Source organism: Nannobrachium achirus, assembly GCF_963921795.1.
Source record: "Nannobrachium achirus genome assembly, chromosome: 20".
Classification (NCBI taxonomy): Eukaryota; Metazoa; Chordata; class Actinopteri; order Myctophiformes; family Myctophidae; genus Nannobrachium; species Nannobrachium achirus.
The window spans coordinates 16,418,905-16,490,830 of record NC_137827.1 but is presented as its reverse complement, the minus strand read 5'-3'; the positions used below and the strand labels follow the sequence as shown (position 1 = coordinate 16,490,830).

The 71,926-nt window shown below is 43.0% G+C and overlaps 4 protein-coding genes across 7 annotated transcripts in view; 3 read left to right on the top strand and 1 right to left on the bottom strand.

The window, feature by feature from the left end:
- LOC308305750 (beta-1,3-galactosyl-O-glycosyl-glycoprotein beta-1,6-N-acetylglucosaminyltransferase-like) overlaps positions 1–2,623 on the top strand; it is a 2,683-nt gene extending 60 nt beyond the window's left edge. The window contains exons 1-3 of the mRNA XM_080750607.1: positions 1–309; positions 468–872; positions 1,478–2,623. The exon at positions 1–309 is cut by the window's left edge and continues 60 nt beyond it. Coding sequence (XP_080606733.1) covers positions 280–309; positions 468–872; positions 1,478–1,963 — 921 coding nt within the window. The 5' untranslated portion in view covers positions 1–279 and the 3' untranslated portion in view covers positions 1,964–2,623. The remainder of the gene's footprint in view (positions 310–467; positions 873–1,477) is intronic.
- An 18,012-nt stretch (positions 2,624–20,635) lies between these two features.
- hectd1 (HECT domain containing 1) lies at positions 20,636–62,094 on the top strand. Of its 4 annotated transcripts, none has more exons than XM_080750053.1 (44): positions 20,636–20,822; positions 24,171–24,236; positions 25,191–25,347; positions 25,829–26,063; positions 26,700–26,927; positions 27,598–27,876; positions 28,721–28,991; positions 30,021–30,097; positions 30,658–30,756; positions 31,360–31,474; positions 32,222–32,393; positions 32,506–32,650; positions 32,757–32,927; positions 33,535–33,745; positions 33,931–34,194; positions 35,453–35,664; positions 35,771–35,917; positions 36,107–36,201; positions 36,372–36,477; positions 37,088–37,222; positions 37,412–37,551; positions 37,885–38,097; positions 38,665–38,775; positions 38,896–39,062; positions 39,490–39,666; positions 40,648–41,502; positions 43,100–43,333; positions 45,096–45,229; positions 47,733–47,889; positions 48,011–48,081; positions 49,287–49,438; positions 49,729–49,783; positions 50,211–50,442; positions 51,608–51,690; positions 51,821–51,948; positions 52,513–52,714; positions 53,739–53,876; positions 54,342–54,808; positions 55,832–55,990; positions 56,692–56,770; positions 56,922–57,015; positions 57,890–58,040; positions 58,773–58,917; positions 61,800–62,094. In XM_080750053.1, the coding sequence occupies exons 3-44, from the start codon at positions 25,208–25,210 to the stop codon at positions 61,935–61,937; spliced, it is 7,584 nt and encodes a 2,527-aa protein (XP_080606179.1). In that variant the 5' UTR covers positions 20,636–20,822; positions 24,171–24,236; positions 25,191–25,207; the 3' UTR covers positions 61,938–62,094. The 4 variants fall into 4 exon arrangements, with proteins under 4 accessions (XP_080606179.1, XP_080606180.1, XP_080606178.1 ...); XM_080750054.1 differs by having other exon boundaries at positions 33,523–33,745; positions 43,196–43,333; XM_080750052.1 differs by having other exon boundaries at positions 33,523–33,745; positions 43,112–43,333.
- Positions 62,095–63,494: 1,400 nt separating this feature from the next.
- Positions 63,495–67,388, bottom strand: ap4s1 (adaptor related protein complex 4 subunit sigma 1). Its single transcript, XM_080750590.1, has 6 exons — positions 67,272–67,388; positions 66,627–66,772; positions 65,291–65,377; positions 64,502–64,570; positions 64,283–64,294; positions 63,495–64,160 (listed from the first exon to the last, which is right to left on the bottom strand). The coding sequence occupies exons 2-6, from the start codon at positions 66,762–66,764 to the stop codon at positions 64,032–64,034; spliced, it is 435 nt and encodes a 144-aa protein (XP_080606716.1). The 5' UTR covers positions 66,765–66,772; positions 67,272–67,388; the 3' UTR covers positions 63,495–64,031.
- A 354-nt stretch (positions 67,389–67,742) lies between these two features.
- On the top strand, positions 67,743–69,281 carry hikeshi (heat shock protein nuclear import factor hikeshi). The gene is made up of 2 exons (XM_080750356.1): positions 67,743–68,255; positions 68,917–69,281. The coding sequence occupies exons 1-2, from the start codon at positions 67,914–67,916 to the stop codon at positions 69,178–69,180; spliced, it is 606 nt and encodes a 201-aa protein (XP_080606482.1). The 5' UTR covers positions 67,743–67,913; the 3' UTR covers positions 69,181–69,281.
- The last annotated feature ends 2,645 nt before the right edge of the window (positions 69,282–71,926 follow it).

Sequence of the window (71,926 nt, the reverse complement as noted above, 5' to 3'; positions counted from 1 at the left end):
AAGAACATTTAGGCAAAAATAGGTGAACATTGTCGTTGAAAATAGGCAAACATTCAGCAGTGACAATCTACAAGCTGTGAGTTTGTAGATTGATTGTAAGTCGGCATCATAATAATTTAATGCTCAAATGGTTAAATTATACACTAAGGACTGGAGCAATACCATATTTCACATGATTAGGTCTTTGACACATGATTATTATTTATTAATTGCAGAAAGTTCAAGTTAAGTAGGAAGTATTTGACGTTTCCTCTAAGCCAGGAAGAGGAGGATTTCCCCATGGCCTTTTCTATTGTTGTCCATCATAAGGTATACAATACTGTATTACATCGGAATATATTTGTGAATGATTTATTTATTTTCCTTTCATTTAGATTGAGTTGAAATGGCAGTCACAATGTTAACAAATAAAATGCTAATTATGAATATTGTTAACCAAATGGATTTCATTCCTTTTATTCATAAAGGTGCAGAACTTTGAGCGTCTGCTGCGAGCCATCTACGCCCCTCAGAATGTTTACTGCATCCATGTTGACAAGAAGGCAGAGGCTTCAGTCCTTGCAGCTGTCTCGGGTATCTCTTCATGTTTTGATAATGTCTTCATGGTCAGCCAACCTGTGAGGGTAGTCTATGCTGCCTGGCCACGAGTACAGGCAGATATCAACTGCATGGCTGATCTCTACACAGTTAGCACAACTTGGAAGTATTTTATCAACCTGTGTGGTCAGGACTTCCCTCTGAAAACCAACCTAGAAATTGTGCGGAGCCTGCAGGTACTGAAGGGCCAAAACAGCTTGGAGTCAGAACCAATGCCTGATCGGAAGAAGTGGAGGTTTGAGAAAGTGCATCAAATAGTTAATGGACAGATCCAGGTAATCATTCATACTGTATGCATGTTTCTTATACCGCATGGCTTTGTAGAGGGCCGGTCTGTCTGTCTGTGTGTGCGTCTGTCTGTGTTTGACAGGAGCTAAACTGCAGGAACGATAATCTGAAATTTGGTGTCATACAGTTATAGTTTTTCTTCAAGTTGTGAGGTTGCTGATGTCAGATTTGCTTTTCATTCTCTTTTAGATGAGAAATGTGCACCAAGGTTTTTGTGTGTTATCCATTGTTACAGATAAAATATTTCCCATTTCGATTTAAAGATGGGGTGCCATGATTTCTTTTCCCCCTAAAAAATGATGATCAGGTATTATGATTATACTACGAGGAAGATTTTTTTTTCTCCAAAAAAGTGTACAGAAAGAGTTAAAATTATGTTCATTAAGTATGCCTGGTTTTCAGGTGGTTGGCGACCCAGCTGATGTTAGCCACATCAATAGTGTTTTTGGGGGTATGGTAATAGGGGAGGGGATGATTTTATGATGTCATTAAATCAGTGATCGGGCCTTTAGACACATACAAAACAGAAAAAGTACAAAACATATGGCACCACCTCTTTAAAATAAATGTACTTATTCTTTCTCTTCTAAAGGGGACGGGGCAGGCTAAGGCGCCACCGCCCTTCAATCTGACCATCTTCTCTGGAAATGCCTACATGGTTGTTTCCCGGGGTTACGTCCGCAGTGTGTTGGAGGACAACCGCTTACAAGAACTGATCGAATGGGCAAAAGACACGAACAGTCCTGATGAGTTTCTCTGGGCCACCATCCAGCGTATGCCTGATGTTCCTGGCTCAACATGGACCAGTTACAAGTTTCACATGTCAGATTTCAACGCTATCGCACGGCTAGTGAAGTGGCGAGGGCATGAGGGACCACGGACTCAACTGGATGCTGTCTACCCAGCGTGTCATGGCACACATGTTAGGGGCGTATGTGTGTATGGTGCAGGGGATCTGCAGTGGCTGCTGGAGCAACACCACCTTTTTGCCAATAAGTTTGACGTAGACACAGATGTCATCGCTATCCGATGTTTGGAGAAGTACCTCAGAAGCAAAGCACTGGCAGAGAAACATTAACTGCTTTCAACCTGGCGTCCCCATTTTGGGCATGTCATTATAGAAAAAAAAAACAGATTTAAATGTGACGGCATTTTAGCTATTTTGTATATCGGCTATTTTTTATTAGTCATGAAATGTTGGAGGACCCATGGGTGTGATGGTCTGAAATATAATTGCGTTCCCAAATTACCTGAGAGAACTTGCTGCCTGCCACTGGGGAGACCTCCACGTGACCTTGGCTGCATGCACACACCTGGGTAGGCAACCCGGCCTGGAGGAGATCCACGTTCCAAGAAGCGCACTTTTCTGTTATTATCATTAATATTATGAAGCTATAGTTGTATTTAAATGATTATATGTCTGTCTGTTGCTGTGCAACGGATTGGTTTGGTTTGATGTTTTGGTGTCACGGTTTGATACTTTTTCGATACAAACCCCCCAAAGAAATGTCCTTGATTTTAAAATGTATTTATACATATTTATTAACTTTGAACAATACCCAACTTCTAGGGCAGTGGTTCTCAAAGTGGGACGGCTGGGACCCTTTCAGTTGTTCTCAAGGTGAGACTGCAGGGGGTCTCCAGCAAAATGTGTTGATGCATAAAAATCCTTTTAACCATTTTAACCCTATATATACATATAGGGTTAAAACAAACAGTGTTGTTGTCAATATGTATGGTGTCCCAGTAAGTTGGTGAGGGAAACTCTGTATTTTATTTCTGCATAAAAACGCTAGTGGTATTCTACATTCCAATGTTCTAGCCTACACTTTACACACAAGGCACTCAAGGTTCTATAAAACAAATACAATCCGTGCTAAGCCCTTGAGCCCTATTTCATACACGTTTTGGGCTTAGATCTGCTTTGTTATTTTTGAAAATGTGTTAAAAAGACACTTAATATAAAATGTAATGTTTCCTAAATTGCCATTTTTATTCATTGTAGGGGATGATATTGATAGAAATGTGCCACTCACTTCCCAACCTAATCATTATGATGAAACCTACAAGTTTTAAACAACACTTGTGTTTCTGCCAGGAAAACCAGACTGATGATCTGATATTGCAGTCTTGTGTTAATCTCTCTCTTTATCTTTCATGCCATCTTTCTCTCATGCCAGACCTGCAGGCTGACTATTATTCAAACTGTTTTCACTAGTTTTTGATTGAGTTTATTAGCAGTTTGCAATAGAAAAGAGTACAGTTTCATGACAGCACAAATCACTGATGGTCAACTAAAAGGAGATTCTAGTAAGCTTTACGGCTTATTCACACAGGAACCACTAGCTATAGTTAACCCAGAACTAGTTAAAACTTGTGTTTTGAGAGTGTTGCACTGTCACTGTCCATGGTGCTGAATGGAGTCTAGGCCCTGGCCTAGGGTTGCCCTCCACACCCCTGGTCAAAACATCTTACTGTCGCTATGATCATAATGCCGAAATAAACATTTTAAAGGCAAAGTACGACCTCTGTTGGTATAAAGGTGTACTGTATGTGCGCTTGGAGAAATACAACACAAACATAGCCTGGCTATGACCAAGTACTGAGTGTGTAAGGGTGGCCCAACTCACATTAACCGCCAGTGTTTAAACTGGTACCTTTGTCATTACCTTGTTACTGAATTTGCCAATAAATAATTGTAAATACACCTTTTTGGTTTGTTGTATATTATTAAGTATTATCATTAGCAGATTGTATAATTATAAGTTTCCGACAACGCCACCTCGTTTAAAGAGGAAAATAAGTGCACAAAAGGCACAACCTTTAGGGACACACAAGTTCGTTTACGGAACACCAGAGCAATATAATCATGAGGAGAGAATGACCAGGACGACAGTTTAGAAAAGTATAACAATCTTTATTACTAGGTTACAGCGGCCTCTATCACGCCAAAAACACAATAATAAAATAAAAGGGAACCCTCAAATCCTACGGCGCCAACTAACTAAAAAACTAAAAATAAGAGCACTGTCAACAATAAAACATTAATTCAAACCCCCCTTCTTTCTCTTATCGTAACGTTCTTGGTGACAATTAAAGTGCACTTAGTTTAGGGTACCGGCTCGTTAAGGCCTCAAATCGTAATAGTATAATAATTACGATAATTAATTATAATGCAAGGAGCGCAGATTTAAGGACGAATAAATGTTATATAACTAAGCAGATATGAAATAATAGGCAGAGTATCGTTTCAGCAGGTGGGAATAGTGACTTCTACAGCAGGTGGGATGGCACACACAGCGGCACACAGCTCATCTTTGGTCATCTACGTCTTTAGTCCACCGTTCTGTGAATACAAAGAATACGCCAGTATCCTTGTCGTGACGACTATACAGCTCAACTCTAGGCCAGTGACTTTAGTGACAGTGGTGTACAGGATTGGATACTCACACGCAGGCAGGCTTGTGACCTGCCGCTGCGAATAGTTCACACGACACCACAGTAGTCACAACGACCCCTCTCGTTAGCCGGGTAGCCGGTTCGGCTCGTCAGGACCCTCTCGCTCGTCTCTGGATGGCCGGACCCTGCCTGGTACCGCTGACACCCGGATCACCGTCTGGAATCCGCTGGGTTTGTAAGATAAAGCGCTACTCGGTCCTAGCACTTTAGTTCAATAAGGTTCAGTTCAGTTACTGCCTGGCTCGGCCTGTGCCTGTCTCTCTGCTCATCACAGCCGGCCACCTGAGTCACTTCCCTCAGCCTGCTCCACACACACGTCTGCGCCCCTTGCTTGTCAGCCTAGACTGAGCCTGGCGTTCCTCTTAAAGGGCCGCCTCCCACTCTGCCAGCCGCCCATTGGCTGGTCATGACGTCAGTCCCCCATACATTGGCCAGCACCGGCGTCTAGTTATCCTATCAGTTCGCAGTCAGACTCACACATGGAAAGAGAGGAGGTTGTTAGAGGGAGACAGCAATATAGCATTATCACAACGAAACATATTAGAGAAATTATACAAAACATGCTCAAACAAAAAGAAATAATTGTAAAAACAAACAATTATTAAAGAAAATAAAAAATAAAAAGGATAACGCTACTTCCACCCCCTCACACTCCCCCCTACTAAATCATTAGCAGTCCCTGCGACCAACTCAACCAGGGCTGTAGCGTACGGGCGGCTGCCCAAAATTAGCCCGCCCTGAACGTCGTTGAGCTACGGGGAAAAAACCATAACACTGCTGCCACACCGGCCCCACGACTGGCTGCTGGGGTGTCGGTGCGGGACACTGGGGCACCTCTGGAGGCGCTACACAGACTTTCAAGGCATTACGGTGCACCGTTCGATCTCGCCCACCCTTTTCTGGTCGAATCCTATAAACTAGCCCAGCTTCGCCCACTGTTTCTAGTACAACAAAGGGTTCTGGGTCCCACCAAGAAGCCAACTTCCCGTGCCCCTGTCTGTTCCGATTTCTCACCCACACTCGCTCTCCGGATACCAACGGTGGGATACCCGCCCTCTTGTCATACATGCGCTTGCGCTGTTCTGCCATCCTTTCCATCCTTTGCCCTGCGGTGCGATACGCATCATTCAACCGCCGTTGGTGATGCTGAACCCAGTCCCCCACCCCAAATCTGTCCTGCCTAGGCTGTACTCCCAGTTCCACGTCTACAGGGCGCCGCAGATGGCGGCCAAACATTAGAAACGCCGGGGCATAGCCAGTGGCGCTGTGAGGAGTGTTATTATACGCATGAATCAACTCAGGCAGATGCTCAGGCCATCGGCCATGCTTATCAGTGTCCAACGAGCGTAGTAAATTAAGTACCGTTTGATTACAGCGTTCCACGCCACCATTTCCGGCTGGATAATACGGCGTAGTACGGCTCTTAGTAATACCATAATTATTACATAACTGTTGCATGAGCGCAGACTCGAAGTTAGCGCCTCTGTCCGAATGAAAACGGGCGGGGCAACCGTACGGCTGTATAATATGGGTCCATAACACCCGAACAGTGGTCTGAGCAGTTTGATCACGTGTGGGTATGGCCCAGCTATATTTAGTAAATAGATCTGTGGCTACAAGGATATTTTGACAGGTGTCGGCAGGTCGACCCAGGGTAAGGAAATCAATAGCCACCACTTCTAAGGGGTACGAGACTTCGAAAGGTTGTAAAGGGGCTCTAGGCTCGACCCTAGTTTTTTGTAAGCTACAGTTTACACAGCCCTCATGGAAACGACGTACCTCCCCCTCCATGCCTTGCCAGTAGAAACGCCGCCGGAGCTGCACCAGCGTCCGGTCCACCCCCGCATGTGCCGCAGCCACATGCATCTCTCTCCACACCTCCTTCCTCCTGGAACCTGGACAGACAACTTGTAAATATTCTTCCTGGGTGTAAGGGTCAGTCACATTACGGTACAATATCCCCCCCTCCACCCGCAGTTTCGTCCATTGGCGCAACAGCTGGGCCGCCTCTTTCGTCCAGCTCCTCTTCTCTGTCAACGTAGGGTGGATGCCCCTCTCCACACACCGCGTCACCACCTGGATAGCCTCATCGTCCTTCTGTGCTCGCAGCCACTCAGCACCAGCCCAGCCAGCATTTCCTGCTGCGGGCGTTAGTTCCACCATCGCGACCGCCCCGGTGTCTACAGGAAATCTAGATAGGGCGTCAGCATTAGCATTGTTCTTGCCTGGCCGGTACTTAATCTCAAACGTAAAAGAAGCCAATTGGGCCGCCCAGCGTTGTTCGATAGCGCCCAAGCGAGCTGTCTGGAGGTGCGCCACCGGGTTATTATCGGTAAATACAGTGAACCGCGCCCCAGCCAAATAATCTTTAAATTTCTCGGTTACAGCCCATTTAAGGGCCAATAACTCTAATTTAAAGGAACTATAATTAGCATCATTTTGTTCTGTTGGGTGCAAACTACGACTCGCATACGCGATAACTCGTTCCTTCCCATCTTGGATTTGGGCTAGCACTGCACCCAACCCCCGGTTGCTCGCATCCGTATATACCACAAAAGGTTCCTCATAGTCAGCATAGGCCAACACCGGAGCTTGGGTGAGGGCACCTTTTAGCGCATCGAAAGCAGCTTGACATTCTGCCGTCCATATAATCGGTTTCTGTGAGGACTTGTTATCAACGGGGACCCCAATTAAGAGATTATTCAGTGGACGGGCTATAGCAGCGAATGATTCTACAAAACGGCGGTAATAGCCTGCAAGACCCAGAAATGCACGAACCTCCCGCACCGTGGTTGGAATTGGCCACCCTCGCACCGCCACTAACTTGTCTGGGTCGGGGCGCACTCCCTCCCGGTCCACCACATGCCCCAAGAACTGCACTTCACGTTGTAACAGTTTACATTTATCAAGGCGCAGTTTCAGTCCGTGCTTCCATAGTCGCTGGAACACCCGATCCAGCTGCTGTAGATGAGAACAGAAGTCAGGGGAGTAGATAATAATATCGTCCAAATAAACTAATAAAGACTCAGCTACTTGTCCACTTAAACAGTGCTGCATGAGTCTCTGGAACGTAGCAGGCGCATTACACAGCCCGAAGGGCATTCGTTTGAATTCAAACAGACCCAGTGGGGTCGTAAAGGCAGTCTTTTCTTGATCACGTGGATCCATGCCTACTTGCCAATACCCACTGGCCAAATCAAGAGTCGAGAACCACTGTGCTTTAGTCAAACTGGTCAATGTTTCTTCAATACGAGGTAAAGGGAACGCGTCTTTATGGGTAACTGCATTCAACTTACGGTAGTCCACGCAGAACCTCCAGCTGCCGTCCTTCTTCTTAACCAGCACAATCGGTGCGGCCCACGGACTACAGCTCTCCGCGATGACTCCTTTCGCCAACATGTCACCTAACAAGGCCTTCATTTCTTTGTACATGGAGGGCGGCAGTGGCCTGTGTCGCTCACGAATGGGTGCGGCGCCCGCTGTGTGGATTTGGTGTTGCACGGCGTCCGTCCGCCCGAAATCTTCATCGTGTACAGCAAACACCTTTTCCCATCTCAGCAACATGGACTGCAGTCCCTCTTTCTCTCCCTCGGGCAGGTCAGTGCGATCAGCCAGCCCACCGAGTTCTTGGGATAGGGTGCGCACGGGTCCGTCTTCCGCAGCGCTCACCAGGGCAACATCCACCAGGCCATCAGCGGACATGGACAGGCTCAGATCTTGACTTCCCCGAACATCAGCATCATGCACAGGGTACAGTTTCCCCAACTTCTGATAGCGCCTCACCGTCAGGCTATAAGGAAAGGGGTTACAGAGACGAATAGGGACCCGCCCGCCCCGTACCGTAACCAAGGCGCGCGCCAACCCCAATTCCTTCATGTCTGGTAGCGCCTCGACCAGAGCCTCAAAGTCAGTTCCTCCCGGTCCCCGACGTGTGCGTCCCCATACAACCATTTCACTGCGGGCGGGGACCCGAATCCTTTGGCGACTGACGGGCCACACATAACCCAAAGACCCGTCATCATTAGTCACAGCCTCAACTCTTTTACAGGCAGCGAATGCGTCTCGCCACAACGCGTTCGCTTGACGCGGGGGAAACGCAACCCTCCCAGGCCATTTAAACAGTGTACGCCAGCATGCACTCACTACGTTCATGCCAATAATCAAGGGCTGCGTACAGTGTTCATCTTTAACAATTACGACCCCTCGCCCTGGGACTTGCACTCCCTCTAGCTCCAAATCAAATACCGCATAACTAGTGTACGGTATGTCAAGGCCATTTGCTGCTCTTAATTTAAACACAAGTGGCCCTGCACCTAAATCAGTTTGAGAGAAGTGTTCTTCAAATAAGCTCTGTTGCATTAAAGTGACTTGGGACCCCGTATCAAGCAACCCTTTTAAGTGAACGCCTCCCATCTTTACTTTAATCATGGGGCATTGCCCGATAAATGCATCATTGGCCCGAGTATGTGTCACAGATAAGGGGACTCCTGTTGCCTGGACCTCGGCAACAGGACGATTTAGTTTAACGACGGCTGATTAGTAGTGCACCATCTAGCTATATGTCCTGACCGTTTGCATTGACGGCATATGGGCCTCCCCTCCCCATCCCATTCATATCTCTGAGGTGGCGCGTACCGGCGCGCAGGTGGCACATAGGACGCCTCAGACGGCGGTGGTTGGGGACGCACAGCAGGAGCGGCAGCCTGGATGAGCGGTCGGAGTTCACTCATCAACTCTTTCGTCATACCGTGCAACTGCGTCTTGACATCCTCCATTATTTCTCGCTTCAGCTCATCTCTCCACGCAGAGGTCTGTGGTGGCACAGGGACAGTTACGGGGTTAATAGCATGACAAGCGATTTCAGTAGCTGGCGTACCTCCATGTTCCGTGTCCAACGTCAAGGCCTCCTGTCGCAGCGCGGCGAAGTCTTCGTCAGGGTGGCGTCGAGCATATATTCTCAGTGCTTGACCAAGTGGGCCCTCAGTTAACCCCATAAGAAACTGGTCTTTCAAGACGGCCTCGGAGGGGGCTGTAGTCGCATCATAACGCCGCAACCCACAAAATAATTCTCTAAGTCTCAGAATAAAGGCACTGACACTCTCTCCAGGGCGCTGTGCGCAACTATAAAATTGTGAGCGTACCTTTGCAACAGGGATTGTTTCCTTGTACACGTTATCTAGATGAGCAAAGATTTTGGCCACAGTATCTCGATCCCCCTCATCCAACACATTAACTTGCCGTCTAGCTTCATCAGTCAAGGTTTGTAATAGAATGGCAACCTTTTTAGCCTCATTAACATCTTGCGTCCCCAATAGCCCTTTAATCTGTACTTTCCATTCCCTGTACTTAAGTTCACCCTCTGTACCTCCAAACGTGGGCAGCCACGGGGCGCCCGGATACACCGGCATCATCATCATATTAACAAGTTCACAATTACACACTTATTCACTCTCTCCTCTATATTGCTCTGTGTCCGATCCTGCCGCTACAAACGCCAATTTATGTAAGGGTGGCCCAACTCACATTAACCGCCAGTGTTTAAACTGGTACCTTTGTCATTACCTTGTTACTGAATTTGCCAATAAATAATTGTAAATACACCTTTTTGGTTTGTTGTATATTATTAAGTATTATCATTAGCAGATTGTATAATTATAAGTTTCCGACAACGCCACCTCGTTTAAAGAGGAAAATAAGTGCACAAAAGGCACAACCTTTAGGGACACACAAGTTCGTTTACGGAACACCAGAGCAATATAATCATGAGGAGAGAATGACCAGGACGACAGTTTAGAAAAGTATAACAATCTTTATTACTAGGTTACAGCGGCCTCTATCACGCCAAAAACACAATAATAAAATAAAAGGGAACCCTCAAATCCTACGGCGCCAACTAACTAAAAAACTAAAAATAAGAGCACTGTCAACAATAAAACATTAATTCAAACCCCCCTTCTTTCTCTTATCGTAACGTTCTTGGTGACAATTAAAGTGCACTTAGTTTAGGGTACCGGCTCGTTAAGGCCTCAAATCGTAATAGTATAATAATTACGATAATTAATTATAATGCAAGGAGCGCAGATTTAAGGACGAATAAATGTTATATAACTAAGCAGATATTAAATAATAGGCAGAGTATAGTTTCAGCAGGTGGGAATAGTGACTTCTACAGCAGGTGGGATGGCACACACAGCGGCACACAGCTCATCTTTGGTCATCTACGTCTTTAGTCCACCGTTCTGTGAATACAAAGAATACGCCAGTATCCTTGTCGTGACGACTATACAGCTCAACTCTAGGCCAGTGACTTTAGTGACAGTGGTGTACAGGATTGGATACTCACACGCAGGCAGGCTTGTGACCTGCCGCTGCGAATAGTTCACACGACACCACAGTAGTCACAACGACCCCTCTCGTTAGCCGGGTAGCCGGTTCGGCTCGTCAGGACCCTCTCGCTCGTCTCTGGATGGCCGGACCCTGCCTGGTACCGCTGACACCCGGATCACCGTCTGGAATCCGCTGGGTTTGTAAGATAAAGCGCTACTCGGTCCTAGCACTTTAGTTCAATAAGGTTCAGTTCAGTTACTGCCTGGCTCGGCCTGTGCCTGTCTCTCTGCTCATCACAGCCGGCCACCTGAGTCACTTCCCTCAGCCTGCTCCACACACACGTCTGCGCCCCTTGCTTGTCAGCCTAGACTGAGCCTGGCGTTCCTCTTAAAGGGCCGCCTCCCACTCTGCCAGCCGCCCATTGGCTGGTCATGACGTCAGTCCCCCATACATTGGCCAGCACCGGCGTCTAGTTATCCTATCAGTTCGCAGTCAGACTCACACATGGAAAGAGAGGAGGTTGTTAGAGGGAGACAGCAATATAGCATTATCACAACGAAACATATTAGAGAAATTATACAAAACATGCTCAAACAAAAAGAAATAATTGTAAAAACAAACAATTATTAAAGAAAATAAAAAATAAAAAGGATAACGCTACTTCCACCCCCTCACAAGTGCATTAATTCAGAAGTTTGACATTTCTGTATAATACATCCTTCTTTTTTTTTTTTTTTTGTCATTCAAATATTTTTATTTTTATTTTAAACAGTATGTAATCAACATCAACAAATATATATAAGTATAAATAAAATACCAATACAAATATACATAAGAAAAACAAAAACAAAAGAAAACGGCAGTCGAGCTAAGCTAATCGGACAACACCCCTTCAATTCTTAGATTAGCAGTGATCGTTTAAATCGTAATGCATACGTAATGATTCTATACTAAATGGACCCTCCCCTAAACAATGTCCCTCCCGGCAAACCCTTGATATACAGAAAGAAATAGTCCCACATTAAATGGAATTTGCCTTTAACATCGTTCCTTCTGGCGATCATATACTCATACGATGCAGTCTCAGTCATTAGTTTAGTCCAGTCTGTGAGCCCTGGCGTTACAGAGCTCTTCCAATTTCTCAAAATAATCCTTGATGCTGTGATGAGGCCTGCTGTGATGACCCGTGGTATCTCCTAAGAGACAAAGCCCTGCCCTGGGGACTCTGGTAGACTCACACCCACCCAGTCACCCAGTTTACCGAGCACTTCTCTCCAGAAGGGTAATACCACCGGACAGTCCCAAAAGGCATGTAAGAAGGTTCCATCCTCTCCCTTGCATTTCCAACATCTTTTGTCTTCGATCAGACCCATCCTAAAAAGCTTTACGGGGTTTTGAGTGGTCACGTGTAATATTCTAATATTTTGAGATATGGATTTTAGATTTTCATGAGCTGTATGCCATAAAAAGATCGCCATAAAAAAAAAAAAAAAAAAAAGGTTTTGAATATTTCACTGCATGCACAATGAATCTAGAATATATGAAAGTTTAAAAAACACAGGAGGCTGAATGAACTGAAACCAAAACAACAGGTTTTGGGATCTGTTGGGAACCGATTACATAAAACCTGCTGCACCTGTGTTTTTTTTCCCTTTTTTTTGTAAACAAAAGATCTGACAGCTACTAGAGTAGTGATTCACTGTGATTCTCAACCTTTGATTCAATTTTGACCCTCAGTTTGCTAGGCATGAGACCAAGGACCCCCATTTGATACCATGTTCTGGTCTCTGGCCTGGGACTATAGAGTGTTCAGGGTTCATTTACAATGCATTCATTCCAGCCTCCTTGCAGACCCAGATAGATAGATTGATAGATAGATAGATACCTTTATTATCCCAAGGGGGAAAATGTGTTGCCCAGAGGCAGCACAGCCTAACAACAAGGAGGAGAAAAAAACACACAAAACAATGACAGCCATGGAGGAGTGTGAGAGAGTTTTGCCTAAGTGATTTTTGTGTTGCATCTAGGTTCCCCTCAGCTGGGCTTATACAACATCACAACATTGATATTTGAGGAAACATTGAATGTTGAGGAAAATGTATTAATTCACACTTGATTTAAGTCTTGATTCATATATCATACAGGTTAAGGCCCATTCCCACTGGGCCAGATAAACAGATAAAAAAAATATCTTTCTCCATTCAAGTGGATGGTAAGATGCAGATTAAAAAAATATCTGTGACAGATATTTTTTATCTAAAATGTAAACAACACAGAGGTACAGTCAGACATTAGGACTAAAATGATAACACAAAACTTTATTAGTCAAATGCAGAACATACAGTCAGACATTAAGGTCAAGCCATTTATGCTTTGTTCATTGTTTCAAATGTTTTCCCTTTTAACTGTACCATCTGAAATACGTGTCCTTACATAGGATAGAGCAGAAAACCACTGAACATGTTGTTGTTGTAACTACTCTCATAGAGCCTGTCCCCACTACGTAGAGCCAAGTAAACTCTGTCCCCCTTCTCCAGCTCTAAGATCATTCCATTAGACACAGATCCATGATAGACTGGACCGGATTCAGGGATACCTCTATGGTATACAGCGTTATGAATGAGTCGATGTCCATTTTTATACATCAGGATATTCACCCACGATGATGACCAGTAGTGAGCTGCAATAAATCTGAACACATAAACTCCTCTCAATGTTGCTGTAAAGATACCTAAACACACAAACAAACACACAGTGTGAATATTTGTGGACACATTGTGGAAAACAAGATTTTAAAAGTTTCTCAATGTGGGGTCAGAGGACCTTCAAGGGTCATTGAGGAGGTTCCAAGGTCCCCAGAAAAATGTGTTCATATAGCATCAAAATCTGTTTAAATACCTTAACCTTATTTTATAATTAGACTAGAAATAGAAGTTCTACAAGCTCACAACACATTGTGATAAGACACGTTGTGAGCTTGTGGATCTTACAATGGGGTCCACGGTAAATTTGGAGGTCCTTGATATTAACATGTTTGAGAACCACTGATTTATATAATTGTTAATTAATGATATAACCGAAATAATTATTATCATTGCGAATAAAAACCAATAGCATTAAACTTCTATCATCTCATCCCTTCTATTGGTTTAAATAGGAAACAAACTTTGAAGATGTACGGTATGTACATTACTGTAATATTTACTTCATGTCTGATAGATGCAAGTAGAGGAAACTAATTGATTCAATAGTTGATTTAATAGAATTAACATGAATTAATCATAACCCACCTGTAGTTGGATTGTATGCGTTGCCGATGTTAGTGAAAACATTCTTGTAGACAACAGGGTTAGCAGAATTAACTTCTTCATAAGAACCCAAACCAGCAGTAAAGGCCACCTTTGGTTTGTCTGTCAACACAGGAACATTTTCACATTTTATAATATTAATAAAAGCATATATTACAGCATTAATTCAACACAACAATCAAATGTAGGCTAAATATATATATTGTCTTGCCATACAAAAGCTTACATCCAACTAGGGCATTCACGAATAGTGTTTTTTAGTACTGTATTTGAATTATTCAACCTCAAAGTATTCGAATATTCGACAGGAAATATATATAATAAATATTATATATATAATATATTTCCTTTTTTCTTTTCTTTTTTCTTTTTCTTTTTTCATCCAATAAAAACAAGCAATTCTCTGTCTAGTAGTGACAGTTGCATTAGCTGGCTCTTCCTCCAACATGACATCCTTTCCCACAGGTAATTAGTTCCGGAGACGAAACGTGATGCATGACATCAGTATAGCATTAAACAATTCATCCACCAGGTCTTTTGACAAGTCGGAAGTCTCAGACGAAGAGAGTTCCGACTGGTACGAATGGAACCAAAATGGAACCAAATGAACCCTTACAGTCTGTAACTCTTAGTGTACAAATGGAACCAAATGGACCCTTACATGTCTAAACTATCTATATCTCTGAAAAGAATAATACCTACAGCAAAACACGGCCATGACTGTGTGGGGCCCCAGGCAGCCGCCTAACCTTGCCTACAGTAAAGCACGGCCTGCACCACCTGCAGGCCACTATTTGGGGAACATGTTGTAAACATTTTGTGATTATGAGACGTGGAGACACGTGTGAAGGTGGAAAAATAGATGGTCGGTGAGGAAGAAGCATTATTGATTTTTGTATTATCTTGCTGGACCTACACTAGCTACTTTAGATAAGAACCACCGCCCGCCACGGCACTGCTACCTCCAAAGCGAATGTATGGTTGGGATAAGATAGTAAATAAAACCTTCTTGAGTCTACAGTACATGTGTACACTCTCAGAATTGTTAGCACATGTTGCACCAATCAATTACAAGAGATTGGCAGAAATATGGTCAGTTATTACGGTGTAATATAATTGACAACCTTTGACCACATTTCTCTGATATAAACTTAAGGGACAGTTTGTCATTAACATAATTTATGTTAATGACAAACTGTCCCCTAAGATAATGGCAAATTTCAGAAGATGGACTTTTGACAAAGATGAGATCTGGGGAGAAAATATAATATTTTGCCAATCAAATATTTAGTAATAAAACTAAACAGTTGTTACTGCAGTGTCAAATACAGAGCAGGATATTCAGCATAACGTTGCTGTTGGTTGGAAACCTCATATTATGTCCAAAACTGTTACTTTCCAGAATTAAAAAATAGCAACAAAGAGAAAGCAGATCTACTATCTCAAAACACGTGCGATATGCCAGGTTTTGAACTTGTACAGTAGATCTGCTATTTCTGCTACTTTTGCATGACATTCTAGTATCATGTTTTGTTTTAACATGATACATCAGTAGGTGTTTTATTTGTCTGTCATTCAATGTTGTGTTAAAAAGAGTCTTTCTTTAGGTGTTTATCATTTTAGTTGACCTTGTACCAATGAACTGTACTGTCATGAAACTGTACCTATGCTTCCTAAATTCTAATGAAGTCTTCAATCAATCAATCAAATTATAAATTAGGTCAGGGGAAAGAAAGTTGAACTAGAAGCAGTGCTCTTCCGAGCACAGGTCTCCACCAGGCCAGGCGTCCTGGTGGTGCTACTGTATAATAGGCCAATGTAAAAAGGGTGGCCTTAGACCTTTCATGGCAATCGGACGCTGCATGCATGATTTGAAGCATTGTGTTCCAAAAATGTATTTTGCTAAAGTCTACCTGCTGGTGGCGCTATAAAAGGCCAATGTGAAAAGGGTAGCATTTGTTCCTTGACATAGTGGGAATATGTGTGGCAGATTTCACGGTAATTGCAAGCTGCGTTGATGATTTGAGGCATTTTGTTAAAACTTTGGAAGCCAATATTAGCCAATTAGGATGGAATATGAAATATCAGACCGATCGGACTTGAGCACATGACTATAGAGATCCTGTGTACCGATTTGCATGATTTTTGGATAAAATCTCAAGGAATAATAGGAGAAATTGTGTTTTACATAAGTCGGCCTCCTGGTGGCGCTATAAAAGGCTGATGTGAAAAATGCAGGGAAAGGGTTTTTCCTTGGCCTCTAGGGAGTGCGCTTACAAAGTTTGAAACTGATCGGTGGAGTTATAGATAAAACCACAAATCGGCCTGTTATAGCGCCACCATGAGGCTGATTTCCAAAATTTGAAGTGGCATTTCTTCTTCGACCTAGTGGGAACATGTGTGCGCGATTTCATGATAATTGCACTTTGCGTTTGGGATTTGAGGCATTTTGTTCAAAACTGCTCAATCCTACAAACTTTGGAAGCCAATCTTAGCCAATCAGGATGGAATATGAAAAATCGGACAGATCCGTGTCGATCACATGACTGTCGAGATACTGCCTACCGATTTCTAGGATTTTTGGAACAAATCTGTAAGAGTAGCGCACAGAAATGTGTCTTGCGAACATCGGCCACTAGGTGGCGCTAGAAAAAGCCCATTTGAAAAATTTAGGGCAGAGGTTCTAGATTGGCATCCAGGGAATGTGTGTGCTCACTTTGGCAGCGACCGGGCCAACGGCGACTGAGATTAGCTGCAAACAAACTGCGAGGACACACGGACGGACACACGGACGGACGCACGGACGGACGGACGCACGGACGGACGGACGGACGAAGGGGAAAACATACTCTCCCCTCAGCCTTCGGCTGGTGGAGACAATTATAGAGATAAGATGTTTCTGCACAACAGTGTGTACTGTATAGGATCTTAGTTCACTAAAGCAGGGGACTTCAACATTTTTCAGGCCAAGGACCCCTTAACTGAGAGCAGGGACTCCCAATATTTGTATTAAATTCTGTTTACTTTGCAGATTGAACTTAATCATAGATTGTATAGATAACTTCATTGACTCAATGTGTAGTGTTGGGTTGGATTCAATACTTGGTCTGCTTTTTTCCCCCTGCTACACTGAAGACCCCTGCACAAAGTTCATTAAGAGTGGCACAGGCATTGTGAGATACTGGGGAGCATATTCTTATTTTTACAACCTTCCTGAATCTAGAATGCTAATGTGTGTTAAAATACTTACTCCACAGTTCCTGCACTTTGACCTCAGCAGCAGTCAGCCTGGTTTCTATGGTGGACAGCTGAGGATGGAGAGCTGAAACCATAACATTAGCAATAGCATTAAGCCTGATGCAGCAGAAATACTCCTGCTGTTGCATTTAAAATAAATCAACAAATGCAGTAAATTACATCAAAACAGCATCTATTCTCTGAGCTCAACTAAAGTAATTAACACCAAAGTAAATCGTTTTTCAACTCTGCCCTCTGCTACCTGCATCACATAACATCTGTTCAAATTACCTTCAATTTCTTCCTTTATGTCTTGGATTTGGCCCTCACTGGTGTTGAGTCTCGTCTGGTGGTCCTGGATTTGGACCTCACTGGTACTGAGCCTCGTCTGGAGTTGTTTGATCTGGGTCTCGGAAGCAGTCAGTTTGGCAGCCATGACTGAAAAAATATCACAGAGAAACGCATGTGAAACTATGAAATATTTTCATTACATTCACTGAACATCTGTTAAAATTACCTTCACTTTCTTCCTTCATGTCTTGGATTTGGACCTCACTGGTGTTGAGTCTGTTCTGGTGGTCTTGGATTTTGCCCTCACTGGTGCTGAGTCTGGTCTGGAGCTGTTTCACCTGGGTCTCGCTGGCTCTCAATTTGGCAGCCATGACTGAAAAATACCACAGAGAAACGCATGTTAGACTATACAGTATACATTTTAAACACATTTCAGCCTGTAACTTTACAACTTCTTCAAAGCATTTAGACCTTCCTAACCTGCAACTGACATCTTCAGCTTCTTTGATTCTTCCTCGCTGGATGCCAGTCTTTCTTCGCTGCCTGCCACCCTAGCCTCCATGCTCCTCATCTTCTCTTGCTGCACCACCACCATGTCTCTCAGTTCTTTCAGCTCGTTCCAGAGGTCAGGTTGTAAGAGGGCTTCTGCTTCAACACTGCTCTGTGTCTCTCTGAGCGGTCCATTCTGTCCCTGAGCCCGGGCCTCAGACAGACACAACACTAAAACAAGCAAAGCCTCATAAACCTTCATCCTGACACTGAGTCTCTAAGGCTGCCTCGCAGCCGTCTTTTATCCTCTCCACCTCCTACAGGAACATTGGACACGTCACTGAACCCAGTGGAAAGTTAGGGTACAAACTGGACACGAAATGAAGTCAAGGACCGTCTGAGAACTCCAACATGTGGTTTGATAAGAGCTGGCAATGTTGAATGTCCTGACAGTGAAAACAGCGATGTGAATATATTTAATGTAATCAGCTGCAGTTTTTTTTTTGTAGCAAGGTTGTTCCACTGAGGTGAGTGTGTGCCTTGAGATAAATTAAATCTCTTATAATGGAATGGTATTTCTTCTACAGACATAAACCATATATGATGTTTATTTTCAGACACGTTTTCTCTGTCAACATGTGTTTGTGTCAAGTCCAGCATTCATCACAGATCTAAGAACAAAGAATGTCAGACAATGTAAAGTCCTATGACGTCTGACATCATACAGTACATACAATCCCCGAAGAAGGTTGATAACTCTATGGTTAGTATTTACAGCAGTTGGTCTTCCTATGGAGCAAATCGAGGCCTGGATCACCTACAGCAGGCCCTGGAATCACCAGAGCGGCAGTGCAGGTAGAGTCTTGGATTTGGAAGGTTCCTGGTTCAATGCCCTGTTCAATGTCCTCCTGCTTGGCTGCTTGTCTGTATTGGCTCCATTGCAGTGCAGACAACATTTCCAAGTAGCCAGTATAATGCTGCTTGATGTGGTGCAAGATGGTAAGAACCAGTATCGGTACAGACTACAGACAGACAGTGAGTGGCTCCCCCTGACTGTGTGTGGGGATGACCGATTCCTTGGTTCAATTGGAGTGACTCAGGCAAAGTGTGACTGTTTAAATCAGCCATCCGCCATCTCACAGTGTTGAAATGTCCACTTAACCCCTACTGCTCCAGATGAGCAGGTTGGTGCCGTGCATGTTTGCAGGTGTGTGTAAATGGGTTTGTGTAATGCACCGCAGTGGTTCTCAAACCTTTTTGGCTGCAGTACCCCTTATACTGATTTCTGAAGCCAAGTACCCCCTTCCCCTGACTACAGCCTTTTGCTTATCAAAAGCTCATCAAAAGTCCAGTTCCAATGCCAATATGTCAAAAATAAAACAGCATAATGGCAAATAAACAGTTGTAATTGTCAGGTTATTGATGTAATTTGGTTTAACAATATATAGATGACTTCACACAAAGACTGTCAATGTTTTGTCATTACCCATAACAGTAAAATACATATGTCCAGTACCCCCTGCAGTATCCCCGCGTAAGCTTTTAGCTTCAGCCTATTCCTTTTGATCACCTGTAACAATGATTATATGAATGTATGACCTGTATGAAATATGATGATCAAATAAACTAAACTAAACTAAACCCCTAGGGGTACACGTACCCCCATTTGAGAAACACTGCTGTAAAGTGCTTTGGAGAATAGATAGATGGAATACGTGTGTTAGTCCTATAACAACTAGGAGCAGTGAGTGGCCATTCTATGGCGCCCGGGGAGCAATTAGGGGTTAATAGTCTTGCTCAGGGACACACATTGACACATTGCTGGCCTGACCTGGAATCAACCTGGGACACCCTCTCTGGCTTCCCACTGAGCACTAGACCCAATTTAGATGTCTGGTTTATGGTTAGACCTCCTTTCAACGGTCTAGAAGCCGTCTATATTATAGACCGAATCTAGACCATGGAATTTTATGCCCAGGCGGGTTCACTAACCCCTCAGCTATACCTGGCCGCCCCATAGATGATGAGTGGCTGAGAAGCTGAGAAGGAACTATATGACTAACTTACCATTTTATTTTACTTTTCTTCCGAATCATTCTTCCTCCATCATGTCCATCAGCCGGGATAGACAGCTAAAGGAAGCAGATCATCATCATCATCATTCATGTCTCCTAAAGCAGATCTATAGCCTCTAATTAAACCAGCCTCTGGTCTATAAGGCTATCTTGACAACAGATTTCGATGAATTGAGTAGCCTAAATGGACCACAATGGACAAGCCATTAGCCATGTCATGAACAGTACTTTCCTGTAGGTCTACCTTTGTTTTAAATAAAGTATTCAATCAATCAATCAATCAATCAATCAATCAATCAATCAATCAATCAATCAATCAATCAATCAATCAATCAATCAATCAATCAATCAATAGCAGGCAGGCCAGCTGTGTGGGAGAACAAGGAGCCACACACTCCATAAACATCTCTCTCTCTCTCGTGTGTGTGTGTGTGTGTGTGTGTGTGTGTGTGTGTGTGTGTGCGCGCGCGCGCGTGCGTGCGTGCGCGTGCGTGCGTGCGTACTCTCGGTTCTAGCACCCCCTGTCGGCAGCCGCAGGGAGCTGCAGAGCCTCGTCATCATCACCCAGACAGCAGTGTCTCCATTTCACTGCGTTTGGTTTCTTCTACCATCATGACCTTTTAGATCCGTTTACAACAAACGGGAGGAAGCCAGCAGTTTCCCCTCCATGTTAAAAACATCGTCCTCTTCACATTCTAGTGGACTGAAGAAGACCGTCATCTCGAATTCATCTCGCGTTTGACGGTGAACGGTGAGTCTGCATCTTGGGCTCTCTTTCTTCCAGCGGTCTTTCCTGCCGTCGGCGGCCGGCCGAGGAGTCGCGGCCTCCGGCTCTCCTGGAACTTGACCGCCGCTACGACTCGCAGGCCACACGGAGAACACGGAACCGATTATTTACTCCCATACGAATATAATATTCTGCGTTGATACTTGACGAACGAACGTGTGCCATTGTAAAGATGAATGTTTGGAAGGATTAAAGTATGTATATTCTTCAGCTGCCATAGCTTAGCTAAAGGGCTAACCTTAGCTAGCAGCTGGTCAAAACAGCAGCTTCTGGGGACATGTTAGTCTTCTTGTACAAAGTATCATTATGGGATTTTTAATATGTATGACATCTTCACCGTGTGTTATTTTTTAACGTCTGGTTATGAACGCCTAGCTGCCAGTCAACATAACATCGGCTAACAGAGCTTTAAAGGTTCGGGGGCTAACCAAAGACAACCATTCCTAGAAACTTTAATGAACTGGTATTAAACACTGGCAAGTTGGCTAGTTAATGTTAGTTAGTCAACGTTAATTGTTCATTTAGATAGGGGAAACGACACCCCTTTAAAAAACAGAGTTAAACTGTAATATAATCGTCAGCTAACGTTAGCCTAGCAGGCCAAATGTTTAGCTTTTGTTTGTACCCAGACAAGATTGCTCGTTACGTTATTTTGCAACATGGATCCTTGTTTTGCTTCTGTTGATCCGAAAGAGTCAAATGGTAAAAGGACTCATCCGTGTTCATTTAGATGGAAAACGTCACTGATTGTCGGATGGCTTTATTGTTGTTTACTGGAGAGAAACAACCTCAAGTCAGATGGCTTTTACAGTTTTACAAACAATTGTCTGGCCCTAGAAAACTATAGTTAAGTACCTTTTGATATTTAAAGTATTGTGACATTATGTGTGTTATTACATCAGATGGGAGCCAAGTTAAAGCTTGTTACAGAGTAGTTTAGCCTTTTTAGTTTTGTTTTTATTTTTCACCTTTGCTCCAGTGAAACTAGCTTGTGTTTACTAAGAGTGGATCATGACTAAGTGAATTTCCAATTAACCAATCACCTCGGTCCACTAGTACTGGGAGAGGGCCAGTGGGCCAGATTTAGGCTTGATGATAGGACACATAAACAGACTGTCGGCAAGTCTGTTCAAATTAGCCCTAACCAAGTTGGGCCTGAATAGTCTCCAAACTTTTAGGACCCGTTGAGTTGTATTATTTTTTAGTGGTTATGACTCCTGGTGTCAGTAGAACTACCAAAACAGTCGCCCCAGCCAAGGCAAATCCAGTGGTATTGACCTGGTATTCCTAAAGTAAACACAACCTCAGTAAATTGCCAAAACCTAACCTTATTCCCAAACTTAACCTTAGTAAAACTATTAGAGAGATGCTCCGATTGCGATTTTTGGGGCCGATACCTATCAACTGGAATCAGTATCTGCCGATACCGATTTTCCCGATCACAGCGTCAAATCCATACATTTCTCTATTTATTGTGTTACTGTAGCGGCAATTATATATTTAATGATTCTTTTTTACAAAACATTGACATTGTATATTAAGTATAAACGTTAGGAGATTTCAGGCTGAGGTCCTTTAGTATCCAATTCAACTTGTAGGAGTTGAAGCTGAGGTTACATTCAGTCCCACAGATGAATATTGTGAAAATAGCTGATCTAGCTTGTAGATCGGCAAAGCCAATAGAGGCAAAGCCGATACCAATCAAAGCCGATAGAGGCATTATCGGCCGATAATGGCACATCTCTAGGGCGAGCATGTTTCGGGTCTAGCCTGCCGATTACCGCAAGAAAACAATTAGATACTCAATACCATATCGGATTTAAAAAAAAGAAAAGCGGACACAAAATAGGATATTTTTCTTTTTTAAATTAGAAACTTGTCTCACTGAACACAACATATATAACACATTAAACAGGTATTCGTATCATTTCTCAAATATTCCTTTGCTTCAAGTACATACAAAAATTAAACATATAGTGTGAGTGACACACACACACACACACACACACACACACACACACACACACGCACACAAACACATGTAGACATACATATACACACACGTAGACATACATATACACTCGCAGGCCACTTTATTAGACACTGCAACTGAACATTAACACACATTTCTAATAAGCCAATCATAATATGATTGGCTTATTAGAAATGTGTGTTAATTATGGCTGAAGCTCGATGCATTTAGGCTTGTGCATGGAAAATGGGACAGATCCATGTTGAAGACATGACTTTAGAGATGGGCCCACTGTGTAGCGCTTTGCGTGATTTAGGGCAAAATCTGTAGGAGCAGTGTTAAAAAATGTGTTTGAATTTGAACGTGGCATGGTTGTTGCTGCCAAATGTGCTGGTCTTAGTATTTTGGAGGATGATTGCGATTTTCACGGACAATTATGCAAGTTTTATTATAATTTCTGGTAGGAAGGAACACAACAACCCTTGTAGGCACCAGACCTGGTTGACATATCAGAAAATATCTGAGCCTTCTTTGAAATATTGAGTTGTTTAGAAAACATCTTTGAAATATTGAGGATGGTGGGTTTCATAATGTCAGATTCTCTGTTGGGCATATCGGCTCGTTGTATAACTGTTGCCCTGGGATTCCAGAAGATTGCAGGTTTGAACGGACCAGTAAGACTCCCTAATAGGGAGATAAGCGACTGGCAGGTCGCATACACAAACTTTAGAAGGCAATGGTAGCCAATCAGGAGGGAATATGGGAAATGGGACAGATCCATGTTGAAGACATGACTTTATAGATACTGTGTAGCGCGTTGCGTGATTTAGGGCAAAATCTGTAGGAGCAGTGTCCAAAAATGTGTTTGAAAAAATCAGCCTGATGGTGGCACTAAATGGGACCGATCCATGTTGATGACATGACTCTAGACATACCGTGTACCGCTTTGTGTGATTTTAGGTCAAAATCTGTAGGAGCAGTGTCCAAAAATGGGTTTGAAAAATCGCCCTGATGGTGGCGCTGAATGGGGCAGATCCATGTTGATGACATGACTCTAGACATATTGTGTACCGCTTTGCATGATGTTTATGAAGCAGTTTCCAAAAAAGTTTTTAGCAAGAATCAGCCTCATGGTGGCGCATATCGGCTCGGTATATAACTGTTTGAACAGATAACACATGACACCTTGTGTTTCCAGTTCAAATCTGCTGTTGAGCCAATCAAATAGATGTAGCTATGGGGAAATGATCCTTGTGTTTGTGTGTTTATGTTGTTTTGTTATGCTGTTTTTATAATAAGTCTGTGTCTCTCGCTCTCTCTCTCTCTCTCTCTCTGGACAGGTGAGAGCGGTTGAATGAGGCCCAAAGAGTGGCAGCATCTTGAGCAGTGATTGGACACTGAGCCAGGTGAGTGGGGCTAAGAACCTATATGACCATTAGAGCACAAATCCTTTCCTTCACAAACACTTTTCTCATACTAATGGTGTTAGGCTAATGTTCAGACTGGCAGTCAAGTTTTGGTCTATCCAGCATGGATCGGATTCGTTTTTCCAAGTCCGAATAACAAAAAAACACATGGAAATGGATTTTTCTAAGATTATTTCCCCAGCATTTATTGTGACTTTGATGGAGACAGGAAAGGCAACCAGGGGAATGGCACCAGGCAAACAGTTCATCCAACCATCTTATATTATCTTATGGCGAGTTCACACCAATGCAACTTCTTGCAACATGCAACTACCGTACTTGCAACCATTATCCGCAAGGGCAGTTGCAAGGAGATGCATTGGTGTGGCCTGGCCACACCAATGCATTGCAAGGAGTTGCAACACTTTTATTGCAAGGAGTTGCAACTAGTTTCATTGGTGTGGTCTGGCCTTTATCCATTATGTCCAGGGACTTGCAGAGAATGTTAAAGAGGCAAGGGCTGACATTTCTAAAAGGGATTTTTGGTGAAAATATTGAAAATGGCAGACCTCCAAGCTCACAACGCGCGTTGTGAGCTTGGAGGTCGTCTATTTTCGGTACTTGAAGTTGATACCACACTAAACTAAGCATAATCAAGTCAGTATTGGAGATGTGGCGTACGGCATGGAATTCTACACAGAGAGGGCAATTAATTCAACATAAGATACTGTATTCAAGTTCAGGAGAGTTTGGACAATGCATGCAATTCTCTTTGAATGCTGCCTTCAGGTTTGGCATGGAAAGAGGGCATTTGCATGTTTTTCACCATAGTAAAAACTGCATTCATGGTCTGGAGAGTGCACTTTTTACAGACAGGTAAAAGGGGCACTTTTTACAGACAGGTAAAAGGGGCAGGGCTCACGTGCCTGATTATGTCTGTCTTTGTGTCACCAGATCGGGGGTGATCCATCATGGCAGACGTGGATCCAGACACACTGTTAGAATGGCTCCAGATGGGACAGGGAGACGAGCGAGACATGCAGCTCATCGCACTGGAACAACTCTGCATGCTGCTGCTAATGTCTGACAATGTGGACCGCTGTTTCGAAACGTATGTAACCACTGCAGAGTTACAGTCATACTACTGACCACCACAATGCACATACAGTATACAGTTGTACAGTTCACCCCAAAATGACTTTTTTTCTATTGATTAGTCACACCATGGAGACTTTTTATTATACAGTTCTGATACTCACCCCAGTACAGATCTACACTGTGGCAAGTAGTACAATACTACTGCAGAAATATACAGTGCCACTACTGACCACCGTGCAGACATACAGTTATACTATTGACCCCAGCCCAGGACAGTTAGTTACACTACTAAGTCTGGCCACTGTACAGTTACAGTTCTAGTTCTGACCATAGTACAGCACCATTACAGTTACACTACTTGACACTAGTACAGTAAAGTACTGCTGACCCCTCTACCATTATACTACTGACCAGTTCTTACAGTACATATCATATCACTCATTGTTGATGGACCATCTGACCACTGTTTGATAATCTGTGTTTGTGTTTTTCAGGTGTCCTCCCAGGACATTCTTACCAGCGCTATGTAAGATCTTCCTGGATGAGAGTGCTCCAGACAATGTTCTTGAGGTCACAGCCAGAGCCATCACTTATTACCTGGATGTGTCGGCTGAGTGCACCAGGAGGATTGTTGGAGTGGACGGAGCCATTAAGGCCCTCTGCAACAGACTGGTGGTCGTAGAACTCAACAACAGAACCAGCAGAGACCTGGCCGAACAGTGTGTTAAGGTACATACGGTGACAAGCGGACACACAAACATAGAAATGCAGAGATGCTCCGATTGCGATTTTTGGGGCCGATACCGATCAACTGGAATCAGTATCTGCCGATACCGATATTCCCGATCACAGCGTCAAATCCATAGATTCTTCTATTTATTGTGTTACTGTTGCAGCATTTATATATATATCCAATTCAACTTGTAGGTGTTGAAGCTGAGGTTACTTTCAGTTACTAGTGTCCAGGTGAATGTTTTATATCAGGGGTCTTCAACGTTTTCAGGCAAGGGACCCCCACAACCTTTTCATAGATTCCATATAGTTTCATCGTTTGACAGCCCAATCATCAGTGTATTTTGGATTCATGTCAATGTGTGTTTTCAGATATTTAACCACTTGGACCGTCAATACTTAATAAACCATATGGCGATCTACAAGCTCACAACGCCTCGCGCTTGTGAGCTTGTAGATCTGCTATTCTTGGCTAAAGTTCTCCGAATATGGACACTCAGTGGTTAATATAAAAAAGGAGTAAACTTTCTGTCACTCAAATGTTTGGAGGACCCCCTGTAGTAACTCTGAGGACCCCCTATTGAAGACCCATGTTTTATATTGATTCACATTTAATGTATTTTCTATTGACAGGTCCTGGAGTTGATCTGTACCAGGGAGTCTGGTGCGGTGTTTGAAGCTGGAGGTCTGAACTGTGTTCTGAGTTTCATCAGAGACAGTGGACATCTGGTCCATAAAGACACACTACATTCTGCTATGGCTGTCGTGTCCCGACTCTGTAGCAAGATGGAGCCACACGACTCATCACTGGAGACGTGTGTGGAATCACTGTCCAGTCTGCTGAAACACGAAGACCACCAGGTATATAGACGGAATAATATGAGAGTTAACATCTAATGTAGGGCTCTTATCCTCTGTATTGTGAATCTTCAGTGTCTCTTGATGTTATCTAGGCTAGACTGCAGATGCACTAAATCATATTTACGATGTGCGCCATCATGATGATGTATGAAGGGAGCAGTGCTGGAGGGGTTGTGTTGAAATGGGGAGAAGCCGGTGGCGCCAATGGCCTAGTGGTTAAGGTGCATACTAGGGGTGAAAAATAAAATCAATTCATAGATTAATCGCAATGCAGACACGGACGATTATGAATCGATTCACAAATGTCAAAAATCAAAATGTGTTTATTAGTCACACAGTGAGGGGGAAATAATCAATTTGTAGCCCTCGGAATCGAATCGTCAGGTACCTGGAGATTTCCCCCCTTATATAAAGGCTCTATTGAGGCTTGAATCCCAAACCTGATGGCATTTGCTGCTCCCTGTCTCTCTACCTGTTTCCTGTCTCTATACTATAATTAAAGACAGAAAAGCACCCCCCCCCCCCCCCCCCCCCCCAGCACTGATCCTTTCAGACACCCATCGGGGCAGAGGAGAATGGACATCAGTTGCTCTACCAATAATGTACCAGTCGGTCACTAAACCAGTGAGCAATCCAGTCTGCTTGTAACAACCAAGTAATTTCTTTCCAGGTGTCGGATGGAGCGCTGCGTTGCTTCGCCTCGTTGGCTGACCGCTTCACGCGTCGTGGTGTTGACCCCGCCCCTTTAGCCAAACATGGCCTGACAGAGGAGCTGCTGTCTCGCATGGCTGCCGCCGGCGCTACGGCAACGGGCCACTCCTCCTCCTCCTGTAAACCTGCCCGGACCTCCACCGGACCCGCCCCCTCCACCGACAAACTGAGCAACCAAGTTTCAACCATCGTTAGTTTGCTGTCAACGCTCTGTAGGGGGTCTCCACTGGTTACGCATGTAAGAGACAGAGAGACACACACACACACACACACACACACACACACACACACACACACACACACACACACACACACACACACACAAGACACAGACACATGGATGAGTTTACAACTTGAATGTTTAAGAATTAGAATGTTCTGTGAATATCTACAATGGGAAACAATAATGGGCTCTGAGGAAGAGCCTGTTTGGCTTGAAACGTCACTAAACGTATTTGGGAGCAGCAGTTGGTGTGCAGACTATTACTGTTTTTGTAGTAGGTTTGGATGTGCACGTCTTCTGGCTGTTTTTCAGCTTCTCCTTCAAACAATAACAAGCTCACAAGCTTTTTATTGCGACTGTCAGTTCGCAGTTACTATCAAAACCTCACACTTTTCCCCTACTCGTATCTCCGCCACAGTTGCCCCTATCCATGCCAAACTTTGCGCACACACTCCTTGGCTGCCAAACCACGACCTCCACCCCTCATTTCCTCACATGCCCCTCTTCTAGCACCACAATGAGGTTACTTTTTGCGCACACCATATCTCTGGCACTGTTGCCCCTATCCATGCCAAACTTTGCACACACACTCGTTGGCAGGCAAACCACAACCTCCGCCCCTGAGTTCTCACATGCCACTATTCTAGCGCCACCATGAGGCTGCGTCTATACATGCGACCTGAGTCTCTTTGGTTGTGGTCTATTGTTTGCATAAGCAGGACCTTGTGCCTTCTGTGCTGGTTTCTGTGTATTAAATGTACTGTATCTGTGTTAATCTGTCTTTGTTTATTATGTATTTTGTATTTATCCCTGTGTATGTGTGAATGCATACATGACGAGTGTGTTTTTTCTACTGTAGGACTTGCTACGTTCAGCCCTGCCTGACTCCATGGAGGCGGCACTAGGAGGAGATGAACGTTGTGTGTTAGACACCATGCGACTAGTGGACCTGCTGCTAGTGCTGCTGTTTGAAGGCAGGAAGGCGCTGCCTAAATCCACCGCCGGGTCGACGGGTCGAATCCCCGGTCTGAGACGACTGGACAGCACAGGAGAGAGGTCACACCGACAGCTAATAGACTGTATTAGAAGTAAAGACACGGACGCTCTCATAGACGCCATAGATACTGGAGGTAATATGAATAGCAATGATGCTATACTCTGGCCACAGTTAATAGACAGATATAGCCTGGTAAATAGGGAAGGGACGATGTGAAAAATTCATATCACGATTATTGTGACACAATAAATCACGATTTACGATATTGGCGATAATCAAAATCCATGATCCTGGGGCGGAGCTTTTGTAAAACAATTGCAGATTTGCAAAAGTTCATTTTACCCATAGAAGGTTTAATGGTACTGGATATGCAGCTCAGCAAATAAAAGGTGAATTGAACCCAGTGCATGACGGAGGACGATATCACGATAAATTAAATCTCTGCAATACGATTATCGTGAGTGTTTTTTATCACGATAAACTATAATATCAGTTATCGTCCCATCCCTACTGGTAAACCATCCTGGTCTTGTGAATTCTCGTTATCATTTGTCTTCTGCAAACCGGGCCAGTTTTGGGTTTCTGCAAACACCTACCCTAGCCAGACCAGTCTGATGTGAATCCACGCAACCGGGATGGTTTACCAGGCTAATAGACAGATGCCATGTCTTCCTAATATTATTCATAGTAGACCATAAATACTAGAAGTCCTATTAAAAGAGTAGTTCACCCCCAAAATGACTTTTTTTCTATTGATTACTCATGCCATGGAGACTTGAGTTCAATAATATGTTTTTGTATTTGTCGCATTCCTAAGACAAAAATGTGATTATAGTGAATTTACCCTGACGGTTTCCCCATCCAGTGCCATGCATTTGGGTCCCCACCAGGAATCAATAAAATAATAATAAAATGTACTATATAAAAAGTCATTTTGGGGGCGAACTACTCCTTTTAATATTATTATTAGACCATACATACTAGAGGTTGTTAATATTATCAGACCATATATTTGTATAGGCCATATTTATATTAATGAGACCATCGATACAAGACTTAAAATTAATGATTATTTGTCCATAAATACTGGGGGCTAATAGACTTAGAGAAGACACTGAAATACAACTGTTTCTCTCTGTGTGACCGTCTTCCTTTTTCACAGCGTTTGAGGTCAACTTCATGGATGATGTAGGACAAACTCTTCTCAACTGGGCTTCTGCCTTTGGTACACAGGAAATGGTAAAAAGTCAGACACACACACACACACACACACACACACACACACACACACACACACACACACACACTCTTTTGAAATTTGAGTGTGTTTTAGCTAATGCTATGGAGTAATTGTAAATAAGATTGGGTGGTAGACTGGACATTTACCATTACTGTTCATGTTGGTATGTTTGGTACAAGCTTTCCTCACTGTGTGATGTCCTTATGTTTGGTGAAGGTTTTTCGAGTGGCATACCCAGTGACATGCTTCTTGCTTCATCCAAATATAAGGAGAGGACAGGATGTTTATTTATTTATTCATTCTTTATTTTTTGGCACCAGTAACGCCCACTGCTATGCCCTATATTATTCATTATTTTGTGGTGTTATACATGACTTCTCATTCAATGGAACAATATGATTTGGTCTGATATGGTCTGTCATTTGGTCCAGAATTCCTTAATTTACTGTAGATATAACTGATATGAAACTCTGATAAAAACGAAATAGACATCCTTGTCTGTTCTCTATTCTTATTTACATAATAGTGAAGATTAATACGTACGTATTGTCATTTTCAGGTGGAGTTTCTCTGTGAGAGAGGAGCTGATGTGAACCGAGGTCAGAGGTCATCCTCTCTCCACTATGCTGCCTGCTTTGGACGCCCTCAGGTCGCTAAGGTAATGAAGGAACACACACACTCGCAGTGCAAGATTCTCCCCCTCTCTTTAGTATCCCCTCACCCAGAGCAAATAAAGGCAGCGTGTTGGATACATTATTGATGTGATAATAGCCATGCTTTTTCAGTCAACCCCCTCCCCACACTTTAGGGGAATCCCAGGGGATCCTTTCCTTTGGCACGGCACTTACTCGTTGACAATAACTTGAATGTATTTATTCAACCAAAGTATTGATCAATTGCTATTTTCTGCCAGTGTCAGTTGGCCTTATTTGTTGCTTTTCACTACAATGCCCTAGTAATACCAAATCTTAATGTGAGAAAGTAAGACTGACTGTATTACAGTCACTCACATCACAATGAGTGTCTGTCTTGTTTTTCTTGATTCTATGTTTTATTGTTGGATGTGGTAATGTTGTAAATGTCTTCATGTATTTGTTTTTTGTCAGAGCTGAAAAACGTACTGAAACTAAATACCACCAACCTGGTTGTGTGTCAATAAAAGGAACTTGAACTCGCATTACAATATAGTCTTTTCACATGTAGCTAGTAATATGTTTCCTACCATAGCCGTACTCCGCCGTAACTGTCTGTTTATTTGTAGACTCTCCTTCGTCATGGAGCGAACCCCGACCTGAGAGATGAGGATGGAAAAACTCCTCTGGACAAAGCCAGAGAGAGAGGACACAGTGAAGTGGTATCAATACTCCAGTCACCTGGTTAGTATTATTATTACTACAGGACACATTGAAGTAGTGATCTATATTCCAATCACCTGGTATTGCTTTTACTACAGGAAACGGTGAAGTTGGTATACGTGCAATCGTGCATGGTACATTATTTTTTATTTTAGCACTCAGGTGGCCCTCAGCTGTCAGTCAGTTCAAAACGCCAAGTGAAGGTCATTTTGTCTCCGTTGGATGGATACAGTGTATGTTTATTATTTAGTCACAAGCTATTGTTAATACTTTGCATTGCATAACACCCACTTACAGAACTAACCACTTTCAACCTGGCATCCATATTTTGGGCATGTCCTTATAGATGAAAACAAGTTGAACAATTTGTCCAATAATTGCAGAAATGGCAAATAAGAAGCTCACAATGAATCACGATAATGCTTTTTCAAAATAGGTAATTAATGTATGATAAAACAAAATACATTTTTTTGACTGCCTGACATTTTTGTTTTAATTGTAAAACACACCACAAAAGTATTTGACGTGGGAATTACACTAATTATCGAAATGATTAATAAAACATGCTTTGGATGTAGCGTTCACAGAGATTCTGAACTGGCACTTTGTCACTCTATAATGGCACTTTGTCACACTATACTGTAAGTGGAAGCATTTTCTAAATGCTTCCATTTTTGTGGAACTAGTGTCCTGCTTTCAAAAAGGAGATCTAGACGCTGTTTGAAAAAGGCCTATAGGTTATCAGTGCCGTGTGTGTGTCTGTGTTAGGTGACTGGATGTGTCCCGTGAATAAAGGAGATGAGAAGAGGAAGAAAGAAGTGAAAGAAGAAGAGGAAGGAAGTGAACCTAAAGGAGACCCAGAGATGGCTCCAGTTTACCTCAGAAGACTTCTACCCGTTTTCTCTCTGACATTTCAACATACAATGCTACCTTCAATAAGGTACTGCTAACGCTACGCGGTGCAGAGACACTAAATGCCTGAAACAAGCTAACAACCCGTTTACTAGTAGAGCCTAGCTTTGACCTTTTAATGTTAACCTGTGCCCCTGTAGGAAGGCCAGCCTGGCTTTGATCAGGAAGATGATTCACTACAGCGCTGAGGTTCTGCTGAAGGAGGTCTGTGACGGAGAGACGACTCACACACACAACCTGCCCACAACCCTGGTACAGATTACTGCTACTGTACTGGACCAAGAGGTACACAGACTCACACACAGACATTCACGAAAGTCAATATATCAATGTTCAACTTGTTAACCATGAATAACTTGCATTTTCTCTCTCTGTCACTCTCTCTCATCAGGATGATGACGATGGTCACCTGTTAGCTTTACAGATCATTAGAGATCTTGTAGATAAGGGGGGAGAGCTGTTCTTAGATCAGTTGGCCAGACTGGGAGTCATTAACAAGGTTTCTACTCTGGCTGGTCCCAGTGAAGACGAAGACACCCACGAAGACAATAAGACAGACAAGGTGGGTGTTCCTCTGTGTGTATCTTGAGTGAAAATTAACTCCAGAGAGCACCATTTCCCTTTATTATATGCAGGGACCATGTTTATTTAAATCTTTTGTGAGCTTTAAAAGTATTATCTTGGCCTATGGACACTTCACATCCAGGACAATTATCACATCTGTGGGTAGAGCACGAATTGCTTGATTTATACTCCCTATGATGGTTTCACCAAAAATGGCAGGTCAACAAGCTGACAACAAACACGTTGTGTGCTTGTAGATCTGCTATTATCAGGGTATAAATGGGTTGTTAACTAAGCTTAACGTCACTGTCGGGCAGAAACCTTGTATCCAAGTTTTACATTTATGTTTTTTCATAAAGTAAAGCCCTGCTTCATCATACAAGACTGTTGCACAAAACTAGTGAAAATGGCAGATCTACAAGCACACAACGCCTAGCATGGCGAGACGTTTTTTTGCTTGTAGATCGGCTATTTTCACTATTTTGAGTCATTTTTAAAATAAATACAAAACGAACGGTTTCCACCCAAAACGAACGGTTTCCACCCGACAACGACGACGATAAGTTACATCCTCTCCTCCCCTTTTCCTCCAGGAGGATGAACAGCAGGAGGACTCCAAGGAGCTGTTGCAAGGTAAACCGTACCATTGGAGGGAGTGGTCTGTGATCAGAGGCAGAGATTGTCTCTATATCTGGTCTGACGCAGCGGCACTGGAACTCTCCAACGGATCTAACGGCTGGTTCCGCTTCATTCTGGACGGGAAGCTGGCAACCATGTACTCAAGCGGCAGTCCCGAGGGAGGTTCCGACAGCTCTGGTACGCATGCACTTTAACAGACTCTCTTCTCTCTCACACAAACATACACACACTCACTTTTGAGTACAGATTTCGTACAATCTCTCTCGCACACGTACGCACACAATGCATGCTTAGTTTACATGTAGTCAATGTTGCAATATAATTATGGTTCTAACGCTACTTCTATGTGTTTGTTTGCGTAGAGTCTCGTAGTGAGTTCTTGGAGAAGTTGCAGAGGGCTCGGTCCCAGGTCAAAGCAGTTTCCAGTAGCCAGCCCATTCTGTCCAGTGTGGGTCCAAACAAACTGGTGGTAGGGAACTGGTCTCTGACCTGCCTGAAAGAGGGGGAACTGGCGATTCACAACTCGGATGGACAGCAAGCCACCATCCTCAGAGAAGACCTGCCAGGGTTTGTGTTCGAGTCGAACAGAGGAACCAAACACTCCTTCACAGCTGAGACCTCGCTGGGTAAATAAATATATTCTTATACCTGTAATATGATTTCCTCCTTAATCGCTTTCAAATTTCACAACTTGCATTGTTCCTGGCTTGCATGGTCCCTGAGTAGGCTGATGCCCAAAGGGCACCAGTCTAGTTATATACTGTATATGTATATAGTTGGTGAAAGAGTGTACATTTTTGGAGCTGTGTGAAGCACAGGCTCCCTATACGTGGCCGTGTGGGTCTGTGTGTGTGTGTGTGTGTCTGTATGTAGCCTGAACTTCCTAAACTTCGGCACGCTACTAGTCCCACAGTTTTGCCACCACACACTCGCGCCATATGTCAAATCGAACGGCTTACTCGGGAATAGTCGGCTAGTAACTTGCTAAGAGAAAGGTTCAATAGTTTAATTGATATTAATTTATTAGTGAATTAATTTTCCCCATTGACTTATAATGGGAATGGCAAAAACTCACATTCAATTATTTTTTTTCTCGCAAACCATAGGGGCTACAGTTTCAAACCTCGGAGAGGAGATTCATAATGATTTTAAGAATGAATCGAAAAATAATTACATCACTCGGCCTCATGGTGGCGCTATAACGGCCCACTTTACGTTTTGCCCCGTAACTCTTGAACCGTAGATCGGAAAATTAAAATTCTCTTTTCCCTGGATTCCTTGGGTCAAGACGCATCTCCCCATATAGGCCACGCCAATTTGCGCCAGGATAGATTTTCCGCCATCTTGAATTTTCTCCAAAACACACTTTTTGCTCCTTTTCCTACATATTTTCTTCAAATTGCACAAAAAACGGTACACATGATCTATGAACCCATGCAATGAACATACTCAAGGGATATTGCGATAGTCCATTCCGTTCGTTCGTAACGGGCTTCCAAAGTTAGCGGGAGGGGCCTGTTTTGCAAACAATAGCCATAAATCACAAACAAAACGTCGAGTCAACACTGAATTTCAACCACTGGTCGGGGGTGGCATACTCAACGAATCCCCAAAAGCATTTCCACTTGGCCACATGGTTGCGCTATAACGGACCACTTGCCTCGCAACTCTGGAACCGTAGGTCGGAAAATTACAAATATTTTTTCCTTGGGTCAAGACGCATCTCCCCAAATAGGCCCTGCCCATTTGCATCTACACACACACACACACACACACACACACACACACACACACCCACACACAGCTCCACTTCACACGGGTGTGATTTTTTCAATTACTTTTACTCTTATACTGACTGTATTTGAAATGTTCATTGTTTTCCAGGTTCAGAGTTTGTGACCGGCTGGACGGGCAAACGAGGGAGAAAACTAAAGTCAAAGTTGGAAAAGACAAAGCAGAAAGTGAAGCAAACGGCGCGAGAGCTTTATGAAGAACACTTTAAAGCTGTGGAGAACATGCCCAGAGGAGTGGTGGTCACTCTGAGAAACATCTCCACACAACTAGAGTCTGCATGGGAACTCCACACACACAGACAGGTAACACACAATACATTTAATGAAGGTTATTTATTTAAAATGCACTTAAATTTGAACAAATCTCAAAGTGCTACACTAAACGATATGAATATGTGTTTTCTTCTAGTGTCAGGAAGGAGAAAACACCTGGAGGGATTTGATGAAGACAGCTCTGGAGAATCTGATTGTGGTTCTAAAAGACGAAAACACCATTTCTCCTTACGAGATGTGCAGCAGTGGTCTGGTCCAAGCTCTGTTTACTGTCCTCAACAGTGTAAGAAGAACCTGCCTTACCGTCCTGAACAAAACACACTGTCTGACTAGTTTTAATTACATAACAAAACGGTCTTAACCCATTTAGACCTGAACCCATCCTAACCTAAGTTTTCAGAATATTCTTTTTCAAAATAATAATTCCTCTAAACTGGTATTAAATGTGTATATTTTATGTTTGTTTGAGCAGAGCTCAGACCTGGATGTGAAACAGGACTGTAAACCTCTGATGGAGAGGATCAACGTCTTTAAAACTGCCTTCAGTGAAAACGAAGACAACGAAAGGTACAGATCCAGCATTTCGCACGTTATCCTATAGTTTTGTTATCCTATTGTATTTATGAATTCCCCTGAGTGTTTTGTCTGAGGAAATGGCAATAGGCGGTCAAACTATAGAGCGCATTCACACTATGCTGCTGTTTGTGGTGTGTGTGCGTGTGCGTGCGTGCATGTAGTCGTCCAGCTGTTGCCTTGGTGAGGAAGTTGATTGCTGTTCTGGAGTCGATAGAACGTCTTCCTTTACACCTGTATGACACACCTGGAGCTACGTACAACCTACAGGTATCTATTTGGCTGTCTGTTTGGATATACACAACCTATAGATAGCTGTCTGCCTGTCTCTGTTTTTCTGTTTATACGATCTAGAGGTATCTGTCTGCATGTCTGTACATACAACCTATAGGTTCCTTTCTATGTGAGGTAACTGTTGCGTAGGACAAAGCGGTGACTGTCACTTGATCTGTACATGTATCCACCAGAGAATACCTGAAAACAGAATTGAGCTGAGCTGTGTGGCTGTCTGTCAACGCCCTCTAGTGGGCAAACCTGTGGATAGAGTGACAAAGAGGCAGACAGACAGCCTGATTACAATACTTTTGCACTGGCTCTTCGCATAGCTCAACTAATAAGGAATGTTAATTCCTTACGCTGATGAACATCGTGACTGTTCTAGCCGGTCACAGAGCCAACCGGACATGATTACAGTAATGGTGTTTATATGACGTGTCTCTACATTTTAAAACTATCCAGTTGTATGATATTGGCACATTTACAGTATATGTGTATGTTAATGTACTTTGTTCAAGTAAAAGTTAACTGGTGAAGGTAAAATAAATAAATCAATATTTATTGTGTGTGTGTGTGTGTGTGCGTGCGTGTGTGTGTGTGTTAGATTCTGACTCGGAGGTTGCGGTTCCGTTTGGAACGAGCTCCAGGAGAGACGGCTCTGATCGACAGAACGGGAAGAATGCTGAAGATGGAACCTTTGGCCACAGTGCAGTCGCTGGAACAGTACTTATTAAAGATGGTAATGCTACAAACTGTTTACACACTATATACACAGTTCTGTCACTGGAACAATACCTATTAAAGACGGTAATAATACAAACTTTACACACTGGAATAATACGCATTTTCACATCATACACAGTAACACAACGTGATGTTATACCCTCCTCATCTCTTATACACATGATGCACTTTTCTTCTCCTCCAGGTGGCCAAACAGTGGTATGATTTTGAGCGTTCATCCTTCATGTTTGTTCGGCGGCTGAGGGAAGGACAGAGTTTCTCCTTCAGGCATCAGCACGACTTTGACGAAAACGGAATCATCTACTGGGTTGGAACCAATGCCAAGTAAGTACTGTGCTCCACAGTACTGCAAAAAACATGTATACACTTTATAGAAGACTATCTCTTAAGAAATAGATTCTAAGACGGGACACATTTCAGGTTATTTCATGAAATTCACATTAAGTCCCCCCCCAAGATCTATACTTGGACACCTCCTTGTTTTCGCTTTTACAATCTCTTTGACGAAAATAGCCGATCTACAGTACAAGCTCACAACGCATCATGTTATGAGCTTGTAGATCTGCTATTTTCGAATAGGGACGAGAGATCATGGAATGAAAAGTGTTCTACTTATATTTGCGCCTCCTGATTGATATTTGTACGGTTTTCCTGTAGGACTGCCTATGAGTGGGTGAACCCTGCGGCTTACGGGCTGGTGGTGGTGACGTCATCAGAGGGTCGTAATCTCCCTTACGGCCGTCTCGAGGACATCCTGAGCCGAGACAGCTCCGCCCTCAACTGTCACACCAACGATGACAAGAACGCCTGGTTCGCCGTGGACCTGGGACTGTGGGTCATCCCAACAGCCTACACTCTACGACATGCTAGGTAAGGCTGGGCGATATTAGGAAAACCTTCGATTTATTCGATAACGTTGTTGAATACCTTTATCAATATTACTCACGATATTAGTAAAACAATTGCATTATAGAGATTTTAATGTTTTTAGGCTTTAGGTCCACTGCCTGCCTAACCCAGATAATGAATATAGCATATGTTGCATGTGCTACGTGCATGCATAGTGTGTCTGACACATACACAATACACAAGTTGACACATACACCATATACCTCACTTCAAGCCTCTTCATCGATATTTATACCTTGCACGCTGATACCTCGATATCGATTCATTTTCAATATATTGCCCAGGCTTAATATAATACATACATCCATACAGACGATATAGATTAGACATGGGTCAATTCGCTTTGACGTTTCTGATGTGGTCTGGATCTAGAGCGGATACAGAAAGGTGGGTGAATGTATTTGTGTGTTATTGCCAGTTACAGAAGGTGGCCTCTAGAACGGATCAGGCACGAGTTTAATGGATCTTCACCTGGGCCATTTGATGGATAAAGTATTAACTAAATGTGTCTTGTCTCTCTGTCTGCAGGGGTTATGGCCGCTCTGCACTGAGGAACTGGGTGTTTCAGGTTTCTAAAGACGGTCAGAGCTGGATGACGCTCTTCACACACACTGACGACTGCAGTCTGAATGAACCAGGGTACATATACGTGTACACACCAATGACTGTAGTCTGAAAGAGCCGGGGTTTACACACACACAATTTATAGTCAAAACATTGACGTGTGTGTGTTTATTTACATGTGTGTACTGTATGTAGGTCTACAGCTACGTGGCCGTTGGAGGTGAGTCGTGAGGAGAGGCAGGGTTGGAGGCACATCAGGCTGAGGCAGATGGGGAAGAACGCCAGCGGACAGACTCACTACCTGTCTCTGTCTGGACTGGAGATCTACGGAAACGTCACTGGAGTCTGTGAAGACCAGCTAGGTAAGCAGTACTGGCGTTTGGGGATGGGACCATATGAACATTTCATGTTTCAATTTTTAATTCAATAATTGAAATTGCAAGAGAAAAAGATAGCAGATCTACAAGCTCACAATGAGTCCCAACACGACGTGTTGTGAGCTTGTAGATCGGCTAGTTTTTGGCAAAGAGATTTGGTAGAGTGAAATAAAGAATGTATGTTATTTCCAGGTCAGTTTTACCAATAGAGGGTTTAAATGGTACCAGATAGGCAGCTCAGCAAATAAGAGGTGAATTGACCCCAGTGCATGACTGAGGACAATTTCACTATAAATTGAAATCTCCACGATACGATTATAAGTGTTTTTTTTTATCTCAATAAACAGATGCTCAACAATATAGACTTGTCTCATCGTTAGGTAGTAATCATCAATGTCTCCTCTATCCCCAGGTAAAGCTGTGAAAGAGGCTGAGGCTAACCTGCGGCGGCAGCGGCGCTTGTTTCGGTCTCAGGTTCTGAGGTTCATGGTTCCTGGAGCCAGGGTCATCCGAGGAATCGACTGGAAGTGGAGAGACCAGGATGGAACTCCACCAGGAGAGGGAACTGTCACTGGAGAGGCCCATAATGGTACGAACATTAACACGTCTTAACTCTACTGCAATTGGACACGTGGTCGTAGTGAGCTCGAGGATCCGGATTCAAATCTGACCCCCCGTCTTAACTCGCATGTCTCTCCCCTCTCTCTGTCCTTCCTGTCTACACTGCACTGATGTATTTTAAAATGTTGAAAATAATTGCGACCGTAAGGTCGCAGTTTAGTATGAAAACCTCCACCGGCCGTCCGTCGGTCACACGTGCGGTCGACCGCACGTCACACGTGCGGTCGACGTGTGATGAGGTCACGATGAGTCATCTATGCCCAAATATAGATTTCTAGGTCAGATGGCCCATAGAGTTTGTGATGTCAAACCTAGCAACCCAATATAAACAAACCTGATGTCAGACCTGAAGTATCCTTTTATACCCATATATGGAGATACAGAGATCTCCATATATGGGCATATTAGAAAGCCCATATATGGGCATATACGGATGACATCAGGGATATCCATATATGGGCATAAAAGGGACAAGGGCTTACAGTTAAGAGATCTCCATATATGGGCATATCAGAAAGCCCATATATGTTCATATACTGATGACATCAGGAATATCCATATATGGGCATAAAAGGGACAAGGACTTACAGTTAAGAGATCTCCATATATGGGCATAAAGGGACAAGGACTGTTACAGTAGATATAGAGATGTCCATATATGGGCATAAATGAACAAGGGCTGACAAACACTGAGATCTCCATATAACCTATGGGAATATAAGGGACGAGGACTGTCAGCTTGTAGACCTATTTTCTAAATATTGTTGTACATTAAAAACTTGAAATGGGTCGTTCTGCATAGTACTTGGGATTTGTTGATGTAAATGTTCACATAGAGTGTAATAATTGGTAAAACAAACTTTTGGCCTATTTGTGGAGATAAGCGACCAACGGTCGCTTATCTCCCGATTAGGGAGTCTTACTGGTATATTTCCCTTCCTGTCCGTAGGTTGGTTAGACGTAACGTGGGATTCCGGAGGATCAAACTCCTACAGGATGGGAGCAGAAGGCAAGTTTGACCTCAAACTGGCTCCAGGTTACGACCCCGAAGCCAAACCCGTCTCCGCCTCCACGGGCACAGGCCCCTCCCTGTCTGCCTTAGGCCCCTCCTCCTCGGTCCTGGGTTCCGCCTCTCAGCTGCAGCAGGGCTGGAGCTCCCTGGTGAAGAACAACTGTCCAGATAAAGGCAGGAAGGGCAGCAGCAGCTCGGTGTGCAGCCTGGCCTCCTCTTCAGACCTCAGCCTTTCGTCCGCGGGAGGCGGTCTGAGACAAGGCCTCCTGTTGGACCAGGGCTCCGTAGTGGGCGGAGTGGGCGTGGTCGGCTCTGACGGACAGCAGCGGGAGCCCATCGTGGTGCTGTCGTCGGTGGAGGGCGGCTCCGCCTCCATCGCCATGACGGCCGACGGCGCCGTGGTCATCCCCGGCAACGAGGACTCCTCCACCAGCATCTCCACGGCGACGGACCCGGCCACGGCCATCTCCGTGGGGCCGGTGAGCGTGAGCTCCCCCGACGTCAGCTCCGTCTCGGAGTCCTCCGGCAAGGACGGCGCGCCTTCCCAGCGTCCCCTCTGCTCCTCCGGAGCCGTCCGGCTGTCCGTCAGCTCGCTGCTGGCCGCCGGGGCCCCCATGTCCTCCAGTGCCTCCGTCCCCAACCTGTCCTCCAGAGACACCAGCCTCATGGACACCTTCGTACGCCGAGCGCCCAACATGTCCCGCACCAACGCCACCAACAACATGAACCTCAGCAGGAGCAGCAGCGACAACAACACCAACACGCTGGGCCGCAACGTCATGAGCACCGCTAGTAAGTTCTGATATCGAAGCTGGTCGTAAGTTTATCATTACACTTCTGGCACTGTTTAGGGCTGTCACCGTTATTTACATGACCATTAATTGTCACACAAATAATTGCGATTAACGATTGAATTGTGTTTGTCGTTGAACACCGGAGCATATGAATAAAAATTACATTTCTGTCTGGCTTTTAGGTTCTGAAGTTGCACAAGGCAGATATGACAAATGACCTAAATTGGCTTTTAGGTTCTGAAGTTGCACAAGGCAGATATGACAAATGACCTAAATTTACAAAGAAATTACTATAATTGAAAAAAAAGCATGAATAGTGGAAATGCCTGATCTACAAGCTCACAGCGCATCGCGTCTCAATGCGTTGTATGCTTGTAGATGTGCTATTTTTGAAAATGTTTGAAAGGATCTGAACATTTTACAACATGTACGCGATTAGTCAATTATGTAGTAATTGTGACAGGCCTAGTACTGTTATGGTATGTTCTGTTGCATACTGTATAACCCTTACTATTACTCTCTCAATCGCTTACATTTGATATTGAGTATCTGCTGATATATTTTAGCTTGGCACTAGAGAGTACGCCCTGAGACTGGGAGGTGGTTGTTCGATCCCCTGGCCGACCATACCAAAGATTATAAAAATGGTACCTCCCTGCTTAGCACTCGGCATCAGTGATTGGATTGGGTGTAGGTCTCTGTGATGTACTACTAGCGGCATGTCCAAGGGTTAGACTACTGGTACATAACCACTAGGGGATATACTTGTACAACAATCCCCCTCACACCACAGAAAATGGGATAGGCTCCTGACCTGTGGACCACGTGGCTCGGGAACCCAACCTTGTTTCGCAATGCTACTTTCTTGGTAGCAGTAGCACCGTTGACTGTATTTGTGTCGACAGCTACTTAACCCATTTAGGCCTAGAATTAGTGAATGCTTTAACCAGTGAAAAATAGCAGATATACAAGCTCACAGCGCGGCACCGAGTGCCGCGCTGCGAGCTTGTAGATCTGCTATTTTTGAAAAAGTTGTGAAAATGTGTGCAAATCTTTGAATATATGTATTTTCAAAGCGAACGTTTGTAACTCAAATTTTGCTTCTGGGTGGTCCCTGGAACTAAATATTTTGAGATGGGGGTCCGTGGCCAAATAAATCTCATTTTGGGGATCCTTCACATGAAAAGGTTTGAGAACCACTGCACTGACATAGTAGTCTCTCAAGAACAGACTAACTGAGCTCCAGTTAAGTGAAAAGGACCTTTTCTTTGACGATGGCTGGCCAGATTGCCGACGTAGAAACATAGGTTTTTCAAAAAATCTTAGAAGGATTAAAAAGACACTTACAGAATCGGGTCCAAATTCTAATGTTCACGATTTTTCAAAAATAGCAGATCTACAAGCTCGCAGCGCGGCACTCGGTGCCGCGCTGTGAGCTTGTATATCTGCTATTTTTCAATAGTTAAAGCATAAAATAATGATACACAATAATGTGTACCCCGTTCTAAATGGGTTAGGTTGACGATTAACCGTAAATTTCATTTAACTTCGTTGACGACGTGTTGATTAGGGCGATTATGTAATAATTGTGACAGGTCTATTAACAGCATCACCTCTGATGGGAGCTCAGAGTTTTCCAAACCTGACAACCACTGGAACAACCTCCACTGTTACCATGTCAACTTCCATAGTAACCAGCAGCAACAACGTCGCCACAGCGACCACGGGGTTGTCGGTGGGCCAGTTGCTAAGTAACACCCTGACAACCAGCCTGACGTCGACATCCAGCGAGAGCGACACTGGACAGGAGGCGGAGTTTAGTTTGTACGGTCAGTCACCACTCTATATTTATTTACAGCTGTGCTCGAAATTATTCAACCCCCGCTGACAAATTTGTTCATTGCTGTAACCACTGTTCCTTTGACTTGGAACTTGTCAACTATGCTCAAAACTGTACTTTTTGGAACATTCGGTGTCTTCGGCAATTGTTTTATATCCTTTTCCTTTTTTTTACAAACGTTTCTAACCTCTCTAATCACAGTCAACAAGTCAACAGACTTCTAGTCATGCCAGATTGCACATCTGATGCAACTGTTTAAGCCCTTGATTAGTCGACTGCAGTTGATTACAGATGTTTTCAGGTATAATTAAGAGTTGAATAATTGAAGGTGAAAGTGGCGTTGAGAGTGGCATTTAGCATTGAATTTGGAAAAAAACACAACAAATGTTACTTTTGAGCTATTTACATTCTTCTTGTATGATTTATTTATTTCATTCAGTTGTCAGTTTCTGAATTTAGCCAATAAACCAGATTTGCAGAGAGGGAGGGTTGAATAATTTTGAGCACAACCGTACAATTTAGGCATTTAGCAGATGGTCTTAATCCAGAGCAAGGTAAACACGAGGTAATAACATCAAATGCATAGAAATGGTTATCTTGGATCATGGTTAAGCCAAGAACTTATAATCAGTTATAATATCACACATATCACAGACACGCACAACACAAGTGTGTAAGGTACTCTGCCACTCAGAGTGACAACTGACCAATCACAGCGTGTCTTTTTCCGGGACTAACATTCAATTAAAAGGAGCTTTATTGGCATGAGGAGACAAACGTTTACATTGCCAAAGTAAGTGCCTCTGAGAAAGAGGGAGTCCCGTGTCTGATTGGCCTACCGAACATCCCCTTTTGTGACGCACGCAGAAGCGTCCTTCGGAATTCCACAAGCTTGCCCGCCAAAGAAATGCCAGTCCTTTTTTACCTTCGCCCCCAGAGCTGGAGGAAGCGTCTACCTTTCTATAGCCGCGTCTCAAGTCCTTAAATAATTCCTATTTCCTTCACTTGTTTCCTATTTCCTTGTATGTTAGTCCCGCCCACTGGGAGTTGGCCTATCACCTGTGATGTTGTCATCAGAAATGGCCAATGGGATGTCTCCTCTTCTCTTTTTCCTCAATGGGACAAGAGTGTATGGCTGCAGGCCTGGAGACACCTCCCTCAGCAGATCTTTCTTGTCAGATCTTTCGTCTCAGTACGGAAGTACTCAGAACGGAAGTACTAACGGCAAGTCTACAGGGTCAACAAAGGCGGAGCCGACATTGCAAGCGGCGCGAAGGCCAGCGGACCTTGGTCCTGCTCTTCGCCCCGCGAGTGGCCGCGAAGAGCGGGCCAGGGCCGCGCGGCCGGCGGAGCGCCGCGCGAGTTACGAAGCCGTGGTGAATGCAATCGTTATATTTATGCCCAGGCCGTAAGGCCTGGGCAAGCCCACGATAAACATCAGCATTGATGGCTGAATGGATAGCGTCGCCGACTTGCGTGCCAGAGATCACTAGATCGAATCTCACCGTTGCCCCACTGCACACGTCCCCGAAGCACTAGGGGGCAGTAGAGTCAAGTAATTAGGTACTTCCGTACTGAGACGAAAGATCTGACAAGAAAGATCTGCAGAGGGAGGTGTCTCCAGGCCTGCAGCCATACCCATCTCCAATGGGAGGGACTAACTTACAAGCAAGGAAATAGGAAATAGGATTAATTTAAGGATGTGAGACGCAGCTCTGTCTCTGACTGGCTGTCTTGTGAACTTCCTGCAGACTTCCTGGACAGCTGTCGTGCTAACACCCTATTGGCTGAGCTGGACGATGAGGAAGACCTTCCAGAACCAGATGATGAAGATGACGAGAACGAAGACGACAACCAGGAGGAGCAGGAGTACGAGGAAGTGCTGGTAAGAACAATATTGTAACATTGTACTCTTATCCGACCACCTCACACTGAGATGGTCTGGTAAGTAATAGTGTATGCACATGAAATCATCATCAGTGGCAAAAGACTACTTTCTGCCCTTGACAGCCCATACATCCTAACAGAAAAGTCCTATCTGATTGAATTAAACAACGTTAAGCTCACTTTGCCACTCGATTTGCCGTTCACTTTCTGCATGCGCATACCCTCTATACTATAGCATTGTATAGGGGTGGGCCATATATGGTGATGAATATCGTTGAGATGATACAATGTCTCCACGATATGCCTTTTCAGAGATATCGTATATATTGTGATACAATGAGGGAGCCTTATAAAAAATCCTGTTGAATTGTTAATACAGAGATTCATTGCAGAATGTAATTTAAACTTGAATATTGGTCTAAATCAGTAGTTCTCAAACTTTAAAATGTCATGGTCTCCCCTTAACTCTGACGGTATACAAATGAAACCAAATGGATTTTGTTTCATTTGTATACCATCAGAGTTACATACTTGTAAGGGTCAATTTAGCCCTCGCCAAAGGAACCCAGAGATTCCCTGGACCCTAGATGGTCTGTTACTCCTTTTTCCTTTAGTTTCGTTACCTTATAGTGGTTGTACTGATACTGTAAGTAACTTGAAAAATAACCATAAAAACCAACATGGGAAAAGAATCGTGATAAGATCGTGTATCGTGATACAGCTTGAAAAAATATCGCAATATTGTATTTTTCCATATCGCCCACCCCTAGCATGGTATACTTTATTGTACTCTTATCAGACCACTGAGAGATCACGCAGGCATGTTGCAAAAGAACCTGACTGACGCAGTGGAAAGAATTATGTAAAAAATTATTTCCATCAAACCTCCCAATGTGGAGGAAGAAGGCTTGGAGCATATATTGTGACCTCTCCATATTTAAATGTATGGTTCTTGGTTTCTTTTTCACATGTAAGCGATTCCCAAACCACATATTCAGATGTACGCAGATGATGCTGTTATACTGACTCATGGAAAGAGCTATGCAGAGGTGTCAACGGTTTTAACTTCTGTTCTGACCAGCGTTCAGGACTGGCTTACAGACTCATGCCTGCTCCTGAATGCAAAAAAGACGGTCTGCATGGCTTTTTCCAAAAGACCAGTTGTGATGGAATCATCAAATGTGTTTCTGGGTGGAGAGGAACTTGAACTTGTGTCAGAGTTCAAGTACCTCGGGGTCATGTTAGACTCAACTCTAACCTTTAAAAAACATGTAAAAAAGGTTACAAACACAATCAAGTTCAACCTTCAGAACTTTAAACAAATCATACCTTTTTTGGCAGTTAGTGCTGCTAAATCGTATCTCCAATGCATGATCCTATCACACATTGAGTACTGTTTCACAAACTGGTCTTGCGCAGGTATAACGACTCTCAAACCCATTGAACAGCTATATAAGAGTGCGCTTAAGGTATTCGATAGGAAACCCCACTCATATCACCATTGTAATATTCTTCAGAGGTACCGTTTTTTGAGTTTCGCTAATTTTAAGGTTTTTAAACAGGTCAGTATCATATATAAGACCCTAAATGGTCTATGCCCACCTCCCCTAAAGGAATTCATAAAAAGGAAGCCTGATAGAGGACTCAATACTAGAGCAATCACTAGAGGGGATTGCGAAGTACCGTACCGGGTAACCGCTTTTGGAAAAAACACCCTTTCAGTGCAGGGATGTTCAATCTGGAATGACCTACCTCTAACAATAAGAGACTGTTTGTCATTTCCATCCTTCAAGTTCAATCTAAAAAAATGGTTAGTTGACAATCAAACCTGTGACCATGTATAGTTCTAAGAGTACAGCTCATGCCATGTACGTATATTTTTAACTATCCTTTTTTAATGTAGGGTACTGTTAGTAATATGTGTTGTTTTTTTTTGTTTTTTTTTCTTGGTTTCAGGAAAAATAGTATTTGTATGTATGTTCTTAGGCGCCCTCTCCTAATGTAGGGTTACTGTTTGTTGGTATGTATTGTTTTGTCTTCATGTGGGGACTACGGATGAAATTTAGCATTCTTGCTAATTCCGGCTTATTTACATTGCATTCATGTAGTGTTCATTAATATGCATTGTCCCGTCTAAATAAACAAATAAAGTAAAGTAAGTAAGTTGTCCTCAAAACCCCAACCCCAAAAGTTGAGATTGAGTGAGATGCATGCTCTTCGGTACATGAGGCAGCGAGTGCCAAACGATACCATATGATGAAGTAGGGCACTAATTTGCAAAAAAACAACAACGTTGAAATGGCAAGATAAAATGTTTCTGCCCAAAAGTGACGATGTTGCCACTTTATGTACTAGTCTACTTATTTTGTATCTTACTTACTGTCTATTCAAATGCCTTGCAAATGTTTTATGATCCAACAGATGGAGGGATGGGAGAGACGAGGAGAAAGAAGATTGTAGGTTTTGTTCGTTAGTAATATTGATGTGTGTTCATTGTTTAGGAGGAGGAGGAGTACGAGTCTAAAGGAGGAAGGAGGAGAACATGGGATGATGATTTTGTTTTAAAGAGACAGTTTTCTGCTCTGGTTCCTGCTTTCGACCCGAGACCCGGAAGAACCAACGTCCAGCAAACCACAGACCTGGAAATACCTGCACCGGGTACCAATACGATTACATCAATACACATACAGTACATACAGAGGTTTACAGAGGCAGGGAGTGTTTTTCTAAGTTTCAGTTGGAGGAAACTATACAAACTAACCCACTCTCCTTGTCACAGGTTCTCCTCGCTCTGAGGTACAGGAGGAGGTGGAGTGTGCTCCGTCCCCCCACCTGGCTCTCATCCTCAAGGTAATCAATCAAATATAAACATCAATGACGCTCCTGGTTCGATTCAAGGCCTGCCGGACCATTTGCGTGCGATTCCCTTCTTCCCTCTTTGCAAGTCTGCATTTTCACTCCACTTTTACTATCAAAGAAAGTCTAAAAAACAGACACACACACACGCGCACACAAAAAATAGGTTACAGATTGCTCAAGTACTACAGTACGCGTTACTAAATTAAATAGTTGAACAAGAAATTTCTCCGGCCCTCAGCCCCTTGGGTTTCTGACAATGTGACCCCCTGAACAATTTATTTGAATACCCCTGCTGTACTATATCATCCCTAACATTCTCTGGGCAATTCTCGCTGTTTTTACGTGTCATTAGTTTGACTAAGGGTGGGGGTTAGGATTAAGCATAGTGGTCAACATTCACCAGGTTAGCATTCACCAGGGTCGGCAGGTTAGCATTTCACCAGGTTAGTATTTCACCAGGTTAACATTCACCCGTGTCGAACAAATGGAACGTCGAACAAATGTTATGTTAAAAATATCGACACGCTCCCACTTTCTCTCTCTTTACTGTGTATAATGAACCGCTATGTCTCTACTGCAGGTGTTTTCAAAGTGGGTGACGGGGCACCCTGGGGTGCCGTGACATAATTTGATAATATTTGGAATTTATTTGGCCACTTGAAAAAATATTTAGTATCATTTTAAACTTGAAGTACAAGTTATTTTCAGTCAGTTCTAACCAAATGGCTATTATCTCAACATTTTCCTCGCAACATATAAAGTGACTAAAATATCGTCACTGTCGGACAGAAACCTTGTATCTCCAAGTTTCAAAAGTTTACGTCTTTTGGTAAAGCAAAGCCCTGCTTTATCATACAAGACTGTCGCACAAAACTAGTGAAAACAGCCGATCTACAAGCACACAACGCCTTGCATCTCGAGGCGTTGTGTGCTTGTAGATCTGCTGTTTTCACTAGTTTAGTACATTTTCTAGATGATAAATCCAAACGAACGGTTTTGGACATACAAGGTTTCCACCCGACAACGACGATATGCTATAAATATAAGGTGCTGGGAGTGAAAATTATTATGTTGGGGTGCCTCGGATTAAAAACATATTCATGGGGTGCCCTGAGACAAAAATGTTTGGGAACCCCTGCTCTACTGTGTATAATTTGCTGCTGTCTGAGCACTGTGTATATGGTGTGTGCTTGTAGGTGTCAGGTCTGGGTACAGTCAGAGAAGTTGAACTTCCACTCTCCAACTACAAGTCGACCATCTTCTATTACGTTCAAAGACTCCTGCAGCTCTCCTGCAATGGAGCTGTGAAAACGGAAAAACTACGACGTATTTGGGAGCCCACATACACGTAATAATTCTATTATACTATCACTATTATTATTGTCCATCCAGTTATTCAGTCTGTCGTTCATAATATATTATCGATGGAATAGTAGAAATAGGACCGTAATGTTTTTGTATGTTCAGCGGTAGTTGTGTTGATATTAATGTTCAATGAAAGTTGTGTTAATAGTTCTGTGATGGTTTTACGTCAGACAGATTGAACTAATAATGCTGTTTTAGGAGCAGAATGTAGGTAGAATGTACTGGTAAACTGTACCCTTAATATGTTAATGTGTTGTGACCTTTGACCTCTAGGATCATGTACCGGGAGCTCAAGGACTCAGACAAAGAGAAGGAGAGTGGAAAGACGGTAAGGAATTATGTCTTACGCAGAGCAGAAGTATGGCAAGGGGTAGCTCAGGGGTAGAGAAACCGTTATTAGAGCACCAAGGGTTCCCAGTTCGAATCCGGGCTCTGAACCCCTAATTGCTCCCGGTGAGTAGGTTGGTGCCTTGCATGGTTTCCTCCGCCACCGGTGTATGAATGTGTGCGTGAATGGGTGAATGTAATGCACAATCTATGTAAAGCGCCTTGGATAAAAAGCGCTATATAAATGCACCATTTACCTTTTATGGCCAGCTGCATGCATTTATGCAGAGTATTGCTCAATCCACACTGCACAAATGAAAAGGAGAGGGTTAAATAGCACTGGTAATTGGTTGACTAAAAAGAATGAGTTCTTAAAATGATGCATAAAGTATTTTAAAAAACTATAAAAATGTATCTTTTACATCCAGGACTTCTGTGAACATGGTGTGGGAGGAGGCGGGCGGTCAGGCGGATTGAGCCCCGGCTCCGTTTCAGCCAATCATAGCAGTGAGATCCTGGTGGGCGTGGCCAGGGAGGCAGCTCAGGCCAAAGCAGGAAGTGGACAGAGTGCGTGTGGACTGGAGGACGTCCTTCAGTTGCTGCGGATACTTTACATCATTGGAACTGACTCCGTCCCGAGCACACGCACACTGCAAGAAGGTACGTCAATCACTCACTCACTGCAGAGAGAGTTCACTCACTCGGTGCAGGGAGATATGACACTCACTCACTCACTGCAGAGAGAGTTCACTCACTCACTGCAGGGAGGGTTGACACTCACTGACTGCAGGGAGCTATGACACCACTCACTCACTGCAGGAAGGTATGAAATTCACTAGATGTTAAAGATTTTCATATTTTAGCCCCTTGATTTTCCACTACTGGAAGGCATAACAAACACTGCAGGAAGGTATGACGTGTGGCGTGCGCCCACACGAACACACACACATTGCAGAACAGTATGAGACACAAACACACACATACTCTATGCTTAGCAGGTATTACACACATTTACGCACATACCTCATTTATCATTGATTGCGACCATAGGTCGCAGTTTACTATCAGAACATTCACAGCTTGCTTATATACAGTATACGTCCGTCCAGATGTGTACACTTTTGTAAGGTCTATGGGTTTGCCGCACTGACATCATGCTCTGACGTCACTGTGATGTCAGGGGAAACACTCTAACAGAATGGGTTTGCCGCTCTGACAACATGCTCTGACTTCACCATGATGTCAGGCATGAGTAAGCATGTTTGGGCTCTCACAGCATACTCCATATACAGTACATGGATCTCCATATATGGGTAACTGGTCTGATGGCGTGACCTCGCCCTGAGGCATCTTACTAGTTTAGTAGTGATTAGAACATCATTATTGTTGCTATGCAATATTTAATGGGTTGAATTATTGTTTTAAGTATTGTCATGTCAAGTAGCTACTGTGGCTGACTTTGTTCAGACACACACCTTGTTTAAACTGTAGTGATTATAACATCATTATTGTTGCTATGCAATATTTAATGGGTTGAATTATTGTTTTAAGTATTGTCATGTCAAGTAGCTACTGTGGCTGACTTTGTTCAGACACACACCTTGTTTAAACGGTATCCATGGGTGCAGCATGCAGAATGGGGCCTCTTTTCTGAGAATTTGGCACTTGTGTTGTATTTGTTGACAATGTTTGAAAATGTGCGCCCATCATGTCATGCCCTCATGTCATGCCCTAAGTAGGGATGCCAGATTGAAAGTGGTTAATCATATCCGAGAGAAGGAAAGCGAGTATGAGGGAATTTAAATTCTGTTCACTGTGTTTCCAGATGGGGATGAGTTGCAGTTCAATGCGTCTCCAGAGGAATTTACCAGCAAGAAGGTGACAACCAAAATCCTGCAACAGATAGAGGTTAGTACAACTAACTAATACATTATTTGAACCTCAATCCCTGCAATAGTATTAATAATGTGTTCATAGCCTGGCTCTGATTAGTAGAGCTTGATATAGATGATGATAATAATCATACATTTGTTCATAGGAACCTCTGGCTCTGGCCAGTGGAGCGTTACCTGACTGGTGTGAACAGCTGACTGCTAAATGTCCTTTCCTGATCCCATTTGAGACCAGGCAACTGTATTTCACCTGCACAGCATTTGGAGCATCCAGGTATTATACCTACAGATTTAACCACTCAACAGAGTAGTTCACCCAAAACCTTTTTTCTATAAATTACACATCCCATGAAGACTTGAATTCATGGAGATTGTTTCTGACACATCCATTAATCTACAAGCACACAACGCCTCGCACCGCGAGGCGTTGTGTGCTTGTAGATCGGCTGTTTTCACTAGTTTAAATCATTTTTGAGCGGTGGTAGACCGCTCCATAGCATGGCCGTGTGTGTATCCGTGTATGTATCCGTCCGTGTGTGTATGTAGCCTGAACTACCACTCAGTGACCAGAGAGGGTGATGTTGAGTCTAGTCTGAGCATCAACTGCAATACTCTCTCTCTCTCTCTCTCACACACACACACACACACACACACACACACGCACCCCCCCCTCCCCACGACCACCGCTCAGTTCACACGGGTGTGATTTTTAAATGATAAATACAATACCAGCTTTCAAGCAGTTTCAAGGGGCACACTTGACCCTTCTCAGGGGCACACCAAAAGGTCCCCAGGCACAGTGGTTGCGAAACACTGATGTACTGTATGCGTCCTCCAGGGCTATAGTTTGGCTTCAGAACCGCCGTGAGGCGACCATGGAGCGGTCGCGGCCCTCCAGCGCCGTGAGGAGAGACGACCCAGCGGAGTTCAGGGTGGGCCGCTTAAAACACGAACGAGTCAAAGTCCCTCGAGGAGACGACATGATGGACTGGGCTGAACGAGTCATGGCTGTCCACGCTGACAGAAAGTCTGTCCTAGAGGTAAGTCTAGGTTCCGTGGCACCTGTCTGTATATGGACTAGAACAGTGGTTCACAGGTGCTTTAATTCCAAGGAAGAACCTCCGTGGATTAAAGTTCTCCATTTTAACAACTGATTTCAGTCATTTGGATTCCATAGAAGCCAGCATGTCTTCTATGGAACCATGTTGTACAGCAAAAATAGACTATCTACAAGCCCTCAATGAGACGGTATGTTGAACAGCAGGAACGACAATATTACTAAAACGTCATCATTTTACATATTGTGTTAATTGTTTAGGGAACAGCGCTAGTGTGGAAGCTCCTTTCCCACTGTTTCACAAATTCACGTTAGGACTTTGTCATACAAATATTTTGTCTGATAACTTTGTACAAATGGAACCGAATATCCGCTTGGCTCCACTTGTACATGTCCGAAACCTCTTTGTTTCCGACAGCCCATTAGTCCGAATCTGTTAAGAATACTATGCCTAACCCTAACCTCAGTAACCCTAACTAAATTCGGACTAATGAGATGTAGGTAGGACTAATGAACCTTCGGACTTATGGGCAGTTGTAAGTAAGTTGGCTATTATTTGGTATTTACGTATAAAGTTATAAAATGACATTGTTTTTGTATATAAGATGTTTTTCCATAGCTACCCTGTGAAGGTTTTGTTTACAAAGCCTAAAGGCCTAATTATGTTCCGATGTTCAGTGCCAAAAGCACAATAGGCTCTATGCATATACACCATTTTGTTCTACTTCCGGGTGTCTTTCGACTTCCTTCACAGGTGTTACTGATGATACTAATCAAGGCTCTGTTTGATTTATTGCACAGTGGGTCTTGTAGCAGAGTGTTTCCAGTGAGCCAACATTCACAATATCAGTACCCTGACTCTGTTTGACCAGAATGGAACAGACCCTTCATTAGTATCATCGGTAACACCTGTGAAGGAAGTCGAAAGACACCCGGAAGTAGAACAAAATGGCGTATATGCATAGAGCCTATTAAATTGTTAATCGCCATTTTGTGTTTGTTTTCAGGTGGAGTTCCAAGGTGAAGAAGGAACGGGTTTGGGTCCCACTCTGGAGTTCTATGCTCTGGTCGCTGCTGAGTTCCAAAGAACCTCTCTGGGGATGTGGTTATCTGATGATGACTTCCCTGATGACGAATCACGACAGGTAACACACAGATAAATGCACACATCAGATCATTTCTCTTACACATCAAATCTAAATCTCTATGCGTAAAGTGTATATATACATGTCAAAAGAAAATCTATACACATATCAACGCAAACAATGTACACAAAAAAATCTACATTGACACTGAGACACACTTCACTAGTATACACGTACACATTTTTGATGATTTATTGATTGTGTGCCTTAACTGCATTTCTTGTTGCTCACAACATTAATATAGCACATAAAGAGCTTATGTAGTTTGTTATACTGTGTGTCAATGAACACATCTTTATTATTTATGATATTGGTTTATATAGGATATGTGCTTTTATATAATGTTATTCACCAACCACTTGAACCCCGGCATCCCTAGAAATTGGTGTAGAATGAAAAGAAGTGTTGCATAGTCGCAACTCTGGTCAGTTTCCCTCCGTAACGATGTTGATGTTTCTACTTTAGGTTGATCTCGGAGGGGGTTTAAAACCCCCAGGTTTCTACGTCCAGAGGTCGTGTGGACTGTTCCCAGCGCCGTTCCCTCAGGACAGCGACGACTTGGACAGGATCACCAAACTCTTCCTCTTCCTGGGCGTGTTCCTGGCTAAGTGCATCCAGGACAACAGGCTGGTGGACCTGCCCATCTCCCAGCCTTTCTTCAAGCTGCTGTGTCAGGGAGACATCCGCTCCAACATGAGCAAGCTGCTCTACCAATCACAAGACTCTGACAGACACCAACCCTTCCTCTTCCTGTCGGGGGAGAACCAATCGGAGGCCTCCACCGAGGAGAGCCAGGACACGTACTCTGTGGGCAGTCTGGAGGAGGAGGACTCCAAGTCTGAGTTCATTCTGGATCCTCCCAAACCAAAACCTCCATCCTGGTACCACGGCCTGCTCACCTGGGACGACTTCCTGTTAGTCAACCCACACAGGTAAAACAAAAACGGGGTGCCATGCCCTTGATTGCCTTATAGGTGATCAGTGATCACTGGTGTTAAAGGGATATTTCACTTTCAGAAAAAACTTTTGGAAGTTACAATGGGTGTGTATGGGGAGAAGCCCTGGAGGACGGCCTGGTAACATTTACATCAAATATCTAAATATTGAATCAAGCTAATTAAAAATCTGTCCAGGGTGTTCATAAAAGCCTGATTAGACGATAACATGACCAAAGGTTTTTTTAAAGTGAAATATCCCTTTAAGCCAACGCTAAAATATAAAATGCCACGGATGCTTTCCCGGTTTTGAATGGGATAAAGGCTGTAATATTATTCTGGATACACATATACCTCATGTCCTAGTATGAGTGAATAGGGGAAGGGGATCAACATCACAGATTCATTGTTAGGCCTGGCAAAAACTCGGATGTCCCTCAAATTATTTGATTATTGGCAGAATCGTGGAAGGTTTAGAATATTTGGCGTCGCATTTTCATTTTGCACAAGATCGGTGGTTGTTGCAATTACCATTACAATTATGTTGTTTTAAATATAACATTGTGTACGTTCTGTAATGTAATCCAATGCTGAAAGCTGTTTTGCTTTCGCCCGAATAAAAAAACGGCGGCCCATATGTGTCAAGAAATTGAGCTATCCACCTCTTTCTGCGGGAATTTACTGTAGAATTGTGAGCTTGTAGATCACACTCGGCTGCGGCGCCGGAAGCTCCGTGCAACTTCTGCACAATGCACGATGGGATGTTGGAAAGTTGTGGATACAAATCGTCGTTGTCGGGTGGAAACCTCGTATCTCCAAGTTTCAAATGTGTATGTTCTTTCGCAAAGTAAAGCTTGTAGATCGTCTGTTTTCACTAGTTTAAATCATTTTTAAAATGAAAAATGCTAAACGAACAGTTTTGGACGTACAAAATTTTCACCCCACAACGACAAAATACTGAATAAAAGGAATATTGTATTTTTCCTCACTTAATCTCCTCTTCTCTTCTGGTTTTTGTAGAGCTAGTTTTCTGAAGGAGTTGAAGGAGCTGGCACTGAGGAGGAAGGAGGTGCTTTGTAGTAAAACTCTGTCTGAAGATGAGAAGAATGTCAGACTACAAGACATCCTGCTGAGGAACCCACTGGGAAACGGACCTCCACTCAACATAGAAGATCTGGGGTATGAAACTAACACACACACATACACTTCCAACACTGGGGGGCCTCCAGATCATTAGCTTAATGCAGTGGTTCTCAACCTTTTCAGGCCGCGACCCCCAAAATAATCATATTTTAACTGGAGACCCCCCACACTGAAGAGCACTACTTGGATTTGGAAGAGTTGAGGCATTACATTTTGTATAACACAGTTCTATTGTGAAAATAGCAGATCTACATGCTCTCAACGCCTCGCAACGATGCTATTTTCACAATTTCTGCCTCTAATATTTGATGATTTGGCCAATGTTTAATTTGTTATGTTAGAGGTATTATCTCAGTGGAACTAAAATATGGGACCCCTGGAAGAGAAGATGGGTGTTAAATGATATCTTCAGCCAAATACTCTATAAAAAGAAAACCTGGGGGTCCCCAGACCCCACTTTTGAGAACCAATGCTCCAAACGACCTTGAAATGACCTTGAAATAAGTGTGTTGTTGTGGTGTTTGTTTTACTAGTGACACCTACTGGTTGGTCAAGGCACCTGCCTGACACCCTCCTGGTAAAAAGAAGCAGCTGGTGACTCCATGTGCATCATAGAAAGCACATGGTTTTGTTAACGGCAGTGGAGAACATGTTGTATAGTTTATTGTTCAATTGGCAGAACAACTAAATTGGAGAGAATTGTTTATTTTAACATGTCTGTCTGTCTTTCTCTGTAGGTTGAATTTCCAGTTCTGTCCATCCTCTAAAGTCCATGGCTTCACAGCTGTCGACCTCAAACCCAATGGGGACAATGAGGTAGGAAACTAGTTGGCTTCTTAACTAATCCTTTGCCAGTTTTCAAACCCTCTACCATTAGACTATCAGTTAACTTGATATACCTTTATTGATTGCTTGTTAAACCCAGTTCAAAAATGTCAATAATACACTGTTTTGTGTTTGTGTGTAGCTTGTTACCATGGAGAATGCAGAGACGTATGTAGAGCTGATGTTTGACTTCTGTATGAACTCTGGAATCCAGAAACAGATGGAAGCTTTCAGAGGTCAGTCAGAGAGAGAGACACACACACACACACACACACACACACACACACACACACACACACACACACACACACACACACACACGGGGGTTGAAATTGTATTGGTTACATTATTTTGTCTTGATAAACTCATTTGATTTAGGGGTGATTTTACGATGATTTTCGGAACAATTCATTATTTTAGAATAAAGTCAGATTGAGAAAAGGTTTTAATTATCGATTACTCACCTTGTGAAGAATATTTGTGTTTGTCACATTTAAAACTCTTCCGGGATAAAACGGTCTCGAACTCGTTTGTGCATGAGACTGTTGTGGGATAGTCTTGTACTGTATATCAATGTGTGTTGCCGCGTTAGTTTGGACAGCAAATTTTAATTTAGTTTATTCATAGTCTATTGAATAAAACGTCATTTAGATTTTGGTCATATTTTAGTAATCTGAAAAGTTTTTGTTTTAGTCAACTAAATCTACAGTTGATTTCTTTTTTCTTTTTCCGACAAATGTATTTTGTCAGTCCTTGATGGCAACATAATGGCACATTTTACACTTGGTTGTATGCTGAAAATATCACAGCATGTCGCAGCTTGTAGATCTGCAATTTTCAGAGCACAACAACCAAGCACAGCTAAAGTTGTCTTTAGTTCTACTGGATCTCTTCTCCACTAGTCTCTCCCTGACATTTTAGTCTTGCTTTTTTTATTTGTTGATGAAATTGTCGACGGACATTTTTCATCATAGTTTTAGTCGAGGAAATGAACACTGGTGTGTTGAATGGTCAGCTACTGCTGTATCAGCCTGAGGGCTGACATAGTGATCACTCCCCATGACAGATAAAGGCTGAGTATGTGATACAAATGTGTATTTTATATTTCAGAGGGCTTTAATCGTGTCTTTCCAATGGAGAAGTTGAGCTCTTTCAGCCATAAAGAAGTCCAGATGATTCTCTGTGGCAACCAGATGCCTTCCTGGACTGCTGATGACATCATTAACTACACAGAACCAAAACTCGGATACACCAGAGACAGGTAAACAACAGACAGATACTCATTTACTTGCATTTATTGTGAGTTATTCTTGATATGAAGATCTAAACCCCAAACATAACTTTTGACCTTTTTTAAACCTCAAAGTAGTTCCTCATGTCTGTAGGCCAGGGTTCACCAATAGGCGGCCCGCGGGGGGCTACTGTCAGGCCCACACAAACCCCAGTAATAATGGTGGTATAAGAGCACCAACAACACTAGTATATCGTCGTTGTCGGGTGGAAATCTCGTATCTCCAAATTTGTACGTTCTTTGGCAAATCAAAAGTAGTGAAAAAAAAAAGTTGTGAAAACAGCAGATCTACAAGCACACAACGTGTTGTGTGCTTGTAGATCGACTGTTTTCACTAGTTTAAATACATTTTAAAATGATAAATGCAAAACGAATGGTTTTGGACATACAAGATTTTCACCCGACAACAACGATATCTGAACTGTCGCTGGAGTATCGGGAACGCCGCCGTCGCCCCCTGCAATGTTGTGGCCCTCGGCTCGCTACCCTAGAGAAATTCGGCCCTTGGGGAAAACTAATTGGGGAACCCTGCTGTAGGCCATTTAGTTTGATTGATTGGATACTGTCAAAGGTTATGCAAGGAACGCTTCATGCTTGTTTCCTTTGTGGTCCACTGTACTCAATTACTCAGTCTACTTGCCTTCCTGTTGATATGAAGATAGTGTCAGACACTCCTCTACTCTTCCCCCTCCTCTCCTCTAGCCCTGGCTTCCTGAGGTTTGTCAGAGTTTTATGTGGAATGTCATCTGATGAGAGAAAAGCGTTTCTTCAGTTTACCACTGGCTGCTCTACGCTGCCCCCTGGAGGTCTGGCCAACTTGCACCCCCGACTCACTATAGTCAGAAAGGTAATGCATGTTCATTCATAAAAACAAAGAGTTCACACTTAATGTTTTAGCTTATCACTTAAAGGAAGGGTAACATAACGGGCACTACTTTGTGTCAATAGAACAGTGACATAGTTGTGAATATATTTGCCAATGCAACTATACCCTGAAAGGGTTAATATTGGGAGCTGTAGGAAGAAGGAGGTCCCAACTCCCGAGGCACCGCCCAGCCGCCTCGGAATGTGACGAGCCAAAACAGCGTGTCATTTATAGAACACGCTCACGTGACCCAATGATAAGTGAATGGGAAAAGGCTGTGGGAATTACGCTATTGTATACTTTAATAATAAAGATAAATACATAACATTGTTAATGACCATGACCAACGATCTGAATTCTGTCCCCTCGTATATTATTTTATTAATTTACGTGACTGATTTCGCTATATTCATATTGAAAACAAGTGCTTGCAGTCGCGAGGGGCGTGTCTTGACTCGCTCCAGGCTTGCTAGAGCGGCTACTGGAGCTCTGCCCGGCCCAGCGGCCGGGCTCATCCGTGGGTAGAACTAACAGAGGAGAGGGGACTCGGTGTTTGGTTATGGAGGTTTTTTCCTGTTTTTTTACGATGACCAACGATATGTATGCTATCACACGTTGTGTTATGTTTCGTAATTGATGGGACTGATTTCGCTGTATTCATGCTGAAGCACATGCAGCTCGCACAAGTCTACAGTCGCGAGGGGGGGGGGGGGGGTCTTGACTTCGCTCCAGGCTTTGTGGATAGCGGCTGCTGTTCGCTGTTCATGCCGCGATGAGAGGTTCATGTGCGGGATGAACAAGCCATTGTGACTCGGTGATTTTTATGGAGCTTTTCTTTCCCGGGCCGTTTCTGGGACAAATCATCATGACAAAATAAGATAAATAGGGGACAGCCGGACAGGGCGACTATTTGTGAGGATAAGTGAATAATAATTAGAAGATAGAGTTCAAATAAAACATTAAACCAAGCACTTTGGCCGAGGCTTGCGCTCGCATCTACGCTCGGGACTCGTGTGTAAAGTATAAGTAGCCAACATTTACTCAAGTACTAAACCAAGCACTTTGTACCGAGGCTTGTCATCATTGTGAGTGGATGAGAGCCGCTCGCCCGCTAAAGTAACTAAGTAGCCTACATTTACTCAAGTATTGATTGTACTTTGAGGTGGAGATAGCCTTCTTCTAATCGGCTCGCCTGCAGTCGGTAACTAAGTACGCTACATTTACTCAGATACTGTACTTACGTAGGGCCCTACACTTTTGAGGTATTTTTACTTTATTGGAGTGTTTTACATTTCAGTACTTTTATTTCTACTCCACTTCATCTCAAAATAAATCATTGTAGGCTACTTTTACTCCTCTGCAGTTATTTTAAAAAAAAAGTTATTAAAAATACTTTGTTTAATTATTATTACAAACCATTCATTAATTACTATATATACATCGGCCATTTGAAATTAGCCGATCTACAAGCTCACAGTGCGTGACAGACATTTTCTTGTAACGGTTTATTTCTACATTGTAGTATCGATACTGTTACTTGTTGATACTTTTACTTGAGTACAAAATATGAGTACTTCTTCCACCGCTGCGCTGTCAGTCCGTGCAGCCGTGCTGACAAGGAAACAGCAAGGGGGGCATGTCCAGCTTGCATTTCACCGAGACAAGAGGGCAGGAGAGAGTCTCTTGTTTACGTCATTTTCACGCGACAACTTTATTTCCGAAGTTATTTCCCAAAATGGCCCCAGTTGGTCTTATTAATTTATAAACCTCAAATGTAACTATATATTTCCAAACTAATATGACTCAAATATATGTTAAAAATACTTAGGGGGACCTTTAGAGACATGTGTCAACAGTTTTACAAGGCAAATTTCATGGTGCCTACACTTTAAGTAAGGGATAATCAACAATGACCCTGCAGTTATGGACAAATGATACACAATGTGGATGCTAATTACCATAGGGGTTTTGCCTCTTGAGAGCATTCTTTTTTGATATGCCTTGGAATTGATTATCCTGCTTACACCATGGACCCTGACCGGCTATACAATATATATATATAATTAGTTAATATTTTGTTGTAATACCGTCTTTGAACAGAATCTTTGTGTTGACGCTATCGTCTTTGGCATGAACAGTACCAACAAGTTAGTGGACAATTAGGCAGGTGTTGATACTAAGGCTTGCCCACCTGCCCCTGGCAGGTAAATAAAACCTTCGGGCAGGTGAAGTTTGCTTTCAGATTGCCCGACCGGACCGGTCAAGTGCTCATTTGAGAGGGGACGCAACCGTCGGACATAACTGTCGAAACACATGAACGTGGCCAGCACGCTCTGTCTTCTGGTCTGCGGAATGTAAACTAAGAGCACTGATTACCTATAATGTGCTGTTTTTACAGTTGCTACGCTTAAAAATGTAGTGTGAAACCATAGACATATTCAATCATACTGTAGCTACAGGTATGTAGGTATTTGGATTTGTATTGAGGTACAGTATGACATTTTTATCATACAGCCCCAGAAAGTAAAGAAATAAGTGTTAAATTGAGCGTTAATTAAAATCTTGCGTATCATTTTTTAATGGAAAATGTACTTTTCGGACAAGTGGGCATGACCTTTGGGCAAGTAGAACATGACCTGTACTTGCCTGACGGGCAAGTGCCTCTGAGACCTTAATGTCAACCCCTGAATTAGGGATTTAACTCTTGGGGATTAGTCATTCAAGAATATGTATTTTAGCATGGCACTCTAGCAGACACACTGTGGTGTGAGCAAGGGGAGAAGGGAGCACGGGAATGAAGCCATAAAAAGTTCCACTTTAATAATATCCCATTTAATAAATGGTCCTTTCTGTTGTTCTTCCAGGTGGATGCAACAGACTCTAGTTACCCTTCAGTCAATACTTGTGTTCATTACCTGAAGCTTCCAGAATATTCTTCAGAGGACATCATGAGAGAGCGCCTCCTCGCAGCCACCATGGAGAAAGGCTTCCACCTCAACTGAGCGCGCTCCGTCCACCCCCTGCTTCCCCCCTCCCCTGTCACGTGGCTCATAGCCAAGCCAGCCAATCAGATGGCCAGTTGAGCGGCCACTGATTGGACGAAAAGGACGCAGAAGCCTAATTTTTCTAAATAATAGAAAAACAAAAGCTGCCCCCAGACCCCCCCCACCCGTCATTTTCCTCCTCCTCATTCTGCTTCTAACTCTATCGCGCTTTTTTTTTCTTTTCTTTTTTTTTGCGTTTTTCCTTTCAGTATTTAACGTTTTGGATGTTTGGAGTTTTTCACTTTAATCTGATCTACAATCAGGCACACATTTTATTTTCTACTTTCACTTTTTCCCTTCCCTACCCTATTTTATTTTTTTCTGTGTGAAAGTTTTCCTGCCAGAGGGATCAGTGTGTTGCCGTAGAAATGCTGGTTTAAAAGGTTTAAACTGCTTTCCTTCTCTCTTTTCTTTGTAAAGTAGAAACATTTATTTAACTCGAGTTCAAACATATTTTCAAAATGTGAACGCTCCAAAAAAAGAAAAACCTACAAAAAATATAATAAAAAAATAATCATTCAAATATTTGCGTGAGTGCTCATCTTGTTACTGTGGTGACGTGAATAAACTATGTTCAAGTTTCATCATCAAGGTCTGTAGGAATGGAGGTCAAGTTAAAGTTGCATTATGTAACTTTCCTCTTCTACCCTGCATCTGAACCTGGTTGCTGACATTTTTACCATTGATCTAATAGAGCCTGCCTGCTTGCTCAGGGGATAAATTTAATCTTGTGTCAGATCCTGTGTGTTGGTGAGACATGACCTTTGACACCATAGATATAAAAAGCTAGACGCCTCTTCCGCCCTGGATTTCATGGGAGCGACTCGTAAAACGGGATGAGTGGCAGCTGCCTACCAGTGGCCAATCACAGCGCATCTTTCCGGTACTTCAATTCAAAGGAGCTTTATTGGCATGAGGAAAAAAAGGTTTACATTGCCAAAGCAAGTGCCTCTGGGAAATGGGGAGTCCTGCATCTGATTGGCCTACTGAACATCCGTTTCTGTTCCTGTTTTACGAGCCAGAGCCGGAAGAGGCGTCTACATTTATGTCTGTTTGACACAACCTAATTGTCTCAATAGAGCAGGGAGACAAAATAAAAACCAACCCAAAGTTATATTGTATTAACATACTTTACCATACAGATTGGACAAAATTACATTTTATACATAACGTTGCATAGTAATTGGATCAGTGATGCTCAAGCTTTTAACATGCATTGAGCCACGGACACGCATTTCAAGACCCCAGTCTACACTGTAAAATCAGTGTACAAATGGAACCAAAAGATTCCATTTGTTCGGACTTACGGATCCGTAAGGGTCCATTTAGTTCCAAACAATGTAGCTGGGAACCAGTGATCTAAATGTAATGACCAGGTTGCTTGACTAGGGTTTATAATTAAATGTCAATGTATTATAAAGTCCCACAGGACATAAAAAGTTCAAAGTTTAACAATATTTCTGAGTTAAAAGATCTGTATGATGTTTAAACAAACTTTTATTGAAAAATCCAGAGTTGGTCAGAAATAATACATCAAAATCAGCCATAGAAAATAACTTAACAAGGCTTAGGGATTCTGAAAACTATACATCACTTGAAAACAAGGCAGGTATACCAACAGAAGATGACTCGGCACCGTCCCACTTTGTACACCAATTGGGTGAGAATCAGTTATAATCAATTTTGAAATGGCGCACAGTACTAGACAATGAAATTGAGACTATGGTAAGTCAAAGTTTGCGTTTACAAGGTCCACAGGTCTAGGTATTTTTATGAAATGTACTGTATTGTCTACACTAACACTTAAAAAATTAAATGTGAAATGAATCAATATTGAGTAACTACATGGTGTAACGGTATCAACTATTTTCTGATAGCACTGATGTGATATCTGAAAATGGATGTGATATCCTGCCTCCCCCTTCTCTATTACACTGTCTCTTAGGTTTTCACCGGCAGCACTATCCGGTGAAATCGTTGTCATAGCCATTGGGGTGTGGCCATAGCAAAGGTTAGTTGAGGGGGCGAAAAAAGGCATGACACCCAAAAGTCTCAGCTTTCAACCATCTTGTCAAGGGCAAGGAGTGGAGCCAGAATACGACTCCTGTTTGTCTCAACAACATGGCCACCAACAATGATCTCGTCCAGAATCACATGGACTCTATCCAAGTTAAACATGATCTGATAGGGCAGTCAAGGAGAACGATGGTTAGAGATGTTCCAATACAGACGGATGGATAGATATACAATATATCATATATATATAGTCATTGATTAACAGCTGTGTGCTGATTAAAGGATACATCCAGTTCACTCTGTGGGAAACAATAGGACAGGTTATTGGTTATTCTTGTGGTTTGGAAACTAAACTAGATCACCATGGTAACGGTAAGATATCCAGCATTGTATGGGCTTTTATCTTCTAGTCCACCAAAAGTAATTTTGTAAGATTTATGGTAGAATATGAAGTCATCACATTCACAGCCTGTGAGCTTTCACATTCTGACAATAGTACAACTTACCACGCAACTGAAGTATTTGTCCAAAACCTCCACAAAGTTCTGGATGAGTTCATAGATTGACAGCTCATTCTGCAGGAGAGACACACACAAGTGGGTTTTACTCCCATCACCTTTTCCCCCTAGACAGGGACGTACATACACCATTGTATACTGTAACATTGCAAAAATAGCCAATCTACAAGCTCACAACGCTGTGACATTGTATTTTGTTGTGACTGTCTCTTCACGACTCAAGAGCTTGTAGAGCTTTCGCTCATTTAAATTATTTTTTGTAATTTGGCGAATCTTCGCCTATCATGCTCAAAATAGGGACACCAGGTTGAAAGTGGTTGGAGTGGTTTACAGTGACAATACAAATCCTGGTGGCATTAGTCTCACGTAGCCATACAATCAAAGATCTACAACTAACGGTACAGAATGTCTGGGGAAATCCAAATTCAATATACTTAATAACTATGCCTACTGCTATGGAAACCACTCCTGATACCGTACCGATACGAAGGGCTGCCCTCATGTCTTTGATTGGTTCTGTGGTGCTGTTTTTTCTTAGTTTTCACCCAGTTTTACTTGAATTCATTCCATTTAGATGTTACCAACCAGACACATCAGCAGGCAGAGATCTCTGCTCTGGCTACTGGACATGAGACTATGGTGGCATTAATGAGCAATACATATGTATCTAAATACACCGGATTTAGTAAAGATGATCATATACATCTGCAGTCCTCACACACACACAAAAAAACATAAAAACAAGCAGACAAATAGAGTACATTACACATGCCTGACCTCACTGTGTGTGATCCCGACCACAATGTAGAGAGCTGCATACTGACGATAGACCAGCTTAAAGTCCTGATATTCCACAAACGAACACTGAGAGAGAGAAGATGAGATCTTACTGAGCTATATCACTTCAGAATTAGGGGTGCACATTTGAAAGTATTCCGTTAATTGATTGAACATTTATCAAATGATCATTGATTACTTTGCTATAATCAATGATTTTCCTGAGAACCCAAATTTCCCTCTGGATCAATGAAGGTCTATTTATAGCATTGAAAGCTAAATATATCTCATTGCATTCCTCAATCAAATATTTATTGTACCACTTGAGGAACTGGCATTTTTAGAAAATAACAATAGAATATGAATTATGAAAAAGATTAGGTAGGCTTAGCCCTAGAATGCCTGTGATCTTTCAGATCACAGCCATAGAACGGTCCCTATCCACGGCGGTTAGCAGCTTATCTGCGTGGCACTAAAGTGCTGCGCGTTACTTGTGTACTCACCCAATAATGTATTCCTCAGCATGGGAGAAAGACATTGTCCTGTTACTCCTGTAGTGTCATATCCATTTGAAAGTTCTGGCTGAAAACGTGTACTTTGTAAAATATCTCCACTTATCCACGAGCCAACACGGACGACTTTCTGACCGGGCGAGGGGCCCTGAATGACTGCTGGACTGAATATATCAAAACTTCCTTTGGGAAGCACAAACGTACGGGGCACACAATTGACAGGTGCTTGTGATTGACGTGGGGTGACTAATCACACCACCTGCGTGATTGTGTGCCCGGCATACGTTTGTGCTTCTCAAAGGAAGTTATGATATATTCAGGGCCCCTCGTCCGTGTTGGCTCGTGGATAAGTGGAGATATTTTACAAAGTACACGTTTTCAGACAGAACTTTCAAATGGATGACACTACAGGACAGTGTCTTTCTCCCAGGCTGAGGAATAAATTAATGGGTGAGTACACAAGTAACGCGCAGCACTTTAGTGCCGCGCAGATAAGCTGCTAACCGCCGTGGATAGGGACCGTTATATGGCTGTGATCTGAAAGATCACAGACATTCTAGGGCTACGGTAGACTTTTATAGGGAATGGGGCAGTCGCAATAGCAGCAGATCCCTCTTGAAAGGGGAAAGGCAGCTCCCAGTGTAAAGGGAAAAAAGACTGGTCGGTCACACATGCGCTTCAGACACGTCAGTCCCCTTGTTCTATTGGAGCGAGGGGGCAATGGAGCCTCGCACTGTGGTCATCACTCTAATGATTCTAGTAAATGCATTGTTAACATCCACACTCAGAATGGACAGAACTGGGATGGACACAGACAGACAGACCTCATCTTTCTTGCGTGACAAACATGCTCTGACAACGTCTGTCTCCAGAGGAACTCTCCTGCTGTGCTCCAGCGGTTGGTAGTATCGACTCAGCCTCGTCTGACCTTGTCTGTTCAGCATCAACACAAACTTTATCATGATCACAGCTGAACACACACACACACACACACACACACACACACACACACAGAGAGAGAGAATAATTCATGTCAACTTTATTCAGCTTCATTAGCTTCTGCTCATACTACTTGTAGATGAACACTTGACCAAGTAATAACAACTGGCTACAACACATGATTGATAATACAGGACTCTGCACATTACACCACACCACACCCATTCAGTCAGTAAACTACATTTATTTCAGACAGAAGACTATTCAGTCAGACAGTACATTTCGTTAGTAGACTACATTAGGCAGCATTCATTCACAGTAGACTTAGACAACTTGGTCCAAATGTATTCAAGTATTACACAAAACCATGCATAGCAGTTAGTAAAACAGGCGTGTGTGTGTGTGTGTGGTCACCCCGTGTATTTTTGTTTTTAGCAGTAGCATTGACCATTCAACGACATGGCACCAAACTAAAGACGTTGTCAGACCCAGACCTGTGTTTATGAGAACACATTTTAACGTCTACTCACCACTAAGTCTAACGAGGTTTATGATGATAACAAATACACATAAATTAATGCTTTATTTGATGATCAACATTCTAGAAGCTACCAGTGTCATCTGGAAGCTACCATAACAGACCGGAGAGGCGGAGTCAAGTTAAAATCTGTAATCTGATTGGCTACGCTCCGAGTCACAGTTCAACAGCGTCAGTCACTAGGGTGACAAGTCAATAGTCGAGCAAGAGAGAGGTTAATTTTTTGTATTCCTTTTCTACCATCTCACAGAGGACGTTAATTTATTGTAATTATCAACATGTGAACTAATTTTAAAACGTTAAACGTTGATGTTAAACCCGTTTGACCGATGTGTGCTGAAGAAGAAGCCATACTCGCTAAAACCATAGGATAACTGGTCAAATGTGTAAACACAGTAAAACGAATCCATTGTCGAGCTATGGATGGATTAACTGCCATGCTAGACGGCTGAACTGGAAGTGTGTTTGTAACGAATTATTTTTAATATCGGAGTGTTTTTTGAGCGGTGCAAACCGCTCCTACGTCTGGCTTTTTAATTATTAGTATTGCTAGTGCTGCTGCTGTAACTGCTGTTGTCGTCGTTACTGTTGTTGTAGCTGCTATAGTAGAGTAGCCTACTGCTGTAGTGGGGTGATGTTCGGCTGTCTGGTAGCTGGCCGGCTGGTCCAGACGGACCCGCTGCTGGTGTCCGCGGACAAGTTCCTCTTCAACCTGACGGACTACGAGCAGGTGAACCACGTGGTGGTGTTCATGCTCGGCACGGTGCCGTTCCCCGCCGGCATGGGCGGCGCCGTCTACTTCTCCTTCCCGGACCCGGCGGGCTCGGGCGGCGCGGTGTGGCAGCTGCTCGGCTTCATCACCAACGACAAGCCCAGCGCCATCTTCAAGATCTCGGGCCTGAAGGCCGGCGAGGGCGGGGCGCATCCGTTCGGGACCATGTGTGGCGGTGCCGCCGCCGGGGCGTCCGTGGCACAGGTGGGCAGTGGTGGAAGTCAAGTTGAAGTAGCCTAATACAAATATTAAGTCCTGCGTTCAAAATCTAAGTTGGTGCCTAGCCCTAGACATAAGGCACCAACAGCAATAATAATGCCCATATTTCAGAATAATGTATCATATATTAGTTTATTGTATTATAATTATTGATGCATTAATGTGTATTCAGTGTTGTATTCACTACTTTATGACTGCTGGGCAGCTTCTGCCCCCACCCCACCCCCTCTCTCTTAATCTTTAACACATATTTATATATTCGTTAATTATATTTTGTATTTATCATTTCAACCTGCAAGTAAATAAAGGAATCAAGTAAATGTAGTAAAGTCCAAAATGTGCCTCCAAACAATGTAGTATAAAGTAGCAGAACGTAGACAATCATGCAAAGTACAAGTAGGCCTGCCTCAAGATTGTACACTAGCAGTGTTTCTCAAACTTTTACATTTCAAGGTCTTCCCTTAACTCTGACAGTGTGTTAGGGTTCATTTGGTTCCATTTGTACACTGTTAAAGTTACAGACTTGTAAGGGTCAATTTAGACACCACCTAATGGAACCTAGAGAGTCTCTGGTATCCACTTTGAGAACCACTGCACTACAGTACCAGTAAGTGTGTATGTAGTTACTCAGTTTCCACCACTGCAGGTGGGCGTGTCTGTAGAGCCTCTGGATCAGCTGGTCCAACAGACGCCGGTGTCCACGGCTGCCGTGTCCAACCTGGACTCCTTCCTGCTGTTCACGCAGAAGATGCTGGACAGTCTGTACAACTTTGCCTCGTCCTTCGCCGTGAGCCAGGCTCAGATGACCCCGGAGCCCTCGGAGACTTTCATCCCTTCCAGCTGTCTCCTCCGCTGGTACGAGAACTTCCAGAGGCGCCTGGCGCAGAACCCCAACTTCTGGAAGAGCTGAGGCAGCAAAGACTGCTGGACACATTCTGTTCTATAGTGCCTACTACACACCCACTAGGTCTTTGTTTTTAATGTAAAACATGTTTACAGTGTTATCAGAGCCAAAACATGATCAGCCATTTTTAGAGTAGAAATCAATCAGAAAAATATATATATTCTGTAATAAACTGACAAGAAAACATCTTTAAAACGTCTGGAACTTTAAATGTAGCGAATGAAAGACTTAAAAGAGGGCCATATAACAAGGAGCTTCTTAATAGCTAAACATTGACCTAAAAGAGTAGTTCACACAAAAAAAGGTGTCAGGTGCACTCGCACAGCCTTTGCGTGGAATTCCTTTTCAGTTCAAGGAAGCCTTCAAGCGCAATTTGGAACAAGCTGCCCACCAGCTTAAGAGAATATCTCTCATTTTCATCTTTTAACCCATTTTGGTTGTGCTTTTTTTTTATGTTGCTTGTTTTATGTATGGGGATTACGGATGGAAACAAGCATTCTTGGTAAATCCGGCATATTTACATTACAATACAGTGTTCATCAATGTGTGCTGTTCCTCCCAAATAATCGTTTATATAAAATAATTTGATGAGCGGTGGCGACTCCACTGGTCATCAAATGCTCAGGAATGCGACAAAAACAAAAAAATATCCATGAATTCATGGGGTGTGTAATTGATAGAAAAATTGGTGAACTACTCCTCAAACCCTATGCAGTTGTTTAACAACTGTCAGTACTTGCCTGGCCCCTCTTCACGGGACGTACCAGTCTACAAGCCCTTCGCCAAACATGCCTATCACAAAGCATGGCAACATGAGCTTTTATACGGCTTATGTTTTTTTTGTTTTGTTTTTTTGCCGAACGCTCGCCTATTTTCACAGAACAATTGCAGATTATGACATTTCCAGAACAGAGATGCTAGAGTTCATTTGGTTAACTACATATTGTCATAACAGCTGTTTTAAAGGGATATTCCACTTTCAACAGGGAGCAGTGCTCCCTGAGGGGCGGCATAGCTCAGGGGTAGAGAAACTGGTATTAGAGCACGAAGGGTATAAATCCTGAAGGGTTCCCAGTTCGAATCCGGGCTCCCCCTGAGTTAATGTCGAAGGGTCCTTGCCCTTGGGCAAGACTCTGAACCCCTAATTGCCTCCGGTGAGTAGGTTGGTGCCTTGCATGGCTTCCTCCGCCACCGGTGTATGAATGTGTGTGTGAATGGGTGAATGTAATGCACAATCTATGTAAAGCGCTTTGGATTAAAAAAGCGCTATATAAATGCACCATTTACCATTTTTTTTACCAGTGGTAGGGCCTCTCTCCACATACACACCCATTGTAACTTCAAACTTCATTTTTTTATAGATTCATTAAAAACACCAGTTAATTTTTCTGGTGATTCATTTTACCTTCCTAATACGTGAGCAGGCCGTGTTTTATTCGATAACTTTTTTTCATTTATTTTTAATAATTATTTGGGAAAATGGAAAAAATGAAATGCTAAATAATAATTATTAAAAATAAATGAAAAAAGTTATCGAAAAAACTCGGCCTGCTCACATATTAGGAGGGTAGCATGAGTCACCAGAAAAAATAATGGGTGTTTTTAATGAATCTATCATGGTTAAAATGAAGTTTGAAGTTACAATGGGTGTGTGTGGGGAGAGGCCCTGATAACATTTACATCAAATATCTAAATATTCAATCAAGCTAATTAAAAACTGTTCAGGGTACATTTCATACTTTACACTAAAATAAAATAAGAAGCGATACAGCTGAGCTCAGTGGCCTTGTGGTTAGAGTGTCCACCCTCAGATTGGGAGGTGGGGGTTTAATCTGGCTGTGTCGAGTCATACCAAAGACTGTAAAAACGGTTCCATGCATTGCCTCCCTGCTTAGCTCTCAGCATCAAGGGGTGGATTGGGGCTAAATCACTGACATACTAGTGTCATGTCAAGGGGGTGTAGGCTACTTGTACATCAAGCTGCCTGACTATGGAAACAGGAGCTATACTACCTACCTATGGGCCATATGGCTTAGAAGAAGCTGTGGTTCCCACCAAAGCTATTTACTATTACTACTATTTACAAAAAAAAACAATAGGAACATATTAGTCTTATCTGAATCCACTAACAGTCAACAAGCTTATCTTTCTAGGGTGGATACGCGTAATAAAGGGCACAATTTTCTATTCTATTGAGCCAGCCAGAAAAAAACAGATTATTTTTAATTGATTGAATACTTTATTAGTCAGAATTTAAATGTAAACAGCACATGGTACATTGCGAGATAGAAGACCAACCATTCACAGAACACAGGAAGAGGGAGATGGGAAAATATCTATACTGTGCAGCAGCGATGGTTAATAATAAACATTATTTATTATATATCACCTTTGATAGAAAAACAAACTGTGTCATTTGTGATATGTGCTCTATTGCAGTGTTTCTGAATCATTTAATTAGTAGGCATAGTCCATGGGAAAATGTTGAAGGACTATAAGAGAGAGAAATGAGGCTATATTATGGCCTGTGTGGGTATTAGAATTAAATGTTGACTGTTCAGGGCATGATATTTTTGCATGGGGTAGGCTATTGGGCACTGAAAATATCTACAAGACACTGGTAAAAAACTAAATAACTGAATAGCACAAATAAATATTAATAAAAAAGCATATGTTATGTAGGCCTATTCTTAGCCATAGACTAGTTGTTGGGACTCGGGAGGTAGGCCTAGTCATCATCCAGACGGAGTTC

Coding starts and splice junctions, on each gene's coding strand:
- hikeshi (XM_080750356.1), top strand. CDS start 67,914: ATGTTCGGCTGTCTGGTAGCTGGCCGGCTGGTCCAGACGGACCCGCTG. Junction 68,256..68,916: donor CCGGGGCGTCCGTGGCACAG/GTGGGCAGTGGT, acceptor CCACCACTGCAG/GTGGGCGTGTCTGTAGAGCC.
- ap4s1 (XM_080750590.1), bottom strand. CDS start 66,764: ATGATAAAGTTTGTGTTGATGCTGAACAGACAAGGTCAGACGAGGCTG. Junction 65,378..66,626: donor TGTCACGCAAGAAAGATGAG/GTCTGTCTGTCT, acceptor TCTCTCTCTCAG/TGTTCGTTTGTGGAATATCA. Junction 64,571..65,290: donor TCGGGATCACACACAGTGAG/GTCAGGCATGTG, acceptor TCTCTCCTGCAG/AATGAGCTGTCAATCTATGA.
- hectd1 (XM_080750051.1), top strand. CDS start 25,208: ATGGCAGACGTGGATCCAGACACACTGTTAGAATGGCTCCAGATGGGA. Junction 37,552..37,884: donor TGGGTTGGAACCAATGCCAA/GTAAGTACTGTG, acceptor GTTTTCCTGTAG/GACTGCCTATGAGTGGGTGA. Junction 47,890..48,010: donor CCTGGAAATACCTGCACCGG/GTACCAATACGA, acceptor TCCTTGTCACAG/GTTCTCCTCGCTCTGAGGTA.